We start from the raw sequence: 72,089 nt of genomic DNA, 5'->3' as shown, positions 1-72,089 counted from the left end.
ACAGAACTAAATTGTCCACCCACAATTGAATCAGATGTCATACTAAATTATCGTTCAACTGATAATAAATTTCCTGAAGTCCAAAATTCCTGATTGACGCAGTCGGGAATGAATTCATTGTACTTGAATCAGGAGTCTCAAGGCCTGAGGTAGATCCCAGTGTTGTCAACTGGTATATTTTCAAACCAGATTGCACAAATCTGGTATGTTGAGTCAATGTCTGGTATATTTCTGGTATGTTCAGACACTTCGGAAGTTTGACTGAAATGAAAGAATATATTTGTGCGATTTCACCATTTCCTCGGACACATACAATTATGATTAAATTAATCCTCGGACATTGAGTTTTTAGTTGTCCATTTGAGAAATTTTGTTAAAAAATCCCTATTTTGTGGCAATTACCCCTCCAAACTATTGCCCAACTGTGCCATCATCTACGGTCCCTGTAAGGAAACTCGAATAAATTTTGAAATGTAAATCCACTGGCATGACAGAATTTCTTCCTTTTTAATTTTGAAATTTTCTTTTTTTCTTCTCTGAATTGGATCAAACTAGGACGAATCATCAAAAAGTTTACAATGAATTATAATTCAGTGGTACTTTTAACGAACTGCAGTTTCAACAGCGCATAGTAGAGTTTGTATCGTAAATTATAAAGTAAAATATATGAATAGTCAGCCTTAGAGATGCACACTAGCAATATGTGATAGTAAGCCATTTATGATATCGTGCTAGTAAACTATGCAAAATTGGTATGAAAAAAAACTTAGATGAATGAGCCGATCAAATCTGAGAGGAAATTACACAATAATTTGCTTGCAAAATTTAAAAAAATTTGATAATGATGGCACTAGTACGTAAATTTGCCGGTAAAATGTACCAGTCAAATAAACTTGTATGCATTTATAATAAAAATCAGTTAATACGTGGGAGTAAAATACAATTTAAAATTATGCAAATTTCCTGCAGCTAGTTTCACCTCTGATGTTAGAACTTCTCCCAGGCCACGTTTTTTTCCAGTAAGTATCAGAATTTTACGAAACAAAGGAAATAAGAAATGACTCGACAGACTCGTGTTCAATTTCGCTAATTCTATGTCAAGCCAAGCGCAGTTAAAAGGATAAAAATTACTTTTCTTGTTCTAACCAACATGAATGACGAATAGTTTCATTAAATTTGTATGTATTAATCTTTTTTGGACAAGGATAATATTTTGGTACATTTCTGGTATATTGAGCTGATCAGTCTGGTATACTCGGCGAAAGAAAAGTTTGGTATACTCGGCGAAAGAAAAGTCTGGTATACTCGGTCTGGTATACCCGGCGAAAGACTCGGAGAAAAAAGTTGGCAACACTGGAATAATCTGAGGAGCGTTGTTAGTTGTAGAGGTCACCGAGACGTGCGACGCACGCATGCTCGAGCAAAGCAGCAACGTGACGTGAAGCCAAACGAGGTGAGGTGTGTGTTGGAAAGTGGTGAGCATTAAAGCAGCTATACGCGCCGGGGAGACAGATCACCCGCTGCAGCACTCGGACGCTCTCACCCCGAGCATGTGTTGTGTGGGGTCACGGTGCACTGGGTGAGATGCATGGTTGAACTAGTATAATAAGGTTGACCCATCAGAAGCCCATTTTTGCGTATGTAGTTCGTTGTTCGCCTGTGACGTCACTGATCTCAGTGACGTCACGGGCATTAACCAATCACCGAAATGCGATCAAACCAGTCAACCAATCCGTCATGGGAATGCCGGGTTTGTTTACGTTTCTCGATCTACGTGACGTAACAAGAAAGCTGAACTGAAAGACGGAACTTCTCGTGGGTTAACCTTATATAGTTCAACCATGGGTGAGTAGCACCGCTAGTGACGAACATGATGAGGTGAGTCGCTGCTATCGAGAGCATAGACTGCAGCGTAATGTTCTACTTGGTATATAGCTGATGAAACGGCGAAGCGCCTGGTGATGATACAGACCAGCTTGGAGCAATAATAATAAAACGATCACGTTTGAAGTTTGAAAAGATTGCTTCGACGTATTTACAGAAAATATTTGGCAATCTCACGATATGATGGTTTTTCTAAACGATGTACAGAAAATGATTACTCATAAATTCGTTACTTCTAATCATCGGAGAAGAAAAGAGAATATTTGTTCCGCCAGAGCTACTTCAGACATCAACGTAGAAAGTTGTTCAGATTTCGACAGGTTTTGGATCATCATAGGGTGCAAGACGAGTACCGTCTGCATAAGCATGAGTACGCAATTTTTCGAAAGGCAAGGAGTGAAAATTCGCAAACAAATGGATATAAGGACGATAATTCAATTAAAATTAAGAAAATAGAGGTAGCAGAAACCGAAGACGTATACCACCGTCAGTTTGGCTACACACTAAATTCTCCATAACTAACTCTCGCGTGAGAAAGCTTCTTCCTTCTTCGTAATCAGAATGCAAGATTCAATTTACATTTTGGATAGAGAAACGCACGTGGCCGAACTTGACAGCGCGTAGAGCAGCACTTGGCACTCCTCGGCGTAGCGCCATCTACGCACGCTGCAGCACTAGGCACCGCACGCTGCAGCACTAGGCACCGCACGCTGCAGCACTAGGCAGCGCACGCTGCAGCACTAGGCAGCGCACGCTGCAGCACTAGGCAGCGCACGCTGCAGCACTAGGCAGCGCACGCTGCAGCACTAGGCACCACACGCTGCAGCACTAGGCACCGCACGCTGCAGCACTAGGCACCTCTGCAGCACTAGGCAGCGCACGCTGCAGCACTAGGCACCGCTATCGCTGTTATCGAGCAGCCTGGGCGCTTAAAGGGGCGCTCGTGCGACCACAATGAATGGACGCAGAGCAGCACCCGTGCAGCAGGGTGCAGTGCAGCAGATGCCTCTCACGCCTCTGCCTCCACAAAAACTTACATTACACGCGGTTTTCCTACGGAGCTGAGATTCAATCAAAGGATGGATAAAGGCATGCAAATAGGCTCTAAGAAACCCATAAATTAGGCAGTCTTTTACGTGCAATATGCGTTTAGGCATCAGGCATGGAGCATACGGTGGTAGCGTACTTACACACCCGGCAGGGTAGGACACGCTACACACCAGGCACAACACATCACACACAACCCACCACACAACACACTACACACAACACACCACACACCAGGCACAACACACTACACACAACCCACCACACACCATGCACACCACACACCAGGCACAACACACCACACACAAAACACAACCCACCACACAACACACTACACACAACACACCACACACCAGGCAAGACAGTAGCGCTGCAGATGGGGCGCTACTAAAGCTGAGAGGCGAGTGTAGGGAGCTGCAGGGCAGAAGCAAGGGATGGCCAGCGCCCGAGTACAGCAGTAACAGCACCACAGCTCCGAGAGAGCAGCATCCCATGTCATATAGTATACGTCATGTGGCTTGCATCGTGAACCCGTGCTTTAAAAAAATCGAGTTCAGCTTAACTAATACGTTTAAATTGGTCAAAGCGCAAAAACGAACAATTTTTCATTAATTATTGCCATTCAATTACTAAACTGGAACATTGTTGACCATAGGGTGACTTCCTTGTTTACAATAATCACTTAGGATGCCCATTTTATGGAGACAGGGAGTTATTGGCGTCAATGAGACGCTTTAATATTCATAAAATTCTCTGCATTGACTCGACCACACAATACTACACATCAAATAAGGACACGGAAAGAACTATAAGAACTAAACTACAGAGAACATAATGAATCGCGGCAATCGCCTATCTACCAGATTCCCGTAAAAGGAGTCGCGTAAAACTTTCACTGGTTACAAACTCTCGCAAACTTCACCGGCGACATTATTGCTTCCAGAGCGACCACGCCTAGAGCGTCTCACCGCACACTTCTTGTCATCGACTACAAATTAGGCGTTACGAAGGAATCATTGCTTATAAGTATGTCTGTTGTGCTCCCTATTGTACACATCTTCATCACATACCACACGTCATGACAATGAATTATAAGAACTAAATACATATACCTGAAGTCTGGACAAAATCTGATTGAAATTCTACAGTATAGAGAAATGTAATAGCATCATAGTTTTCTCTGATGATTACAACAGAGATGATTATAGAGCTGGTAGAAAGTGTAATGATAAGTTTCTGGCAAATAAAGCTTTAGATCCGACTCGTGGTCACAAGTTAAACACATTTGTCATTCATTCTAGTGGAGTGAGGCCCTTTAGCTAACAGTCTATACCTACTACTGGTATCGTTGAAACATCGAGATATACAATCAATGACGACGATACCAGCCCATTGCTGGTTACCACATACCAACTGATAAGAAAAATGCAGCCAGAAGAGAAGCTCCTTGTCCTTACAGTGAAAAGTGTTTGCGAGCGGTCTGAATTGGCTCATTAATGGATGAAGCTAACAACCAACCTTTATTGCAATGGTGAACAAAATACTTGATTACAGCAAAGATTTGGAAAAAATATCAACGAAAGAATTAAAATGATTACGGTCGGTAACGAGTTACTCACAAAATAATAGAGGAGAAAAGTACAGCACAAACAACAATCATTATATTGAAGAAAACGGGGACCAGAAACGGTAACATTTGTGAAGGAAATAAATAATGCTTCGTAAACGAAATATCTTATTTAGTGTTACGGTTACAATTTGGGCTTTAGAGATAAATATCCCAACTTTGGTGAAACTAAAACTATCTTATAAGAACGAATAAGAATAATAAAGGAAGGAAAGTCACAATACAGGAACCTTAGGATGAGTGACAGTTTTGTAAAATGCTGTTACAGCAACGCCAATCTTTGGGAGCAAGAAAATATGCTTTTGACGCACAACTCTCGCAGTGGGAGCAACAACACTCGCAGTGAAAGCAATACCGTGAACAGCAGCATCAGTGTACCACGTGAGCAGCGTAGCGAGAAGCAGCGTACAGTAGCATAGAGTCACGCGAAGTAGCTACGCACGCAGCAGCGTGAAGCATTGCTACGTGAGAGAGACGCCGTCGAGCGTGAACACTTGAAAGCTCTACAGGAGCCGACAATCGAGAGAACAAACTTTAATGACCTCATATTGTCTACACCTTCAACTAGTTTTCACTTTTCAATCCCGTAATAATGTTTCGAATTTTAGTGGCATATATAAGTAGAAAAGTCGTGGATGACGTACGAATTAAAATAATATACAGTCACAATCGAACAGAACAGCCTATACAATATTTTGAAATTCCGACGATGAATCACGCAGACCAAGTTATTGCAGATGATTACATTCAGTAAAGGAACACAAATATCTAAGCAGGTTGTGATAAATTAAGCCAGCCCAAAGAAATAGCAATGGAAATGTGCAGATGCAAGTAAAGTTGAGACGAGACAGCAAACTGCATCAAAACAAAGCCAACTGGACCAAGTGACACCATGTGAGCGCATGACACAGTTATCTTTATTAGCGTTGCGGAGGCTCCGCAGCACTGACAGGTGTCAGTTACACTCTATTTCTCCTCTGCATGATGTCCCAAGTTAGTAGTCTCGTGATGAACGAAAAAAAATAAGTAAACTCACACTTACCGATCCTGTTAAACGCACTTTGTGTTTCATTATTCATGCTTGTTTTTATTCATGCATTGTTGCGTTGTGTTTATTCATGCTTGGTGCAAGAAGAAATCTTCGAAATCAATTTAACTTCGAAGTTGGTTCTGTACCAATATCGACTTATGAATCGGAACCAAAGTCGAATTTTAGACAAAAATCAAGCCGGACATGCCAGTATTATTTTTAATCTCACAATAGTCTTTTACCCATAATATCGAATTTTACACTTGGTAGATTTCTTAGATTCAACAATACTAAGTACAATGAGTAAATCAATACTAAATACGAATACCGCAATACTGAGTATAATGATGAGTAAAGCCGAGCGCAGAAATCAAACGCGCGGACATAAAATTTACCCTAACAAAATTTAGAGTCGCCCCAGCTTCTGGTACTCCAAATCAGAAGCTGCCGCGTCTGTAAATTTTCACTGGGAAGAACTCCTACCCTAACAAAATTTAGAGTCGCCCCAGCTTCTGGTACTCCAAATCAGAAGCTGCCGCGTCTGTAAATTTTCACTGGGTAGCGAGTGCCTAAAGAGAAGAGCAATAGACCGCTTTTTGCTGGGCATCGTCGACATGCGAGAGGCGTTGTGTCACACACTTTCCCTCTACACACGCCAATGGTCTGTACTAAAGCCCGCACAAAATTGACCTTGGCTTCATATACCCTCATAGTACGGCGCTCGCGTGCACACCACAAAGACGTCGGTGAAACTCCTCATGGCTTGGAGCCAGTCGAGGACGTAACAGACGGAGTGAATAACGGCTTCTAACGGTACGTCTCCACGGTCAGAAGTTCCTTTCTATCTCACGTTTGCCAAGAGCTATGAGCAAGGCTTTACAAACAACATTCAAATTCCTTGCATAGTTCAAGTTAACGATGCTTCGGACAACAATTCTGCCTGTGCTTTGAGCAGTGTACACGGCCCGCTTAAATAGCGCATCAAGATTGAATGCAGCTAGTTAAAAATTAACTTAAAATCTGTAGAGATATATATGTATATATTTCCACTTATCCGGACTATGATTATTTTGTACCCAATGACCCATGCAAAACTGCAAAAAAAATTAAAAAGAACTTTACTTGGCTGGACCTAACCCCTGCGTAGAAAGTTGTCTAGCAACGTAAAGAAGTGTTTAAACACACCTATCCCTAAACCTAACTTAACGAGGTTGGCGTTTTTTAAAATGTCCGGTAATGTGGTTCATTTATTATTGCGCCCGATTTTCAAGTACAAACTAGTTACAGCGCACATAACCGGACGCAATTTTGTCCGGATTTCTAACACCTGTCCGGTAATGTTACCAATCCAGTCCCGGCTATTGACCGATCGTCGAACACATATGTAAATATATATATTTTGTTAGACATCGTATAGGATCATAAATTAGTTTTTGTTTTAAGTCATGTCACAAGTACATGTATTTGCTTGCACACAGTTCAGTGACCGTAGTTCCCATACTACTAGGCTGCTTTAAGTTTAAGCACTGAAAATTATTGTACTGATTGTACTTTGGTAGATGACAATATTAAGATGCTGCGCGGTGTTTTTGTGACCATTCAATGCAGTTTGATTCTCAGTACGAACTGCAAGCTTCCATTAGGTATTAACAAAATCACGAGATTGGGATTTCTACATTTCAGGAATTATTAAGCCCGGGCGATGCCAGGTTAACTAGATAGTTGTCAACAAATTAGAAAATGTCGAAATAAAAAAATTGTGCATAATTTGACTGTGAATGACATCGCAAGGTAATCAAAACAATAAAAACAACTGAAATGCAACAATTGGGGAATTCCTCTCAAGATTCAGAGCATGACCATTAGCAGCTGGTATGACCGTTTCTTAGTCCAGACTGATTCTGGGAAGAGAAGAAGAAACCTTTGGAGTGCGAGCAGTTCGGCTTCCCACAATGGTTGATGCTCATGGTCACGAAGACTGTGGGCGCCAAAGACGAGTGCGGCAAGCGAAGAAGATAAATTTACTCTTATGCTCCATGAATCTTCCCAAACATATTAGGAACTTGGTCGTGGATTCACAGTTCGGAAACGCTCAAATTCAATTGAGAGCTAATGTAAAGATACATAGAAGTTCAAAGCTAATAAGATTTCGAATACTTCGGAAATACGTCTGAGTACGGAATAAACACAAGACGGTACTTCAGTAGCGGAAAGCAAAGCAAAAACGCTATGTTGAAATTATGTGCGCTAGACATCACCTGATTTCCTAAATGAACATCGAAATAGCTCTGATGAATAGCCACTTTTTCAATTTATTGAATGCTAACCGACAACGTTTTTCAACAAACGCTAAAAGTTATACACGTTAAAACGCTAAAACAAAGCAAAAACAGAATAAGGTTTAAAGACTGCATTTCGATTTAACACAGAATACGTAACCAAAATGCTCGTGAGAGCGGGAAGTGTCAAGTTTATAGGAAGACTGTGTGAAGAAATGTCGTGGAGAAACTAGTCGGGCCTGGTAAGAAGAAACACGCAGGTGACTGCAGAAGACCGAGCCCCGACTCACGCCTCAGTCGAGATGAATCGGTCAAGAAGGTCTGGAGGCCATGTATTGACAAAATGATCATTGAAGCGGCCGCTATTTGCTATCTTAAGCCGGTTGTTGTTGTTGCTGTTGTTGTTGCAGTCCCACTAGAAAATACTAGAAAAGAAGAAGAGCCACGGACTAGCCAGAAAGAGGAATGAGAAATGGCAAAGATAGACGGAGACGAAAAAAGAGTATAGCTCATAATTAGGTTGATTGTAGGTGTGTAGGGCTCGGTTGGGGTTGAGGTGGCGAGGGAGGGGGGGAAACCCGTTTCGGATGGTTTACACGGGAGGAGTGATGGGTGTATTGTGATTCTGTATTCACAGTGATTATATCCAAGTTCTATGGAAATGGAGATGTTATATAAACACTACTTACATGCGTTGCGCTTTTTTTATTTTTTTTATGGAGTACCAACGAGAGATTTGGATAAAACAAAGATCGGAATAATTCAACGGGAGTCCCAAGTGGTAAGAGATGTGTGGGGGCAGCATAAGGGCAGTGGTCAACACACGAGCTGGGCGCGAACGAGTGCTCAGGCAAGGCAAGGGAGCCATATCTGCCCTGCGGCACTCCAGGCTACTGCACACTAGCAGAGGGGCACTGACCGCTCTTCTCTCTTCTCCATCTCAGGGTCCTGCAGCTGTTGCTCTAACTCTACTTCACCGATCCATACTGCGCATCAGTTATTAGTTTCAATATTATCTTACTGGTCGCACTGACCGGTGACCGCTCTTCTCCCTCTCTATCTCAGGGTCCTGCAGCTGTTGCTCTAACTCTACTTCACCGATCCATACTGCGCATCAATCATTATTTTCAATACTATCTTACTGGTCGCAAATTCTCTCACGTTTCTAGGCTTAGAGGTGCTTGAGATGCGCTTTCATTTGAGGCATGAGAATCTAATCCACGCCTTTGCATAAAATTTTTAAACGAGCTCTATTCGGTTATTTAAAACTTAAATTAACATGTACAGTAAGATTAACTATAAGAACATTCGATGACAAATGTAGTAAACATTTATGCACATGCTGGAACCGTTTATAGAGACCAATTTTCACGAAGAACTAAATTGCTAAGTACAGTTTGCGATACGAAACTTTTCATGGGCAGAAATTACACTAGGTTATCAAGCTACGAATAAAAAGACTTAGCATGACTGAAAGAAGGAAAGCTTAATTAGAGCATTAAATTCAATAATTAGCTCAGAGTTGCCCGTATTTGTTCACAAGAATAACATTTTGGCATCCTTTCTACAGCATACACGCTCGATTCATGTCGAATTGCAATTTATTCCTATAGGTACATAAGGGCAACGGGCAATGAAGCTGTCACTACGGGCATCGATACATCTGCTGCAGCAGCAACATGTAGGCACAAAGCGCAACGCGCACAAACCTGTATGCACGCGCGAGTACGCAGCACAGGCGCCCACACAAGAAAACATGCACTTGTTCGTATCTAACACAAGCAGCCCAGACACCCACACAAGAAAGTAGGCACTTGTTCGTATAAAACACAAGCAGTCCAGGCGCCCACACAAGAAAGTGTGCACTTGTTCGTATAAAACACAAGCAGCCCAGGCACCCACACAAGAAAGTAGGCGCTTGTTCGTATAAAACACAAGCAGCCCAGGCACCCACACAAGAAAGCATGCACTTGTTCGTGCCATCATGCAAGTCAGTGAGTGACTTACCAAGATGAGCAAAGCGACAATTTCTTTATATCTAAAATGAACGTCATGAATACTCTTTTGTCGTAACATTTCCCCCGTAAAAGACTGGAAGAGCGGCGAGCAGTTTTGCGAGAAATTCTCAGTGCGGCGGCACAGGAAGGCCGAGGATAAGCAAGTCGCGAAGGCTTGACCGCATCCATCGATTGATTACCACACCTCACGGCACGGTGACGTGCTTACGTTGCCACTACATGTATACGCTAGGCCACCTTTTGCGTAATTCAGTCGCTCGTAGGCCAGACCTTTGAGCGGGCTGTATGGTTCGTCTCAGGTATGCATGATAAACTGAATTCCCAGGGCTAAGTTTAGGCTGGAACACAGACCACTAAACTGAATTACGTGTTGAATCTGAATTAGAATAGAGAGAACTATGAAGCCTCCAACGTCAAGAACTATATTGATGGGTTAATTTCAAAGCGTCAAAGCTCCTTTCAACAGTTCAAGTAAAGAAATTCGTTGGAAATGCAATTCAAAAGTGAAATTAATTGGATCAATTCATGAGAAGCCAAATTTAAATTTTGTGCTTTTTCAAAATTTATAGTTAACTGAAATCCAATCAAATGTTCCCTGTACAATCATTCGAATTCAAATCAAGATTACGATATATTAGGTACCGTAATATATAATTATATTAGCATAAATTAGAGGCTCGATTACTATCTATGGCGTGTAAACCATGCTAATAAGTATTGGAAGTAAAAAACATGACCAAATTTAAAAGGCAAACAACGCAAAATGTATCAACAGCAATATGAGAATTAGAGGCGCCGAGCTATAAATATAACACAGTGAGCCAACTGCGTTTACGATGAAAAGAAATTCGAGACACCAAAACGCAAATTAGACAGACGAAGCTCAGTCTGCATAAAATACAGAGCATTAAGACCAGAACAAGGTGACTGTCAGCAGACATGAGGTGGATAAGAGCTGCATGAAGTGCAGAGGAACAGAGAAGCATGCAGCCTCGAGCTGCTGGCCTGCACGGCTCAAACAAGGCTAAATATAGGGATGCTTTGCAACTCGCATATAGGCGTTACATGGCTGCACAGGGTCTCTTTCTTCATGTACTCTGCATACACACGGAGCTATAGGGCTAAATTATGTACCGCTCTGCAGCTAATAATGATCAGCATAACACGAGTAGCAGCCAACGGCAAGTGTGTTGTCTGGAAGAAAGTAGCTACAACACTCAAGTTCATAAACAAGGTGAGCTACAAGTAATTTACACACAAGCTTCTATTATCATCACATGAGCGGCGAGTGAAGAAACTCATATTGCCGGTACGCTTCATGAGCTTCGTTCTCAGTGCACTGAGCAGCACGCAAGACGTGCAAGTGAGAGTTCGTGAGCGAAAGCCAACACGAGTGCGACAATCAAACCGCGCGAGTCCGGATGTGGTAGAAAAAAGTTCACATTTTGAAAGTAAAAAATTGTCGTGGGATTTGAAGCTGGTGTGCGACCACAGAAAAAAAATTATGAGTAGTGTGTAACATGTTGTGTTGGATAAAATACAGTTGCGTCAGACGTGCTGGAGTGACACCTAAGTCAAACAATGACAAGAATAAAGATCATCGGTATAGATCAGATATGACTCTGCGTCACAGTCACACTGTATATGTAGTCGTCGGTCGCGTGCGTGACATCTTTATCAAGAGTCATCGTTCAGAACGAGAACACTAAAAAACGATGTGAGTAACCAGCCTCTACAAGACGTTTAACCGAGCGTCGTTCCCTACAAAGAGCAAGATGCCAGAACCTCTGCGTAGCTTGCGAACGAGACCTTGACGTGACACTCGAGAAGCCACGCATGCGATGCCGATAATCTAAACACCGCTGAGAACAAACACACGGCGTGTCAATAGGCTATTATTTCTGAGACATAGGTACTTTCATATAGGTAATTTCATTCAAAAAAAGTTTTTTCGCAATCCATCATTAATGCAGTTTCTATACTAATCTTTCCTCTCAAAATGCTCCATTAAAAATGTCTTTTTGATTAACAATATTGCACCTTCGAACATATGTCTGATAACATAGAGGGTTAGTTTTTCATTACAGAAAACTCGTTACATTATACTAGGAGTCTAGGACACAAATGTGCTCAGGAGTGAGATTATGTCGTAAAATACATTTGGTATGTCGTAAAATACAATGGGTATTCCCAGAGAAGTGCTTGCAGGTCGGCACAAGTGCGCAGGAACAGCAGCGCCCATTTCACCTGCTGAGCTGGGCCGCCTTGAACCCGCTCGTCCAGCGCACCTCAGCTGGCCTTGAAACAGAGCCCTGACTCCCTGCAACCTCTACACAGCCATACATTGTGTGGCCTACACACAGCCATACATTGTGTGGCCTCCGCACAGTCATACATTGTGTGGCCTCCGCACAGCCATACATTGTGTGGCCTCCACACTGCCATACATTGTGCGGCCTCCACACAGCCATACATTGTGCGGCCTCCACACAGCCATATATTGTGTGGCCTCCGCACAGCCATACATTGTGTGGCCTCCACACAGCCAGCCATACGTTGTGTGGCCTCCACACTGCCATACATTGTGTGGCCTCCACACTGCCATACATTGTGTACACTGCCAGCCATACATTGTGTGGCCTCTACACTGCCAGCCATACATTGTGTGGCCTCTACACTGCTAACCATACATTGTGTGGCCGCCACACTGCCAGCCATACATTGTGTGGCCTCCACACTGCCAGCCATACATTGTGTGGCCTCTACACTGCCAGCTATACATTGTGTGGTCTCCACACTGCCAGCCATAGATTGTGCGGCCTACACATTGTGTGGCTTCTAGACTGCCACTCTTGCATTTCTTCTATTAATTCAATATCGCTGAATGTTTTTGAATTCATCACTTTGAGAAATTCATGTCTATACGTAGATATTCCACGCAGAGTGAATAAAACGTCGAGGCACTGGCATGAGTGCGAACAGTGGGAACGTAGAGTTGCGTAGGAAGCACAGGAGCTGCTGCTGCTGCGCAGCCAGCGTCGGATATCCGGCCAAACGTGGCGCAGTGAGAAGCGTGAACACCGCACGCCTCAACATAGGACCCAAAAACCACCTGCATCACCAGCACCTGAACAGCTGCACCAGCGCCAGAAACATCATCTGAGCATTGCCGTCGCCAGGTCAGCACTGTCCACATGCACTAGCATCAGCTAAATAGCTGTCGAAGCTGTATCAGCGAACGTATAGCNCAGCAGCTCATAGCGCTCTCACCAGCAGCAGCTCATAGCGCTCTCACCAGCAGCAGTGCACTTTGCCCGCACCTGCCGCAGCCACATGACAAATACACAAACACGAGGAGTCTCGGTGAGAACACAGGAAAAAAACTCAATACTGCATGCAGCAACGCCAGCATCTGTCGTATGACCATCCCTCTTGTCACGTAGTCTAACAACGGTGCATATATGAGGCCAAGCTCTAGTTTGCGCACCGCTCTAGCTCTCCCGTCGTTCACACGGTTAGAAAAAACGGTGAAAAAACGGTCCCACTGGCGTTCTAGTGGCCGGTCGCCCCGTGAAAATAAACTGTTTCGCCGTTTTTATCAGACGTTTTACGGATTTCTAGAGTTAAATTAGAATAAAAACGGCGACATGGTGTTTCTTTTCACGTGCCGACCGGCCACTGAAACGCCGGTAATTTTTCTAACAGTGTGCAGAAGCGGAGAGAACTCAACACTCGGAATGACAGTCGAAACAACCACGACTGTGCAGCGCATGTAAGTTGGAAGTGACGTGTTCTAGAGAGACGCTATGTGGATGCAGCGCGCATCATGCAGAGTCACGACCTCTCACTGCCAAGCTTCTGCGAAAAAAGTATTATCAGAAATTGAGCTCGCTTGCACGTCCGCTATACCGTTTTCACGCGTCATTCCGATGCGGGGAATGAGAAATATTGCAAAAATGCAAAACACGTTTATTCAATGAGGGATTTCATGGTCTGGTAAAAAGAGAATTAACACGTCGATTGAAAAAAGGACATACACTGCACAAAACAATCTTGACATCAAGTCTTTAAGGGTCAAATCGGACATTTGATTCGACGAGACGCAACTTTCTCAGACGAGAAAATTACCTAAACGCTCGTTCTGGCTTTTTATCGTGGCCCTCTAAAAGTTTCAATCATCAATTCAATCAATCTTCTTTCAATCATCAATTCTTGATGTCGCCCCCAAGACGTATAGCAGGGATATTTATTTTGTGTCCGCCGGTACAGTTAATGACATCATCTATGACTAATAGTTTGTATTAATTAGGAAAATGTATGCAAGTTTTTAATGGCTTCGAGGTGAAGCGAGGGTCCACAAACAAGAATGCTTCGACTGTCCAAGCTCTTGTTCCACTTTCCTTACATTAATAAGTTTAAGTAACTACTGAATTAGATCCTCTATTGGAAGCATGCATGATAAAATTCATTAATATTGAGAACTAACGCAGCGCATATATTCATTCTCGCCACATTGGCAGTACTCGCACAAAAACTTGCAAGCGATTTTGAGAATTGTGCGTAAGCTATACAGCTTTTAGATCGATAGCAGTTAATTAATGATAAACTCAAAAAATTATGCTGATTAGTTCGCAACTATCTATTGATATTATGAAGTTCGAGATGCGCACTATATGAGAACATAATGTAAACACGTGTTTATTTCAGCGTAAAGGAAAATTACCACATAAACTTTATCTCAGGCACAGATCGACTCATGTGAGAGCGTAACACTCACACGACCAAGACGGCACGATGAACAGGAGATAAGATGTGAGGACAAGCGTGCTGAGCAAGCTCTCTATGCGTGTACACGCACGCGGTGTAAATATGCATAGAAAATTGAGGACGATGATTTTTTCATAGCTTTTGAACTTTAAAATTTCAATTGAAGAAAGAAATGACCGTCAGATGACATAAAAAATTGAATATGAAGAAATTTTTCAAAATTTCTTAGGTTAAAATCTTCAATGGCACTGAGATTTGAATACACAAGCAAGCTCTCTATGTGTACACGCTCGCTGGCATCACGCTAACGCGCATGATGAGTTCCACAGCAACGAGGCTCTCACCACTGCAATTGCATACTCAAACTAAACAATGAAGTGAGCATCGCTCTTCATTCTTAGGCTTTGTGATGAGACAACGCGGCCAATAGTAAACGTCATTTACCAATTGAAATATCCCAACAGGAAACGAAATGGCATCTTCAATGGAACTTCATTCGTTATAAGCATAAATTATTTTTGCAAACATATCCCAACGGGAAACGAAATGGCATGTTCAATGGAACTTCATTCCGTTATAAGCATAACCGATTTTTGCCAACAATTTTAGATACAATATAAATTATTGATATTTTTGAAGATTGCAACTGCAAGGCCATCATCATATAGGCTAGCTCATCATATAAAAGTGAGATAAGGGGACATTAAGGCTGATATGTCCGATTATTGCCTCGGAGCGATCATAACACAAGGCTTACAATGCACAGGGTAAATACTAAATAGAGGTTAAGATGGGCAAGCTCTGCGAGAGTAGAAGCTAGCAGCGGCAAAAGACTCCACGTAGGAGGAGATCATACAAAAGTGAGATAAGGGAACATTAAGGCAGATTGCCTCGGAGCGATCATAACACAAGGCTTACAATGCACAGGGCAAATGTAGCAGCGGCAAAAGACTCCACGTATAGGAGGAGATCATACAAAAGTGAGATAAGGGGACATTAAGGCAGATTGCCTCGGAGCGATCATAACACAATCCTTACAATGCACAGGGCACATAGAGGTTAAAGATGGGCAAGCTCTGCGAGAGAAGGAACAGCGGCAAAAGACTCCACGTATAGGAGGAGATCATACAAAAGTGAGATAAGGGGACATTAAGGAAGATTGCCGCGGAGCGATCATAACACAAGACTTATAATGCACAGGGCAAATAGAGGTTAAGACGGGCAAGCTCTGAGAGAGAAGGAGCGCAGCGGCAAAAGACTCCACGTATAGGAGGAGATCATACAAAAGTGAGATAAGGGGACATTAAGGCAGATTGCCGCGGAGCGATCATAACACAATCCTTACAATGCACAGGGCAAATGGAGGTTAAAGATGGGCAAGCTCTGAGAGAGAAGGAGCGCAGCGGCAAAAGACTCCACGTATAGGAGGAGATCATATAAAAGTGAGATAAGGGAACATTAAGGCAGATTGCCTCGGAGCGATCATAACACAAGGTTTACAATGCACAGGGCAAATGGAGGTTACGATGGGCAAGCTCTGCGAGAGAAGGAGCGCAGCGGCAAAAGACTCCACGTATAGGAGGAGAGTAGAGCAGCCACAGAGGGGGTGTCGACCCTGCAGAGCCATATGGTGGCGCCCTGCCGGCTTACATCCTGCATACACTCGCCTCTGTCCATCTACTCTCAGACATATAATTTATAATTATCTTAATTACTCAGGAATAGTCGCGCTTGAGACTGTGTTCACCACAAGAATGCATATAATTTACTATTATCTTACTCAGGCATAGTCGCGCTTGAGACTGTGTTCACCACAAGAATGCAATTAGAATACAAGAGCCGTTGAGTTCGTATCCGAGCATTATTCACCAGTTAGGACCAAATGGGTTTACGTGTTTTCTGCGCGATATAGACTTGAAAATGTTAGGAGGAGCTCCAATTTATATGGATGGCTAACATTGCCAACAAGACAGAACATCAAGCAATAGCGCTGCGAGCGGTGCAATCATTGATGCCGCTCACAAACAGGCCTTGCAGGATACAACCGAGCTACTCACTCAGCGCCAAGCTCCCGCGTAGGATAGCAACAATTGCATCATACAACTTATTTAACTAATCTGAACTGTATTTAGTTGCTAGTATCCAAAATTATGAACTTGCGACTAACAAATTTACCACAGAATAAAATAACATACATTTTAGTGTCATTAAATGACTCATATAAATAAGTGGTAACAAGGGGTAAAACGGGTACGGTACTATGTAAATATAGCTTAAATTTAGATTTTTGGAATGGAATGGTCATAACACTGTGATCCTATACTCTCCAAAAGTATACTCTACATTTTACAACATGTGTCAGGCTCGCCACAAACACTCTATAACATGTGCCAGGCTCGACACAAGTACTCTATAACATGTGTGATGTGTCAGGCTCGACACAAGTACTCTATAACATGTGCCAGGCTCGACACAAGTACTCTATAACATGTGTCAGGCTCGACACAAGTACTCTATAACATGTGTCAGGCTCGCCACAAGTACTCTGTGACATGTGTTAGGCTCGCCACAAGTACTCTGTGACATGTGTCAGGCTCGCCACAAGTATTCTATAACATGTGTTAGGCTCGCCACAAGTACTCTATAACATGACGCAGGCGCGCCACGAGTACTCTATAAGATGTGTTAGGCTCGCCACTATAAGTCTTGCTCGCCACATCGTGCACTCGAATTCACTCAAGTACTTAGGTTTAGAAGCGCGTGGCAACGATCAGCACGCAACTGATAAACAATCATCCTCACTTAATGGATGATTCTACCGAGGCAGGAGGCACTATAGACAATGCGCGAAAGAGCTCAACAAAAACTAGGCAATGAGGAAAAATGTAACGGTAATGCGACCTGACACCGACACAGCGACGCCCATGGGACAGTATCAGAGATACACGCGGACAACAACAGGGGACGCTATGCAATACTGCCTCGAGTAACCAAGAGTACGATTTCTGTTCCACGAAATTAGATACTCGAACAAACTCAGCTGACTTCTTTGTTACCTATCGAATTGCTGAAAAAACATTCTAACATCACTTAATGCGACCGTTTCCTAATGTTTTGAATATGCCGATCACTGCTGCCATCGGATTCCCATAATACAAGTCTTCTGATGTTTGAATGGAAGGATCACTCTAGCTATCGATAGTATTAGTACTTATTTTTTCATTTTATTTCTTACAAATGAAAAATATTTGATTTCTAACATGTCCGTCGAAATTCGTAGGGCAATTCGGAGCTTTCCAGGAAATGCAGTCGTGCAACCAATGGACTCTTTCAGCGACACATTGTCTCGGTCCTAAAGAAAAATCATAATAACCTACGGCAAGCAAGAACCAACCAAGAAAAGATTGCTTTCAAGTCGTTACGATGCGCGAGAATATGCAGAAAAATACTTTGAATGAGCGTACTACACGCACCACAACACATGCGTAACAATAATACATTACCTTGCAGCCAGAGGAACAAATTGCGCCATACGCTTGCCGGGAGAAGATAACTCGGCAGAGTGCGAGGCAGGTACGAGAAAAAGTGACACTTTCTCCGCCTGTTTCGGGTGGTGCGGTGCGTTTGCCGCCACAACTTACCAACGCTCTATTTTAAGCAAAAAATACTGTATACGTACACGTTTACTCGAAGCCTCGCTCTTTGAAGCGAATATAACTAAAATAGTTCAAGTAACCACTCTATACAACGCAAGGAAATCATAGAAAGAACAGACGTTTTAAAGCGTTTTTAAATTAAACGGCAGTTTTAAAACATTTTAAAATAACGCGTTTTTTTAAATACGAGGAATAGGGAAAGAGCAGCAATGGAGCTACGGAAAAGCGCTTTAGAACTTCTTACATGTGCAAGTTACCGGCCACCTGTCAGGCGTTTGCATCAGAACAATGTTCTATCTAAAAATGCATTCCAGCGTGACGCAGTGTCTCATAAGGAGTTGCGAGTTTCTCGATTTACATAATAACTAGTTTCTGGTCGGAGCAATCATTCAGCCAGGAGCAATCAATCAACCTGGAGCAATTAGCGAGCCGTTTGAGCAAACCTTTTCTGTGCTCTTGCCAGCGACATACGAAACCTAAGTTCTACAAGCCGAATGAAAGCAACAGAGATACGAAAAACTATGACGAGTAGGTTGCGGACACCGCAAACTATTAACAATTACAATGGTAACCCTCCTCGATGAGCAGATTTTTCGGAGCAATGAACAGCCTAATAGCTATACATTGCCTATCGAGAAGTGGAACCTTAGGGTGATGCTGAAATGAACTATACAAGTACGAACTTCAGATGAAACGGGTTCAATACCAGCACTATTTTAAGGCTAGGGCAACAGACCGACAATTTTGCCTCATTAAACCGTGCAAGAGGTCTGTAAGCTCTGCATAATTTTACAACGCAGAGAACACAAAATATTGAGCGACATGTGGATGACCAACTCAGATGGAGCGAGAAGGTGAGATTGACATTTGCAAACTAAAATAGAGAAAACGTGCTTGGAAGAATAACTATTTACATCAAGACTGTATACAGCAAGTAACAATAACGCTTTATGACAGAGGCATCATAAAGATAGAAGATGAACAAGATATACTGCCACAATCAGGAGTAACTGGCTATTCGTCGCAACTGAGTTCTAGGTCCCAGCGTTCTCAGTAACACAGAGAGAATTTTTCTCTCATCTTGCAGTAGACAACGCAGGTCCCAACGATCGGTAATACAGACAGCGACTGATTTAACATCATACGATAACTATTATCACTAATGTAGTACGCTAACTGTTCTAAGGATCCTCAATTACGGTCCTTACTATTGAATTTACTCGTGGTTAGGAGGCATCCACGCCACGCAAACAAAAGGTATCAACTACGCTGGGCGCACAGCTCACATTTGGGCGGCGTTTCTAAGAGCAAAATTTGAGCGCCAAGATATGAATTACTTGCATAGTGTAACGACATTGGACATGTGACAGGATCGAGTAAGTTAGTTCAAAGCTAGCTTGTGCTAGTTTAAAGGCACACAGCTAGTGAAGATTTCTCCAAATTCGTCGCACAGGCATTGAAAATGTTCAGTAAACCACAAAGAAGTGAACGAAATTCATAATTTATCTCAATTGCCAAGCAAGAATGCTTGGTGGTGCCAATGCAATACATTTAATAGGGCTTAATACTGCGACAGATGAATTAATAATACAAATATAAGTTGGGTGGGAGCATCAAATGTATTAAATTTGATTTCGTTCAAGGTCCGTGGATCTTAAATTCAATGACTTAGCCTATCTTGTGGCTTAACAAAAACTTTTGAAGAAAACTTGGAATTATCCCTATAGATGCAAGATAATATAAACTACGTTATCATTAACCCGCAATGTATTTAAACGGCATTAAAATATTAAGAATGAAAACTCCGAGATGGTCAATGCAGTTGGTACGATGTCATCTTCTCATCTGGTTAATCAATTGTGAAGCTTCACAAACGGCGGGCAGGATCCAAAGCCTCAATTCTTCCTAGTTTAGGATGTATGCAGTATACGATATACCTATTGTATAATCCTCACTTTGCTTTTCATGTTGCATTCAGCGGCCTTAGTATATCTCAGTATTTGAGGAAATGGAAAATTATCTATCAGTTTGAATATCAGGCTTCGCAAACATTTTGGTCCTGATTTCGTTAGTCGCAGAGGTTAGTTTCAAACTATATTTTAATGTTCTACAGCGGAAATGAAGTTTTGCACACTACCTAATTAATGTTATCCACAAACTTTACGTATGGTGTAAAAGAAACGGTGCTTCACAGTATTTCCCACATCACGGCTGTTTCGGATCTCTATTTATCGCCATTACACAGGTTTAAATATTCAAACCTAACTACTAGAGCGATTGCAGCCTAAGCAGGAACTCGCCTAATCATACGACTACCTAATCTTCGTAATGCAGTCATGTCGATAATTCTGTAAGTCTGTAACTATCGCAGCAAGTCCAGTGAAATGCAATAATTTGTGGGCAACAATTGAAGCAATCTACCTTATATTCATTAGCAGTAAGGACCCAAAACGAAGAGCATCAATTGAATTGCAATAGAGCCAAATCTTGCAATACTGTAACAGTGTAACCTGCAAACGTACCTGCAGGTCAGGATGTTTCGCATTGTTGTGCGTACACGCTCGTATTATTCCTGCACGCCAATCCCACTCACATATCTTCGACAATTTTAATCTCGAGCCACCAGAAACACTTAAAAATCGTTTTCCAACTAATTCATCTCTTATCTTAGCCATGATTCACTTCACGATTCATTTTGAATTCAACCACGACACTTAACAGTTTCAAGATCACAATTGACACACGCACCCTCGCACAGTCAGGCTTGAACTGACCGTGGCTCTGTCGCTGAACCCCTTGAATGAATGGCTCCCTTACGATCTACAAACTAGTCCGCACTTCTAATCATAAATATTAGATTCTCATTATTATGTAGAGCAATCAATTGATTCTAATCATCTTTTAATTCACCTACAACCAACATCCATTACCAATATTTAGTCAACAAGTCATTTCCATTGGACACTGTCACACGGTGACAGATTCAGAGAAACGTTTTGAGTGGCACTAGAATCTAATTACAAAAACGTTGCACAATATTTGGAAAAATAAATATTTTGAAACGTTAATATCAATTCATGCTGTTAACTCATTCCCTCACAGTGTTGCAACCGCCTTTCTAGTCTCACACTAAGTAAGAATAAATGTGCATTTGTAGTTGAAATCTAAGCACAATAAGTATTTGGAAAAGCGCTTGCACTGTCCCTATATATGCTATGCACCAGTTCAAGTCAGGCTTTTAACAGGTAAACCAACCTACAGTCCAACACACAAACAGAAATCTGGCTTAGACATTTACGATCGATTGCACCATTAACTACGAAAATCTTACATGGATATCCAAACTAACTAATTAATTATCAAATTGGTATGTGTCGAGTTACAAAGTTATTTAAACAAAAAGAGAGAGGAAAAATTAACAGATTGGTTTTGTACACTTTCAACAACTGATGTAAAGATAGTGGAACCCAGGCTTTAGGTGGCGGTCGAAGCAGACTGTGGTAAAATCTACACGCATAACGGACATTTCTTCCTGCACACCACCTTAGTGTAGTATAGTATATTATAGTATAGTGCAGTAGTTATAGCATAGTTCAGTATGGTATGGTATAGTACTGTATAATATACCATGGTATGGTATAGGATATCTGATCTTTTCAAGTGACGATGGTTTGAAATCGTTACTGGACTTTTACTCGGCCCACCGTACTAGGTATTTCAAGACTGAAAATATATGCCCTTGTGTATCAGAGCCTCGTCTGTTCTTGAAAGTATTTGAGGAATGAGGGCGGCTAAAGGGGTTTGAGATTCTATTTAGGATCTACGAACGTCTTCTAAATCCATCCTTTTCCTAATTAATTAGTGTAATTATGCATTATGTAGGTTGGGGTAAAGAATATGAAGGTTCAATATGTTTATTGATGGATAAAAGAATGATGTCGCCGACCAATACCTGCGTGCATGATGGTCGTTAGAGTAAAGGCATGACTTATCAATGACATGACAATTAAGTTGAATTAACATAAAATAATATCGAAAGAAGATTGATAGCAAGCGGTAATTCAGTTTTGACAGTTACACTTTAAAATATTTAATAACAATATAAGAATTGAATTCCAGTTTAAGAACTAGGCAACAACCTACGGTAGCAGTTGTGCACAACGACCCTGGCCAGACAAAGAGACCTAAATCACGACTGACTAATGTAAAAAGTATTTATGTCGTTAATTGATTTCTTTATCCATAAATTAGGTTAACATTGTTCATGCTTGAAAATTTAGAATATTTTTAATGTTATTTTTTATAATTGCATAATAGTGAACATTGAAGAAAATAGTTGAATTTTAGCTAACAGGGTTACATTAAGCCACAAAAATGGTGCTCAACGAGCTTAATAATAATCAGTAATAAAAAGAATTATGACGTACGTAAGAAATGGTAGTTCGAGTTATGAATTCGAGTCACTTCATCTTCATACACGAAGCGTCAACAATATCATCAGAAAGATTATATTGTTATTACCTTACCTAACATAACCTATCGCAATTTCTCTATTTCGTATTATATACAAGGTTTATGCCATTTTTTCATTCTCAGATACAGTTCAAATATCAGTCGTGTAACTCTCTTAAGGACAAAAATTAGTTAAAATTAGTTGGAAAACCTGAAAACAAAGTGTTTAAAAGACTACATTTTCTGGCTCTAAAGCTTCGATAGAAGCTTGAAATCAGATTTAATGAACGTCTGGCACAATTCAGGACTTTTTTCTCTGCTGTTCTGGTCAAGCTGAAACCTAGGATGCCCATATCTTGCAGAGGTGGGCAGTAGCACGCTACATGTAGCGGCGCTACATTTAAGGCAATGTAACGGTAGCGGTAGCGCCCGCTACATATTTAAGTAGCGATACGAGGTTTTGCCGTTACAGCGCTACCGCTACATCTATAGATAAAGCCTTTAGATTTTACTTAATAGTATTAAATATTATTTAAAAACCAGCATGATACATACATAATATAAATTACAGAATAGAACTGTACGAAAAATTTCGGTGTAATGTTGTCAACCTCAGCCTGTTACTAGTAAATATGTAGCGGGCGCTACCGCTACCGCTACATTGCCTTAAATGTAGAGTCGCTACCGCTACCGCTACTGAAAATGTAGCGGCCGCTAGTAGCGGCCGCTACATGTAGCGCGCTACTGCCCACCTCTGTTGATAGGTCAGCTTTTTCGGGCACTCGGTGCCACTGCTAGTTCTACGACCATCACTGGCTCGCTGACCCGCCAGAACCCTTTGGTTGCATTACACAACACCCTGGACAAGCCAGGTACTCATTTATCAACCAGAGTTGGATGAATGGCTGAGTTGACCATGAGCTGAGCTTTCCGGTAGAACTTGTCCTCAGTGGGACTCGAACCCGGGCGCTGGGCGCGAGAGACAGTCTCTCACCACTGCACCACACAGCACGCATGTAGCGGTAGCGGCCTCTACATTTCAAAGTAGCGCTGCCCAGCTCTGCCATCTTGCAGATCTTATCTTTAATGTCAGCATGTTCTATTATACGCATGATACCCAAATGGGATTTCTGGAATGGAACCTTTCCATTAGAATCATGACCGGTTCGTGGCCTTTCTTCAAGAACTGAGAGTCATACCTCCGCCGATGTGTCTTTGCTTCTTCGAGTGACAAATTAGCTCATATAATTAATGACTCGGAATGAGTTTATTTTGTCCATTGTCAGAGAAATTGCACAGTAAATAATACTTTCTAGAGCCCTGCAGGGCCCGGGGAAATGATATGTTTTTGCTTTTATTATTATACCGCTATTAATATGAAAGTCATAAATAAATACATATATTACTCAAGCAAAAGCTACTACCGCGTCTAGCGTTTTCATTATTGGGGCTTAAATCCTCTTCTTCGATTTGGCTGAAAATTTGTGAACAACCCTGACACACCAACAATAACAGCAGGGTACCATAATACTCCATGTCTTCTGATGTTCTCACGCCAACAGTAATAGTTTTGAAAGAAGAATTCAAATAAATATCTCTTCGAAAAATGGCAATGGAAAATTGATTGTTTTGAAACATTACAGCAGTTCCTAAATCTACACCATACTTTATATCACTATTGCTTAATGATAAACAAATTTATTTTTATCCTACTCCGTATCAATAATATATATATAAAGCGGTTTCAGCGTTTATTAGTCCGTAGGCCTGTCGCCGATTCTTAAGCTTGCAGAACATCCACAGCTTGTTGCGGGCTTGAACTCGCAACTCACTGTTTCAATTTTGCTTTGCTTAACCGCCCGGCCTCCTTGCCGATTCTGACCAGAAACTGTCGCACAGAGCTGGGATCGAACCCGCACCTCTCTGCTCCAATCTTGGTACTCTGAATTTTAACCACTGGGCCACCCTGCCCTAGTGATGAAGATTTCCCATTATACGGAGTTTAGAGCACCAGATTAGAGGCACATAAAGTGAATAGACACTATCTCACTTTTCTTTATATAACTATTAATTCAATCAGCGCATGTTTCTATCACAAATAATGAAAATGGATTTTTCGAAATTCAAAACACAACTTAAACTAGGTATTTTATAGGTCAGAACAGTTCCAGTGATGATTGGTAAAAATTTCTGTTGGAACTAGCTTAAAACTTGTTCGTTTTAAGCTCTGTTTTTTTGCATGGTGCACAAACTGTAAACTTAGTATCATTTTGCAGATGCTTTCCAGGAAACCGCAGATTTTGGAATTTGAAAGAGTGGTCCGTAGTGCTTAAAGTCATAACAACGTTTCTGATATATAGGAGGAAAAAGATTGAACAGCTGGGAGGGTGACAAGACGTATGGTGTGTGCGCTAGCTTCGAAGCTCGAACTACAACAAAGGAAGGGCAACTGACTTGCTCTTCTCCTCTGTAAAGTTGTAATTATTTCTCAGCATTATTTATACTTCTCATCTATCAAAACTAGTAACATTATTATTATTTTTTTTTCGTAATCCGTTGAAGGGCGGTTGCCCTGTGTCAGCCTTGTGGTGGACACGATGGGCAAAAACAAACGGAGAAAGCAAAGTGGAGCTTCTAATCATTCAGACTCAGATGGAAACACTTGCTCCAGCCATGAAAATTCGTTACTTTCCTCTTTCGATCCAAATGGAATTTTATTTGTCTACGTTTAATTTTTGTATAATTTTATTTTATTCAGTTATTTATTAATATTATTATTATTATTTTATTATTATTTGTTTTTTCTTTTTTCCGTGTGTGTGTTTTCTCTCTGTTTCAGGTTTCTGTTTTCAGAGCTGTAAAAACAGTTAGGTACAAATTAAACCCAGTTTAGGCAAGGGGCTATATGGACTAGTTTCCAGTGCTCCTATAAGAATAAATAAGAAAGAAAAGATATATAGGAGAAGGAGATGCGGTCTTGGATTCCGGTTGAAGCTACGGAGGACAACGGACGTGTGTAAGTTTTTCTGCCCATTCATTGACGTGTGACGACAAATATTTAATTGAAATTATTGCATTAATAGTTGAATTTTGTGTTGCATTAATAGTTGAATCCGTCAAATTACACAAAAAACGGATAAAATGCCCAAACGCACGAAAAAGGAACAACAACAAGGGGATGCTGCTTCAGTATCATCTGACCAGTGGTGGGCACAGTTCCGCTAACCGCTACTTAGCGAAGCTAACTTTTTCCTTATTGGATTAGCTGTTCAGCTAACCTTGAAAACCTTTAGTGGACCAATTAGCTTCCGCTAACTGTTAGTCCGCTAAAATTGTTTTAAAATTTCTGATTTAATGCTAAGTATTGTAAGCCGTGTGCCACAGCCACACCCACACTGATGGCTGACTACGTCATCAAATATTCGTCAGCCAATCACGTCTTGTCTCTTGTGTTACTGGCAGTAACACAAGACGTCCTGTACTGCAGTCTTCTGGTGGACGCAATGCTGGCAGGCATCACAAAAAGGTTTGGGTCCCTCAGAAGACAAGGAGTGCCAGCGGCCCAGCTGGCAGCAGCCTTCCACCCTAAGTTTTGCCTGTTCTGGCTGGAAAAGCATAATCACAGCCATCTCAGCAGGGTACAGAACTAACAGAAGGCCATGGAGACCGCCGTGGAGACAGCCCTGAGCCCTGAGGGTCCTGAGGACCTGAGGGAGACCATTGACATTGAGGAGGGCAGCAGCATCACCAGCAATGACGAGGATGGGGAAGTTGACTTCTTCAGCAGCATTACTCAGCCCATGGAGTGCAGGAGGAGCCACGGGTCACTGAAGTCCAAGGCACAGAATTTGGTGAAGACCTGGCTAGAAAGCAGCTCGAAGGAGGAATTGACTGACGTTGCCTTCTTGGGCGAGCAGGTGTTGATGAACCTTTTCGTTAAGTACAACACAGCCATCCCATCCAGTGCTGCAGTTGAGCACCTGTTTTCCATAGGCTAGGACATCTTGAGTGCCAAGAGAGCCACCCTGCCAGATGCCAACTTTGAGAAGCTGATGTTCATGAAAGGCAACAATCATCACCTCGAGGAGATGAAGGCGAAGGGCAAGCCAGAGTAAAAGGAGTGTGTAACCCTGGTGTAACCTTAATATTTCTTATTCGTTTAATAAACTGTATGTTGAATGTCAACTACTGCCTAATTCCACTTGTTCATTTATTTATTTATGTTACGTACATCTTGATCATCATCTGATCTTGGCATGCTACATCTTTTTGGAAAGCTCCTTTTCAAGGCTTAAAGTTCAGCTCTATAGGCCTTTTTTTCAGAGTTCCCCCCCCCCCAAATTAAGCCAAATCTAAATTTATATATTAAAAATTAGCGGTTAGCGGCAAACTCCGCTACTGTGACGAACTAATCTTGAATAATAGCTAATGAATCACGTCACTCAAAGTTCGGATGGTCTAATTGTCACGTCCACCAATGTTTATATACACAAAAATCACGATATTCCATCAAGTATTCCAATCTAAATTTCACCACCAAAGCAGCAACTTACCCTGGCGTCTGAGTCAAAATCCTATAAGAGAGGAACCAGGACGCAAGTCGGGATCGGCATAGTATCTGACGGCTATAATCAATTCAACACCAACGTCAGAGTCGGTCCTACTTAAACTTTGTAGTCTGACATACAGTAGTGGGAAATTTGCAGCAACACTTCATTACAGCTACATTTTTTGGTGATTTATCGGTTTAGCGTTATCAAAGCTAACTTTTCAGTTAGCGGATTAGCGGTTATCAAAGCTAACTTTTAGGTTAGCTGTGCCCACCACTGCATCTGACTGCTCTGAGACCAACTCTCACTCTGCATCACTCTTTAAGCCTAATCTCTCTGCAAGTGCATTGCCAACCTGGTCTCAAATGCTGCCCTCCAGCCTCGATGACACTGTCCTACTCCTACCTTCAGTACCTAGTGCAGAGGTGAGAGTCCAGGGTGTGGAAGGTGGAAGCAGCATCGCCAATATATGGGTTTTTAAGCCCAAAGCGTTGCCGACCATTTTCAAAATGCGTCGCCCGGTAATTTTTACTGAAAAGCCATTTACGCTGAGTAATGAAAAACTATTTACAAGCTGCAAACTTATTTACAAGGTTGCATGCACGTGTTACAACAAATAACTAATTTTATCCTAAAAACAGCCCGATTGTACAGCAAGTGTCAACTGAACATGTGATGATGCAGTCTAATCGCTCTAATGTGACCGCAACTACATTTTGTTTACATTTTTTTGGTGGGAACTCATCGCAACTGATTTCCGGGCAAGCTTTACTGCATCCTGATCCATCCAATGTACCGGAAACCTTACTTTTTTTTCTAAATAGTTGGCCAAAGACTGACAAATATATTAAATGCAAGAATCACAATCTAAATGTGTTTGCAAAATCTTCTGAAGGTGTAAATTTTGCTACTGAAGCATCGCCAAAGATCTTGCAATATTCATCCACTCTCTGTACAGTGGGTGAGAGTGAGAGGTTGAGGTACATGACATGATGACATTAACAACTTACATGTTAATGACACAGATACATTTGTGGGCTTCCTACAATCCTACCTAGGCTGGAAAGCTATAATAACAACCTTCTGAATGCCAATGATCAATTTGAATCTCAGCAACACGCATCCACGCCAATCCCTAATCATCCTGACTCCAATAAGAAAGTAATTATCATAGAACCTGTTGCAGATCCTAATGGCCCTGGTGCTTTCCCATGCCCATTGTGTAAGTTCTTCTCTAATGATATTGCTATTAGCACAGCTCTGGCTAAATCACCAATTGGTCAAGTCACTCAAGTGGGCATAGCCATTAGCCACATCTCTGAGAACTCTGGACGCCAGCTCCTTGTGGTGACAGTGAAAGAGGATGCCCCTAATGATCTGACTCAACTTCTACGCATAACTAAACTTGGCTGATGGAGTGTGAAGCGTTGTCTTCCTTTGAACCAGACAATGTGTTCTGGTGTCATTGGACCAATTGGAGCGGACATATTGGATGATGAACTAACAGCTGCTCTCAAGGAATCAGCATTCAACATTTGCAAATTTATACCTAAAAAATGGGTTCTGCTACTGGATCAGTGTCTGCTGGCCTTTATTTGCCATCCATTCACTTGGCCACTGGGTGGTTGCTGAATCCAATGCACAGTGCATAAGCCTAAGGGCCCAAATTGTTTGCCATTTACAAGGCCATGCAACTTACCACCACTGATTTATCTCTGCAAGCCTGCAAGGTGAACCAGTATTGATCTTGGCAGATTCATGAGCAGCATTGCAGCTTCTATCTTCTACATAGAGTGGTTCCTATTGCTCAGTTGTTGTTAGAATTCAGAACTCAGTGCAAACTAAGGGGATTGATAGAGTGCTGATCAGCTGATGTGCTGGGTTCATGGCATAGTTTATGGGTTCATACATTCACAGAAACAAAGAGTCTGACATAGGTAATGACAAATCATGGACACTCTAACAATTGCTCTGCAAGTTCTAGTCTGTGTCTTGAGAAGTGTGTGTTTGTTGAAGTCCAAATTCTTGAAACATTGGGCACTGGTGGGCAAGGGAAGTGCAGTCCTCAGGGAAGGGAACCTTCAGGCTAGACCTTGGAGCAGTGATAAATTATGTGGACTAGGGATTGACACCATAGTCCGCACAGTTGTTTCAGTAATCCGGACCATAGTCCATAGTCCTATGGATTGCTGCACATTTAACCTTGCTCAGATGGATGTGCAGTGGCTAGTCTGTAACTAGTACATGCTGGAGTGAAGACCCAGTTGACCTGTTTCAACATGGCTATTTCTAGTATCTGCTCTGAGTGCAAGACAGAAGACAGAATTAGACATTTCATCTTGAGCTATGTGCTTTACACCAACCATATGAAGGAGTTTTGCTCAAGTTGGAAGGCTTTATATATACCTAGGAACCTCATCTCAGCTCTTGGTGCGGGAGATGGCCCACAAAAAAAATGAACTGCTGTAATTTGTCAACTTGGACAATATCTGCTGAGATGCAGCATGGTGGTTACCCTATGAAAATATTCAGTGCCTAATTATCTTGTCTTTTCTTCTGCACAACAATTACTGGATGGTGACAGTGTCAGAAACCCAAACTGATACAAAAATAGCAAGATAGTACAAGTCTTCAACAAAAATCCTGTTGTGCTCAGGATGGGAGGTGTGATTTGTTCTTACCCATAGTCTCAAAATCAATTAAAAAAAAAACTCAAACAAGAATGAGGTTGCTGAATATACTCTGTACTATTTTGTGCCTTCACTTTCAGGAACAGTATTGGTGATAAATATTATTGTAGTAATTTCCAAAAATTTTTCAAGAGATCTGTCAAGAATTTTTTCAAGACCATCTGTTTAAGCTTAAAGAGATTTGTACAATTAATTCTTAGTGAAAAAGAGGAAGATTTTTGTTGAAATCACAATGAATTATCGTGACTCAAGACGCAATTGTGGTCCTGAGACAGCAACTCCTATATACGTTTTGAAGTCTCCATTCAACGAGAAAGAAGAGTTTTTGCTGAATGATGGGAAGAGAAGTGATGACCGTGCTCCATTGGAGGTCAGAAAAATGTGTGAGTACCACTGCTGTACCAGTTTTTTTTAGTTATAAATTAAATCAATAAATTGAAAAAGCCTTTCTTTTAATAAAATGTTGCTGGCAATAATATTTTATAGCAATTTTAAAGCCATTATTTGGCACTTCAAAAATGGCAAGTAAGCTCTTGCTTTTCTCTTCTACCTTCAAATTTCTAAATTATCATGGCTCTGATATCACATCATTTTGGTTGGTATGAAATTTTGCAACTACAAATTCATGTATTTTTGTTGAATAAAAAATATTATTGCCTACCAGTCTTTCATTTCATAATATTTTGAATTTCCATAGTTCAGTACCTTGCTTTTGCCAAAATATTTTAAACAATGAGTGCACCCAAAAAGTTTTGTGTATGATTGTGGTGGTGGACATGTCAGACTGTATTTAACCAACCAATGTTATTCCCTTGACAAAAACAAGAACAATGCTTTATCATGAGATGATGACCTAACTCCTTCCATTAAAAAATACTTACTAAAATGCCACAGCAGCACAACCCAACATGTGCTTGCTATGAAATTAGAAAATTGTATAACCAAATGAACCTCTTCAATTGTGCCAAAAATTTGACAACCAATGATGCTATAGACCTTTGGCTAAGCCCAACTCCATATTTTCACAGGCTTCTTGATCTTTGTAATACCTTGTTCTACAGTCTGGCGGTGATGCAAAAGTATCAACGTTCATGTCTCTAAATGATCTTGTTGATTCATAAGCATTTAAATCCCTCTGTAAATATCTTAAAGTTCTGGTACTGGCAACATTTGAATCTAAAAATCCTAATTTTGGCAATCAGGCAATGCTATGAACAAACTCTCATTGTGCAGCACATGAAGTTTTGGTTCATTCAACAGTGGCTTATGCACCATTTTACAAAGAGTTGAAGATGAGACCCTGCTTGGCCAGTTACCAATCCTAGACATCAGAGAATTAGAACTATTTTATTTATAAAAATAGTAATTTTATTAAAAATTGTAGTTCAACTTGCTAATTTCATTTAGAATTTCACAGCTAGCTGAGCTCCTAATCCAGCAACTTGCTATGTAAATCTTATTGGATTAGAGCATTTGAGAGCTAACGGTATATATTTTTTATCATTCCCATATTCTCTTCTCCCCATAAATTTTTCGTACCTGCAAGATTGATTTATTCAAGGTTGATTGAAACTGCTAACATGAGTTAATCACAATATTTTTTTCAGATTTTGGAGTCTCTAACATCAGTCAAGCAAAAGGTTCTTCCTATGTTGAGCTTGGCAGTACTAAAGTGGTGTGTGGCGTGTATGGTCCCAAGGAAATGGCCCCAAGTAGTATCTTCAAATCAACAGGTCAGGTATGTGAATTGTTCTAACTTACCACCTCATTGCTATTAAATCTTGAAAGTTAGACTGTTGAAATGTCTGTACAGGCTCAAAATAAAACTCACACAAAACATGTTTTGTTGTCCATAAAATATAGATGAAATCACTGTCCAGACCTTGGTAACTTATGCGTTCAAAATGAAACTCTTATTCGATATTTTAGTTAAATCCTTCATCTCCTGTAATAGTTTTGATGCATACTTGTTAAATAAAATTTGATTCGTCTTATTGAAGGTATTGTGCGAGGTGAAAGTGGCGCCATTTAGCTCCTACGTTCGCCGGTCTCCAGTTCCTGACCGACAAGTCAAGGAGCTTAGCATGCAAGTGAAGGACGCTCTTGAAGCAGCTATTATTTTAGTAAGTTGTTATATTCCTCCTATTAGTAATCATTGTAAATTACTTTTATTACACACATGCACATTTTTTTTAGCGCCGAAGAAAGACAAGATAGGTTATCTTATATTGTTTATACGGCAATTAGTTGTCTCACTATGACTAAATTAATATTTGCATTTAAAATCCTAAGAAGTACTCGACATTTCTTTCGCTGATGTCCGATGTTTATTACAGGAAGAGTACCCCAAAGCACAGATTGACGTATTTTTGACAGTAGTTGAAGACAGCGGAGGCGTACTGGCAGCGTGTGTCACGGCTGCCAGTCTCGCACTGTGCGATGCTGACATCAGGATGTACGACATAGTCGTAGCTGCTTCCGTTGTGAGTGTTCGTGACTTTCATTGTTAACACGTTGACTACGATTGCTTCATCTTGTACTATTATTTCATTTTTAGTACCGTTTTTAAACAGTTTTGCCAGACGGTCATTTTTTCCGGACAAATTCTGTGATTTAGTTTTTCTCAATTGCGGTGGCCGGCTAAAATTTATGATAGGGGTACTTCCTAATTAAATTTTAAATACTACAAAAAGAATATAAATGGAATTTTTGTAGCGGAAGCTACAAATAAACTAGTATATATTGAGTTATCGGCCTTTTTTGTTCTCGGATTTGGCCGATTTTAGGCAACCTTAATTATGTACCGCTACGTCCTGGAGAAATACATTTCGTGGTACACATATGTACCACTTCGTAGTCTACGTGTTAACCTGCTGTTATTCAGTTTTTTTTGTCTCACAGTTAGGATTTGTTTGCTGAAATCACCGACATGTATGGTTGGTTATACAGGCTTGGTATAACGACCGAATATACCTGGACCCGTCTATAGAAGAGGAGGAATGCATAGCCCGAGCTGGGGAACGCTTGGCGACTAGCAAGAGTTCTGCGAGCTCTACAGAAGATGAGTTGGAGGGCAGCAACGGGTCAGTGACGGTAGCCCTGATGCCACTATATGCCAACGGGCAAGTTGCCACCATGGTTATGTCAGGATCCGTGACTGCCGCTAAACTTCAGGATGGTTTGGATGCAGCTCTCGAAACGTGTCGTAAAGTTTATGCAATCGCTAAGCAGGTGTGTATCTTGATGTAACGATTACGTTGAAAAATAATATGCACTGTGACAAATACAAGTTTATCCATAATCATTTTAAACGTTTAATTTGGAATGTTACATATGTCGTTATGTCGATTGTATTACTTATTCAGTTTTAAATATTCTAATCACTACAGAAACTATCAAGTTGGATTCTTAGCAGTTTCATTGTCCACAGGTATTAATTCAACGCGTTTCTGAAGCTAAACTGCCTGAAAAATTGGAGGATTGAGGTTACTGGTTACAATAAAATACTGGTTACTGGTCAGATTTTATTTTCCCTAGCTTGTTGAATACAAATTTAGTTCATTTCACTGAAAATTTGTTCCATCGATTGGTTGTAGATTATTATGAGGCATATTTACACATTTTAAATGCCCACCGTACAGTGATCATGATTACTACACACGAGAGATGAATCATTGAAAAGCTGGTTACATCAACGCTCAAGATTCATGGAAATGAAGTGAAAGTAGGCCGCTCCCACAGGTTTTCAAACTTGACTCTGTAAAAGAAAAGATATGTTCAGCGATCAAAAATGAATGAACAACAGCGTTACTTTATTTTTCAGGCGTTCATTTCACGTGAAACGAAATATTTCTCGTTCATTTCCATATTGCATGATATGTGCGTGTATATGACTTTACCTCTTCAGGCTATGATCATATTATTAGCTAATTTTGAATGGAAAATACTGCCAATCCAACATTCACATTACGAAGCATACTCGCGTTCAGTAATCCATTTCCCTGGAAGAACGGTTGATGAACAAAGAAATGACTATGACCATTATTTCAAGGTTATATTCATACACTACAGCGCACGCACAAAATTGGTCAACATTTCCTCCGCACTGATAGAGCAACGGGATGATAATTACCCGCTACTGAATTACCTTGGTCCTTTGCCTAGTAGGAATGGTGTAAGGGAAGGGAAGGTCGTGAGCAGCGTGCAGCCCCTTGATTATCTCCAGAGATGTTCGGGGAATGGATTCGAGATTAGTGAGTTTTAGTGCCTCTTCCAAATGCTGCATCGCTTCTTTAAGGGAATTTTTGTGACCTGTTTCCGGTAAAAAGAAATATAATAATGACATCATACCGGTGAAATAAATCCAGTCTAGTAAAGCATAACTGAAACCGTCAATTGCTATCCCAGTAAGCAAGTTTCAATTTACGATATAATTTCGAAATTAACCAAACCTTGATGATAAAAAATATATTTAGCTATTGAGAAAAGCTCACAATGCAGGTCCATTAATGCGCAGTGCGTCGCCAACTTGATGGTCGGTGTGCTCATCTCAGGGTTAGCTTCCAAAGTCGCCAAAAATCTCTCAGCGACTGCTACATCCCTGGTGTCCCTGACGTAGTCACATACAGCGGAGTGAGGCAAGACGGTCTTCTTGCTCCGCATCACTTCATTCAACTGATTGTATCAAGGAAAAAAGACGATATTCAATATTAGATCGTCCTGACTGAAATGGATGAATTTAACAATTGATTCCAGGTTCTAACCAGAATGAACTTGCTTCTATAATCATTTTTTATGTGAAGCATGACAGAAATCAAATTAGAAAATTAACTAAAAAATTTTGCTGAAAGCGATATAAAAAGAATAGTAAAACCAACGAATTTAAATTCGACCCTATAAAAAATAGTTCTACTTAACATAGCTCAAAAAAAGCGGTTACTAACTTCACTTAGCTTCTTTTTATCAGCTTTAATGAAGTGATAGGCCCACAGAATAGAAACGCCGTCCATCACGTCTCTAGATTTTAGTTTCTCGGCCAAAATTTCCACTGAAAAAAGGTAAATTACTTTTAAACGCTACCAATATTCGAGTTCAATTATTTTCTATAAGCAACAAATGCACAAGGCAAAAGTTTCGTTGAAGCTGAAAAATGTATACCATATGAATGTATCGAGTAAATGTCGCATCTTTTTACTATTGATAATTATTCTCATCTGCAATAGTGAATACTCCTTTCGTAAAATAGTTTCAAATTAGTGAAATAGGTTAAAACAAACATTGTATAAATCCAAATTCAACCTGAAATCCATACCACAAAAATTTCAACTGCATAATTTTAGAGTAAATAACAGAACCAACAATTTAGAACAAAAAAATTAGACATGTTTCTTTAATTCATGAACTCTCTATTAGACCATTTATTCACACACTCTTTGGCAGTAGTGACGAGTCGTTGTTCAAGAGCCACAGGAAGCCAGCTTTTGAGAATTGCATGCTAACGAGGTTCAGTTCCTCAGGAGTTGTTGCCTGGTCAAACCTTATGTTGAACTTCGTGAAACACCGATCAGCATTATTGCTGCGACCTGCAGCCACGCACAGTTGACGAACTATGGAACCTTGCTCCTGAATAAAACGCACAAAAATTACAGTTCAGATAGGGTACACCCGCGAAACTGGATTCGTCATGTCAATTTAGCTTAAACCAACATACCGAGCGCCAACGCGCAACACAATATTATTAATTTTCAATACCGTGCGCAATATTAACAGTGCATTGATATTTCTCCTGACGCCACTAGTGCGAACTCTAGGATACAATGCCGCACCTTGGGGCGAGACGTGTCGACGAAGTAATCAATCGTGTCGTAGTCGCCTTTGTCAGCAAGCATTTGCAGCACCCGCCTTAAGGTGACGAATTTCACGAAGCTTTGACCACGGAATTTAGGAGACAACTGAGTAGGGAAAATAGCATGGAGAAAAATAACTTTCTTTTGAATATAAATAGGATGAATCAAGAATAAAAATAGTGTTAATGAAGCAAACAAATTGTAATAGATGTAATAACATACACGCATGATACGAGACCGACGTAGAAATAGGGAAGATGGTTTCTTAAGATGAATAACGGTATATAAATACTATAACTGTTTTTAAAATAAATCAATTAAATTCAAAAGTGAAGAGTGTAATGATAATTGTCCACAATCAGCATATATTACAGATGAAACACGTCTGCTGACCTGTCGATAAGGTATTTTGCTTGAGCCATGCACTTACTAATCACTACGCATAGTTGTAATGGACTGTAATCTCAACTCACCTTTATAATTTGGACAGCCTCGGAAAACCTGTCCGCCTCAAACAGCTTCTGAATCAAATCTAATCGATCTCTGTTGTACAAAGACTCGGATTTCTTGGACAGCCTGCAAAACATTTGCTGATTTAGGGAAGCATGGTGCCGCCAACAAATAATTTTGATGATATTTAGTCATTTACAGGCATCACCATTGGAGAAATATCGCACTTCAGCACACGACAATATTCCCTAATTAACTAGTTCAAACATCTGTCACGTTCTTTGTTATGCCATTAATAAATACTTGGGCTTTAACAAAATTATAAATATGATGTCAGCCATGAAATAAAACATAAACGTGAAGATCACTACACAATGCGAGCAATATCCATCGCACTCACTCGTTGAAAAGAGTAACAGCTTCATCCAATTCGTTGTCTTGCAGACGTTTCCGATACTCCAGCAACCTAGGATCATCCTGGGAGAGAAGAAAATGAATTAAAAAAAAATAGTTTGACTGAGCCGGACGGGCTATCAAAAAAAGTGCACTTCCATGAAGAACCAAACAAAATTTTCACGATAGTGTGATGCAAACAAAATATTAAACCTAATAATTGCTTTAGCGGTCTACATATTGTAAAAAGCCAAGAATATGCCAAGGAATTGCACCTTCTGGGCAGACGTAGCTTCGATACGAGGTGCAGCTTGTTCCTTCTTGACTTGAGGCTGTAGCACAATTCGAGGAGTAGGAGCTTCAGTCCGACCAGACAAATCTGGGATAGCAAAAGGAACGGTCTTGCCGTTCTCTTGGAGGAACGTGCCAAGATCGTGAAGGAATTGATCCGAGATGAACACGTCTTCATCTTGCATCTGTGTCCAAAGAGCCAGCGCCTTATCGCAGTTTCCATCCTTTACTGTACAAAGAACATCGTAATTAATGGAGATATATTGACCAGTCAGGACTCAGGAATTAGATTTGAAAAATTTCAGCCCTCAACTTCTATGAATTCTTGTTCGTAAACAGAGAACTTCATTTGAAGATGGATGCGTGTATTTGAAAATTCATTGCTATCAGGGTTATATATAATTTGGAAACAACAGCAAATAAAAAAGTTCCACAATACCTTGGCTCAAACATATAGATATGGATTGTTACTTGCAGATGCACAAACTAGAGCTATCAATGTCACTTTATAATTCAATAGATTATACACATACTGATAGACTTCAACAAATGATGAAAGATGGGACGTCGGTCAACCGAGGACACATCAGCGGTGGCTGCAAGCAGGTCTTCCAGGCACTTGGTTTTGTTTTCTCTCGCGTAGAGCTCACACAAATGCACAAGACGCTCGTTCGGGATGCGTAATCCTGGAGTCTAGGAAAAGCAGAACAGACATAATCAGGCTCAAGACTTTATCACAATTCTCATTGACAAATGTTTTACATTTTTACCATATTTTCTCATTTATGGAAAAAATGCGATATGGTGCTCGTCATGTCCATCCGTCCGTCACGAACGGACGGACGTGAGAAACGGCGCTCTTTGTCACTCACTGCAGTGAGTACTGATCTAATTTTTTCACGGGTGTACATTCCTATTAATGCCATGCGCGCACCGAAACGACAGAACAGATATAGAAAAGCACAGGTAAACATGGGAGTTTAAATTTTATCCTTTGAAATTAAAGTTTCAGTAGACGAGAAAAATCTCCCACCTCCAGTACACGTTTTGCCTCCTTGACTCTCCCCTCATCCACAAATCCAATTGTGAGGTCCAGCAGGCTGTTGTATTCCCCGTACAGATCCGTCGTCATGTCCACCAGCTGTTGCAGTCTGAGCGCATTATAAATTATTATTAAGAGTCAGCAGAATTAGACCATTTATATCAAAGGTTACAATGAGCACAAGACTTACTCTCGCAAGCTTGGAAGCAATAAATTATTTAGAGTCAGCAGAATAAGACCATTTGTATCAAAGGTTACAATGAGCATAAGACTCTTACTCTCGCAAGCTTGGAAGCAATAAATTATTTAGAGTCAGCAGAATAAGACCATTTGTATCAAAGGTTACAATGAGCACAAGACTCTTACTCTCGCAAGCTTGGAAGCAAAGCAGAAAACAATAGCTTTTGTGTACGGAAGATTTTGTGATTTCCGAGTCAAAGTTACGTGTTTACTAAAAAAATTCCATTGGATATAGGGAGTGAATATTCATCATATAATTCAACATTTAAGAGAGATGCGGGTGCTAGAGATTGAAGTTAACAACTTGAATTATATACAGACAAAGAACACATTAGGGCAGCACAGTAATTGGGTGTGTGACTTACCTTTGAGTGTCTTCTCGCTTGATGAGTTCTTTGGTTAACCCGCTCTTGAACGGCAGCACATTGTAGTTCTTCTTGCAGTCAACAATGCAAGCCATAGCTGACTCAATATCGCCTCTGAAGTATTCAATAAACTTTAGATTTCAGAGAAAATAGGAATTGAGTTGTGGGATGCAGAATTTGTTCAAGGCAAAAGATAATATTTTTTCTCCAAACCAAGTCGGTTTCAATTATGATTGTCAAGGCATTTAGTTTTATTCTACTTTCATTTAATGATCTTTCAAAGCTTCAGATTTTGTAAAGAGGCAGCTACGATTGAAAACAAGGCAAAAATTTTCATTATAAAATGTTAACAAAAATGAAACTTCCAATAAAAGTTCACACGAAAATCAAAATCAAATTGACTGATATGTGTAGTCTTATAACCATGGAATACAGCTGAAATACCTGTTTTTAGAATAGAGTGAACCCCGAAATTAAATATAACCAGTATTGATATTCCCGCGTTACTAAGTTCCTGTTCGAGTTTACTTCTATTTTGCATAAGTAACTACAATTGCGCAAACTAATCTAAAACGAGTCAGCTATAATCTATTTTAAAAAGCATTCAAAGTGCACAAATACGTATTTTTGTGATCAATTGAGGTTAGCCTAAGAACTGGTAAGACGAACGCACTTGACGATGTAGGCCTTGACGCCGGCTCCGAGGAGGCGGCGGGTAGGGAGAGCGATGCGGTTGTCCAGGATAGCGCGCTCGAGACGCATTACTGCGTCCACGTCACCGCGGTCTGCCAGGGGCGACAGCAGCCGACTGCACATCACCTCCTGCCGAGAGTGGGACGTTACTGGGACTGAGGGGTCGTTATTGGAGGTGAGGGCCATTACTGAGAGTGAGCGCTTTTCTTGAAAAAAAAAAGAGTGCTCATTCCTGGCAAAATTGGACAACTACTAGTGAAGCATGTCCATTACTGCAAAAATGGGCGTTGCTTATCTCGCTCCGGGAAATGGAGACGCTACAGTGAAAGTATTTCTTTTAGAAGGGAAGTGAACCACTTACCTAGAAATCTAACCACAACTAACCGCAATAGTAGAATATGAATAAATTTCTCTGAATCCATTTCGCCAACTTTTCCCTAGCTCATGGTGGACAAGATACTCACAATAAACTGGTCTTTGTTTAAACTCTCCGGCTCATCATGACCAGCTTCATCCTTGGCTGCAAGTTTTCTTTTGCCCTCAGTCTCCAGGAATGAAACAGCCTCTGAGGAAGATCAGCCCATTATCAGCCAGTGTGTTAAGGATACCACATAAGAAAGTAATTGTTCGAGAATTATGTTGATCAAAATGTTGGATGAAACTAATGACCGAATCTAAGGGAACAAATCAGGTAAAACCAATCACATCGGTTGGTCACAGCGAATAATAAATGCTTTCCACTGACCATCAATTTTTCCTTCGTTGACGTAAAGAATTGCAAGCTTGAGCAGCATAGGTGAATTGAAGACTGCGTCAGGATCTGTGGCTCTGATACTTGCTAGAATTTCTTCAGCGGGCTGAAGCTTTTGTGCGTTACAGTACATGTTTATCATGAGAAGTCGAAGCCCAACACCAATAGGGAACTGGTGAGTCTCCTGCAGAACCTATAGAGAAAGACACATAAGTAAACATTAGGATATAATACATCAAACCTAACACAACTGTGCGCTAAACACATAAAAGCAGTTAGCATAGTGGTTTGAAAATAAATTTCTCAATAATTGGTAGAATAAAATGTGAGGCATCGAAGAGGAATGGCTGAATATTAGGCTCTGAAATGCTCCCGTACCTTGAAAGTTTCCTCAGCTTTCTCAACGTCACCGGTTCTGGCATACGCCGCTAGGAGTTTGATGAGGATGTTCTTAGGGTCACCACCATTTGAGGTGCATTGCTCCAGCGCTGCTTCAAGCTGCTTAACAGGCATCCTGTTCTGCACAAGCAATTGAAAGCTGGCAATTCGAAACGGTTTAAGCATTGACGATTATTATTTGGAAGTGTCAACTCAGTTTAAGTTCATCCGTTTCGAATTTTTCAATACATCATCTTCTGGTCTGGTAAATTATGCAGGTATTAATAAACATAAGTTCAATAACTGACTTGTTCAAATATAAATGAATTGCTTCCAGAGTGTCACCTCGAAAAGAAAAGCACCCAAACTGTATCCATATAGTTCAGTTACATTGAAAGTGAATCTATGTAATAAAAAAATATTCTGTAAATATGTTGTAACTTTAATACTTACATAGGAGGTCTGAGACTGATATGAACTTGTCCGGTCCAGATCAACCCTGGTGAGTGAGCCTGAAGCAAGCGTGCTCAGGAGGCTGTTTACCTCTGACGTGGCCTTAGAGCCCAACCGATGTGAAACTGTCGCCTCCCTATCCTTTGAAATTGATAGGCCGCGATCTTTCAGTGCCTGAAAAATATTAGCTTCATGTGACACTCACGTACTTACTTTGTGCACGGACTCTCGTTGTGCAGCAATATACATATTAAAAGTAATTTTAGTTTCGTCAGCACTGTTTCAAGAATTACCCTAAATTGTTTGTCGAATTATAAGCCAATGAAATATTTTAGCAGAACAAAGTTTTATACTAAAAATAAGAAAAATATAACGTAATTACGAGTATGTAGGCACTTTAGTATCATTGGGAACCGATGTTTTCATGTGGATCATAGAAAATAATACTCACAGTGAGAAGCGCGACCCAGTCAAAATCAGCAGCGTCAGAACCAACCCTGTAGGTAACGTCTACTAAGAACTGGCCTACGACGTCATCTTTGGAGTCAGGGGCGGCAGGGTTCTTGATGTCCTCTTCCATCTCCTCTCCATCTGATTAAAATTAAAAATATAACTCAGTACTCACTGCAGTGAGTGACAGAGAGCGCATTTTCTCGTCGACGAAAACTTGAGGTCACGGACGGACGGACGGACAGACAGACAGACGGACATGGCAAGCACAATAGTGCATTTTTTCCATAAATGAGAAGATGCGCTAAAAAGGGAAAAATTAGCTACCACAAAATGAATTTTTTGTCACAAATAAAAGTTTTGCTCTTAACTAATAGGAGAAAATTCCATAATGAAAAAATTCAAGGAAGGGAGTAGGTAAATTAAATTTAAATAAGTTCAACTTGTAGAGACTGCGTGAGCGAAATTTATTTGATGGGTTAATAAGAACGAAACTATCGCAGCTATCAGAATAATTCAATATATCCCCCTATACTTCACATCATCAATCGTTTCATTGAGTTTTAAAATAACACTGATGGAAGAATAAGCATGGAGCTTAATCTAAAGAGCACCTCGGACCAGACGATGCATCAGGTCATTTATGACCATTAATATATATTTTTTAAACTTGCATCGGTGGCAAACACGTGATGCTCTCCTGTCCACTTTCATTGGTGGCGTTGACAAAAATTGAAGATCCGCCCTCTTGGACACATGATCTTCCATCTCCGTTACCTTTATTCCTTACTGTTTAACATTTTTTTACCAAAGTTGTTCCGAAAAAATCTATCCTTCAAATCTTTCTGGGGACCAAACTTTTGGCTTCTCATACAGTGGACGAAACAGCAGCTACAAGCCAGCATTTATTGCTTAAAAGAAATGCTGATTGTGTGAGTCACGAGCCCATTGCTTACCAGGCAGAGGCAGAGATTCTTCTTCTTCTTCATGATCGCGGTCAGAAGGCGCGCCCGCACGCACTTGTCCCATGATGGCCGCGACGTTCGTGTAGTCTCTAGTACGAGCGACAGCCACAGCTAGGTCTCGTCGGAGCAACGGTACGAGGCGGAAGCGGAAACGCTTCACTGATTAAGAATAAAAATAAATAAAAAACTTCAGATATTCTAACGACACAGCAGGAAAAAACAAATAAAAAAATTTGTAATAAAATAATAAGCTGATAAATTGGTCAATTTACTTGTTCAATTCTTGTGAGAGGCCAAGGGGATTGAGTGCGATAGGCTATAGGCTACTTGAGCGATTGAAAATTGATTATCAAATCTTATGCCATAAAAAGATCTTCTATGCCTTCGAGAAACTAAGGAATTTAAGTCACTCACGCAGATCGACAGTGGCGGCCAAATCTCCCTGCTTCACAAGGTAGGCAGAAATTGCGTTGACGGACTCCGAGTAATAGATGCCTGCTTGCTCGAGCTTGTTCATGACCGCGGCAACTTGAACCTCAGGATCCTTGAAGAGAGTTGGCAGTACATAGTCCAGCATCGTGGACATGCTCACTGGCACTCCACGAGACTTCATGTTGCCCAGTACATCGTAAATGCCTGAAGGGATTAATTAAATTTACTTACAAGATGCCATTCGCATCAATCAAAAGCTGGATATTGCACTGCACAAGAACATCAATAAATTCATTCAAGTTACTAAGCGTCTTGTATAGGTAAACGCTATGAGGTATGAACTATATAGCATTACGCTAGGTAAAAAGGTAAACGCTATGTATTTCAGTAAATTAACCGTTAACATCGCCGCGGGCCGAGAGTCGTCATTCAAGTTAATAGGCGTCTTGTTTTTGATCAAGTAAAGGTTATATAGTTGAGTAAATTAACCGTTAACATCGCCGCGGACCGAGAGTTGTCATTCAAGTTACTAGGCGTCTTGTTTTTGATCAAGTAAAGGCTATATAGTTGAGTAAATTAACCGTTAACATCGCCGCGGGCCGAGAGTTGTGCAATCAATGGCCAGAAGAAGTGCGGTCGCAGGTCAGCTCCTTTGGCCTGAATAGCGTCCATGATGGGGTATACGAGCTTCGTATTGCGCGCGAGGGCGGCCTCGAGGGAACGTTGTAGCAGGTGAGGGTTGCTGCCTGAGACGTCTTCGCACATGCTCAGGATTGATGATATGGGCTGTAAAATTGAAGAAATTGAAAAACAATGTAACGACAATGAATATAATTGAAGCATGATAGGCATTAAGTGCTATTCCAGGTTGGGAAGAAAACTCATTGTGGTGAGTCTAGCTGTGAATGGTGAAACTAATTCCCAAATTTTATGATGGTATCAGGCGGCCCAAATTTTGTAGTAAATTGCTTATTAAAAGGAGAATAATTAGTGTAAAGCAAACTGAGGGGCCGACAAATGCAGTGGTTTTACCACGCGGCTAGGAAAAGCCTCGCCGTACCTAAATATTGATGGGTTCTAATGTTAGTTTCCCGTGTTTATTATCTGATGATAATTACTTCTCTTCTGATTCCACTCTGTTACTCTTGTACATTTTTTATGCATCTAAAGATTTAATAATGGATTTAGAAGTAATACATGTAATATAAATTTCCATTAACTTAGCCACAGATGACTTAAATTATACGTTGCGGAAAGATTGAAAGAACTGCATGAATAATACATAAAAGCAAAATAATATTGGTTTGTTTATTAACCAAGGAGTTCAATGTGTTTGAATGGCTAATCTTTGATAAAATACTTGAGAACTGCGGAGGCTCTAGGAATGTTGCGCGTTTTGGAAAAAACATTCTTATTATTAGCTGGAAAAAGTGACATATCATTCCGAATTATTAACAAGGAGCCATTTTACCTCATTGATCCATCATTTTTAAATAAATATTAAAATTTAATAATTTTAACAGAAGATATAGCATATACTTGAATTTCTTGAAGTAATGAAATAAGATACAGTGCACTGTAGCAAATACCTTGTCTCTAATGATGAGATGCTTGACATAAAAGAGTCCCTGGTTGAGGTTGGACTGAGATTCAGGGTCAGCAAGGGAGTCCATTGTGTCGTAGACGAGGCGCGCAGAGTCGTCACAACCAGCGTTCAGCAAGCGGAAAATAAGGTTCTTGCAGTCCTGGTTGTAGCCCCATTCCTTCCTGAGCAACGAAATCATCTGGGGAAAATAAGAATTAACTGGTTACTATAGGCAAGCGGAAAATAAGGTTCTTGCAGTCCTGGTTGTAGCCCCCATTCCTTCCTTAGCAACGAAATCATCTGGGGGAAAATAAGAATTAACTGGTTACTATAGGCAAGCGGAAAATTAGGTTCTTGCAGTCCTGGTTGTAGCCCCATCCCTTCCTTAGCAAGGAAATCATCTGGGAAAAATAAGAACTCTTTAACTCGTTACTATTAGCATAGTCATGAAAATGCATATGTATGCAAAACTTGCCACCAAATAATTGGATCACAAATAACACAAATTCTCATACTTATGATGAAAATATTCTTATGATACAAAGAACATAGAAGCTTTTCAAGTAATAGAAGATCTTATACCACTGAAACAACAGATTTTAGAGCCATTTTACCTAGACTAAAACTGATGTCAACTAACATATTAAATATATGAAATGATTGACTTTACCTCAGGAACATGCTCGGCATGCCCTTTGGAGGCGAGTGCGTATATGACCTCCATGATGTCTCTATCATGCAGCGCCTGCTCCTGCCCAGCGCTCTGGCTGATGGTGGCCCTAAGTGATACCAAACAATGCTAAGTTCCAGCCAGTTGACAGTGAGATCAACTTCTACTTGCTTGAACCCAAGAATTATGGCACAGGAGTTTGAGAACACAGAATACGTCAAGTGGCAGAAAACGTCATCATTAATCATCAGAGAAAACGCTCATATCAGTCAATTAATAATGGAGCAGTTTGTTAATACTCTAAATATGTTCACACATAACTGAAAGTAAGAAAACAAAGATGTATGCACATTCAAGTGTGAATGACTATTTTGATGCAGCAAAAACAATAATAAAACTATCGCAGTGACGAGCTTGCAAGCAGCAAACATGCTATGTTAATAGCAACCTTTGTAGCTGGTCCTTACTTGACACCCTCTATATCGCCATGCTCGGCCTGAGAAATGGCCAGAGCGAGGTAGGTGTCCACTGAAGGCTCCAGGCCGCTACTCTGCATCACCTGCAGCATGTCTTCAGCGCTCTTTGTGTCACTGTGTATGAAACAAGAAAATAAAACTCAGCACACTTGGTCAAACTTTGATCCTTGGGCTAACATAATATCTAACAAATTTTTAAAATCATTTGAAGATTTGTTTGACATGTTAGATGTGACTGCATTCTACTAGATTATAATATATAGTAGATATACACTATTTATGATGTATATCTATATATGTTAATATATATAAAATAATATATATATGTTAATGTATAATATATAGAAACATAACACTATATATCTATATAGTGTTATATACATAACACACTTTATTCATGTAACAAGTCTCGGGTATACTAATTGGAAATTTGAAAGGATATCGTACAACTATAACTCACCCCGCTCTGGAGTGACCAAGGATGAGTGAATTAAAGATGCTCTCATTAATGGACAGATTTTTCTCCTTCATCTTTTCGAGAATCTTGGTGGCTCCTTCAATATCTCCAAGCTGCAAATAAAACAAAGTTTTATCATTAAGTGCTTACTTGATAATTACTATTAAGGGGACCGTCTCGCCTAAAATTTTCAATTCTGGCGTTTTCCGGTTTTTGTGCTCATCTGAAAGCTGGAATTCTGCTCTTTCCAATGGTACCACTGCCATCGCTGTACGCCAATATTTACGTTCATGACGTCTCTTTAAAGGGAAGCGGGTGGGAGAGTTTTTTAAGTAATTAGATATAAAGTAATTAGCTGCTGAAATCTTTGAATATAGTTTCTACTTGAGTTGTGCTGCAGTTACATGTTTTAAATCCCCCTCCATCAGGAACAAATTCGAAATTGAAAAAACTGAACACGTGAACGCTAGATATGGTCTTTACGGATCGAATGACACGTGTCTCGACCTTGTAGCATATATACTGTAGGAGGAGATAGATTTCTAAAGTACCCCTTTATTTCTTCGTTTTCTATTAATTTCACGTTTTCTTTCGTTTTTTTTTCGAAAAATTCACACGAACAAAAACAATTTTGTTTTACATTTTACATATGTGTACCGAATTTCAGAATGATCCGACCCAAAGGTATATGATTTATTATTTGCGCGAGACGGTCCCCTGATTCACTACAACAATTCCTGTATTGCAGATACGTACAGACAATACAAATGGCAGCTATTTACTTGTCCGTTAGATGAAAATAATCAAAATAAAAGAGAAATTACCTGTGCATTACGAGTTATGAGTCGTTGGTACGTCACGCGATTGGGCTCAATTCCTTTACTTTCTAGATTTTCAAGGAATGCGGCTGGAGAAAAGTCGTATTCATTTTCAATGTAGACTCGGAGCAATGCATTGTAATGGGACAAGTCCATGGGGACACCTGAAATAAAGAAACAAATTTGATCGTTCCTGGTTGTAAAATAAGGCCTGCACATATTATTATTACAACAGGAAATCCATTCCAAAGAAAATAATTGAAATCAGTAGAATACCTACTGGTATGAATTGATAGATGAATTTTACAGAGCAACACAGTCAAGATCAAACCACTTTATCTTTTCTTTGTTTTGATTTTCAGAAAAAAAAAAATATATTTAGACATAGACAAAGCATGCTTCATCCAAGAATGGTGGCCCATTTATAAAGAATAATAATTATAATATTCTATAAAATAATATTGAGCTAATAATCCTGAACAGAAGATAATCCTGAGATACATTGTAAGCAATTAATTCAGGGTTAGAAGAAATTTCTCATAGGGAAGTCTTTAATTCAAAGCTCCTGTTTTATAGTTCATCTGTTGTGAATAAATTCCTTGGAGCCTTAAAAAATTCGTTGTTCTTATGTTATCCCATAAACATTGAGTAAGCACAAAAAATTATATATCACCCAAATAAAAGATCAAATTACACATGGCAAATTTCATCTTCTATGATGATAAGATGCTTCAGATTTCACTGAAATATGTAAGTATATATTTAGATCAACAAAAAATGCTTTAATGGGAACAACAAAGAATACTCTAATCATAAAATGCAAGAAGAAGGTGTATAAAAACAGGAATTTTACCACAAACAAGCCACAATTACCGCGTTTCTCGAGTATCTGCCAGACATTCTGAGCAAGCTTGGTGCGGTAGTCAGGGAGCTCTTCGGGCATGAGGGCTCCACAGCAGCGCAGCACCACCAGGCTTTGAGACGAGCTCACTGACTCTGATACATTGAAATGAATAAATAATAATAATAAATCTAGAAATAAAAAATAAATCTAGTAATAAAAAAAGTAATAAAAAAATCTAGTAAAAAAAATCTAGTAATAAAAAAGTAATAAAAAAATCTAGTAATAAAAAAGTAATTAAAAAATCTAGTAATAAAAAAGTAATTAAAAATCTAGTAATAAAAATCTAGTAATAAAAAATAATAATAAATCTAGTGGCAAATTGTAACAGGTTAATACAACTATGCTCATTGCCAAACTATAATCAATTTATAACTCAAACTGCATCCGTTATTAGAGCACTTTCCTGAGTTATAGGAGGATTAACCAGCTAATGACAAGGAGTTGCAACCATTGTATTCAAGTCCAATATATAATATGCAAATTAAGGACCATATTTTGATAGGTTCGAGTTACACAAATAGAAATGTCCTCCAGCGCCCAGCTTGAGACATTAGCTTTCATATTAATATATAAATATGAAGATAGGAAGAACTCTAACTTATACCGGTATTGAAGTAAACTGAATAATCAGAACATGTTACAGGCCTACTCTGTGATATTAAAATTTGCATGCAATGCTTTGGTAACACCAGCCCCAAAGTCTGCTGCACAAATTCACTTTTTATTAGTGAAATAATGCTCTAATATTGATCTTTATTTTTAAGAAATCAAATATATTCTTTAGGCTGAAAGATAACTTGAACATTAACAAGAGCACTGCTAAGAATAATCATTTAATTTATGTGACTTTCCAGACTGAGATGAAGCAATCAAACAATTGATGTAATAAGTTATTGAAAGTTAATAATAGAGAGAGCTCTCATGCCTTGGTTCTTAGAATGGATCTTTCAGTTTTTCCACTGTTAATTGTGCTTTGTGTCTTGTATAATAAATTTCCAATAAATTTTGATAAACAGCCTCACTAAACAAACTATCAATGTGAGACAGTTTTAGGAGAAGTTTTTTAGGTGAAAAATTTTGCTTGGTTAATTTGAACACAATGGGTGAAATTAGCTGCATAGATTTCTGTCTGCTCTTAGTTCATGTACTTTCAAAGTTGCCTTGACACACTTTAATGAATAATTACTTGATTAATGGCACTCAAATAATTGGCTTATGACTGGCCATAAACCTTAGCCTTAAAATCATGAAACTATAAAATATAAATGATACAAATTATCATTAACAGATAGGTGATTCAGACCTAAATAAAAACTAATAATACTTAAATTAAAGAAAAATGTAGGTAATAATTGGGAAGAAAATTATGATAAAGTTTTCTCTAGCTTAATAAATTTTATCACAGCCTCAACAACCAGACTAGCTATACAGCAAATTTTCTAGCAAGCATTCAAACACTTCATTAAGGATGTGCTTTCAAGAGGATTTTTGTTACAGTCAGAGTCCTAATAAAAAATACCAGGTTTTCGCAGAAGAGATATAGCATCTTGAACAAGCTTGTTTGAGATGCGACCAAACATCCTCCCTTCAGTATTGAGCCTCTCCAACAGGTTGCTGAGCTCATAGCTGTGGTTGTCCTTCTCACTCCTGGTCTCAAATTTCTGCTGTGCACTAATAAACCTGAAAAGTTGTAAAAATGTAAACAATTGCAACCATCAGATTAACTTGTGGTTTCAAATCCAAATGAGATATTCCAGTAAACGTATATCACTAGTATTTGTATTATTGTATAATTTGTATTACTCAATATTTATAAAAACTCAATTGAATTCTTCAACACTTTTGCAAGTTATATACATTATATGATTATTAGAATAGAATAGAAGTGTCAGCAGTCAGCACTGAAGAAATAGGCTCACGGCCTGATGCTGATTCTTGAATTTTTCCTAACTTGATTCACAAAGGATTAGGCCTTTGGAACCCAATCTTTCTGTAACTGAAAATTGAGATAGCTGCTGGACTGTGGACTTATTGCCTGGTTCATAATTTGCTAGGCATTTCAAGACTGAACATATGCTCCTGCATAGCTAGCTTTGTCTAGTCCGTTCTTGAAGGCTTTCATAATTGGAGTGTCAATGATGCTATCAGGGAGGCTGTTAAAAATTTCTATGCATGAAGATGAAAATTAATTTTCTACTAAATGGAAGAAAAGCCACTTACCTAGAACAGAATAAATTTAAATTATTGCGTAGGTGAAGTATTTCTTGAGGCCTGATGGTTCCATAATAAGAGGAAGCTTCGGCAAGGGCTTTCAATGCCGGTATATTCCTAACTGATCGTAACATAGAAGACATTTCACAGATTTCAGAGAAACTAATTGTTCAAAACTACACAAAATTGGGCACTGATTTACTAAGGATCCAAGTCTCCAAGATTCTGTCTCTGAGGAGTAAGATAAGAAAATTACTCTTCTGAGAAGTAAGAGGAGACTGCTACTCAGCTACTGAGTCTGATTTATTACATTTACAGCATGTGGAAGCATTGCAAACCTGCCAAGTGCTAACAGTGCCTACCAAATGTACCAAGTTTATTAAGTAAAGTGATTGGAGTTCAATCATCATTCATCTAATGACTTTGGACTATGGAGTGGACATTTTCCAGAGGCAGAGCTTTCTGTCCGTGTCAGACTGTCATGTGACATCGTCATCCTAGTTCTAGTTTCAATTTCAATTGCTCCGAAACAGAGAAATTTATGAACTTAGTCTAAGAGCACCATAGTAGGTATATTATAAATTATCCTCAAATCGGAAACATCAGTTATTGCAATCGGTATATATAAGACTAATAACAAATTCACAGCGTTTTGTTTACGACAGCTAAAAAGCACCCTTTCAAAATTATTAAATACGAACTACCAATGAGCTAAATATAAGATCGAGAACAAAATACATTCAGCAACACTTGTTACCAGGTTTTATTTGATTATTTTCGCGGAAAGTTCGCTTGATTGTGAAGTAAATATTAACTTCACGATTAGCGCTCATTGCTCTGCACCGGCGAGTTGGTAGGTCCTACTCGTTCAACTCACGGCTCTACTTCACACGTGAATATCGAGTTTACCTAGTAATTACAATAATAAAATAAACTCCATACCCTGTTTTTATTTTTTTGTATAGCAGAGTTTCTATGTACGCTCGTTGAACTTTTAAAAAACTCTTAAAAACTAATTCTTTCTCAGCCTAACAACATTCTATTATTTTCAATAAATGTTTTGATGCGATATGAAACAATAACTCATGCAATAACCCATGATTGATATAATTCAACCATGCAATAACAATTCCTCGATGTCGGAAAAAATTCAAACAACAGTAGTTCATACTGCAATCATACATATAAGAGTGAGCTTATATTTTTTATTGCTATCGTTGGACACAACTTCGATCATCGAATATGAATAGAAGGATGAATTATGCAGAAAGATGATGTAGCGGCAGTATTTTATTTCAAAGAACACCCAAATTTAAACATTGCGATTTGACTTGACTTCGTAAAAAATACTGCTGTATTTCGAGATTAATAAGTGCACTTTCATTACCAAGATTTAATGCTACAGCAGAAGGGTCCAAGGGAGGATACTGGTTCGAGAGATACGTACAAAATTTTCACAAAATCAATCACATGATCCATGGTTGAAATAATACTTAATTCAACAATGACATGATCTACGATGGTCTTTGTCCGAGCATGTGTTTGGACAAATTGGGAGATATAGCTGATTCTAAAGCGGACTTTGTCGTCGTTAGCAGTGAACATATACCAACAAAATACTTGGAAATGCAAGGACAAAAATACAGAAGAGAACCGCGGATGCATCTTCTATTGAAGGGAAAGCGTCTCCTTGGTACCTAAGAGACCCACTACACATCGAGTTTGGAGTCAGGAAGTAGTTGAAATTGGAAGAACGCGTGGCAAAAGTTGCATTGGTCAGACAATTTTCTCTGCCATCAAAAAGTTAATCTAGGCCTAATCACCACCAAAATGGTTCGAAACATAATTAGAATTCTCCGCCGAATAATTTGAATGGTGCTTCTATGAATAGTCAACATGTTTATGAACTCAAGGTCGTGTATCTCTTCGTTGTTACACCTTGTAGTTGTAGAAGCTTGGACGCGTCTTCTGGATGTAGAAAGCATCTCAACCCTCTTAGTAAGCTTTCGACAGCGGTCCTCACTTTTGGCTTCTAAGCAAGTGGTTTCTACGCCTGAGATAAGAATATTGGTTCCATTAGAGATCGGCGTAATGAACACTAACTCGATTTATGAACGAGAAAATCATGCTACATTTAAACGATACTGATATTTGAACCAAGTAGTCTTTGATATTGGACGTAATTCCAAGGAACTTGTTGGCAAAATCATAAAACTTAACTCGGCACCTGACTTGTTTCAATCATTTGTTATAGATAAGCTAGTCCTATTTTGACAATATCGAAATCCTCTTCGCTCACACCAAAGCCGGGTGCCAATTGATAACAAATCTGTCGGGTTGACAGTCAATCAAAGATTTGTTGATGCAACTGAAAGATTCACGATGGAGTTTAAAAAACGTCTCCACAATTTTATTCATGAGTAGGCTAACGAACTGATAACCGTCATTGTTGAAGAAAACTAGATTTTTCTTTGAAAGAATGGTGCTAATCTAACAGCTAAAATGAAATTTCTACAGAAGCAAGCTGTGCCGAGGAGAGTTATCGGTTGCTTCAACGTTGCAAAGGAACAAAACTATGAGGTTAATAACAATAACAATGGAGAACTGCCACGAAAAGCAATAGTGGTTTACTAGGTTATTGTGTCAAAAACGCAGCAAATTTTCTTGAAATTATTACTAGTTGACAAAAGTATTAAAGTCCCTCCGAAGATGTTCCTCTAAATATAGATAGGAAATAAGATAAGACATTTAATAAACATACAACTATAATAAAAATCATAATAATATTTCTACAGATATGTACATCCATGAAGAAGTTCATGGAACACTATAAAACATAGGATCAGTAATTGCAGTCAGCCATTAAACGTACTCAACATCAATATGAGTTATGATTTTCGACATGAGGAGGCCTAATGTATTGGAAAAATTATAACAATTTGACATCGTAAATTCATCCCCACTAAAGATAGAAGAGAGTAGGAGTAAAAAAATTAAATAAAAAATTAAATTAAAATTTATCCATCACTGTAAAAATTGACATATGAGCTGCAAATAAAATAAAATCTAAAATAATTAATCGCGGGCCTGAGCTGTCGACTGGCACTAGTGCATATAACTGTGATATATTCGTCATTAAAATTAGAATTTCATTAAATTTAACAAAAAACTATCACAAAAATCTTGAAAGCTTGTGATATGTGAGCCAAAAATTAACAAACACTTCAATGACTTGAGCGAATCAAGTACAACACGACGGGATAAAGTCAAGTTTTGTGTAAAAAATTAAATATGATACTGCCGACGTGACTTCTCACATATTTTTGCACAACTAAACTCATTCCGTCAATTTTGATAACTACCAATACCTTATCTAAGACTAAGGTGGCACTAAGAGGCAGGGTGGCCCAGTGGTTTAAGTTCAGAGTATCAGGGATCGGAGCAGAGAGGTGCGGGTTCGATCCCAGCTCTGTGCGCCAGTTTCTGGTCAGAATCGGCAAGGAGGCCGGGGCGGTAAAGCAAAGGAGAATTGGAGCAGTGAGTTGCGAGTTCGAGACCGCAAAATGCTGTGAGTGTTCTGCAATGTTAAGAATCAGCGAAAGGCCTGCGGCCTAATGGACGCTGAAACCGCTATTATCTGTATATTCCAGTCAAGAATAAAATCTCCGTAGATTTTCACTATATCATCAAGAGAAATTTGGGAACAAATGATCCGCCTTCCCACCATCAACCAGCCAAATATCTTGTGAAAGGCAAACAACACCTTGGCATTTGCCGTAAAGTAAATCAATAAATATTAAGGTATGAATTATTAACTTAATTAACTTATAAATACCGTACCATGTACAAATAAATATTGGTTAGGAAAATCATACATGAAGAGGTGGTTCTCGACAGTGACAAGGATAGTCCCATGGAAATAAGTCGACACGAATTAAATGGACTATTCATTACTAAAATTTAATTGCAAATTTGACGATTAAATACAGCAAATAGCAACCAAGGGGCCACCAGTTCATTTAGCTACGAGGAACTCATTTCAATAGTAATAAAGCAAATATTAGCTCATGGGCGAATTCGTTAGTCTTACATTTCAGGAAAAATTTCAGTCAACTAAACCTAATATAAAAATGTAGCGCATGGACAAATTTTATCAAACAATTATAAGTTCATTATTCGTGATTCAGAGTACGTGGATGACATAGACATAGAGTATCAGCTTCAGCAATCACTTGGTATAAAATTCCACGATGGAATGCTCAGCTTTTCACGAGGAAAAAGCCTTTTCAGGAAAAGCTAGGCGATATCATTAATTGTTATCAGGAAAATAGGAAATGTGTTTAAACTAAGAGATGCTTGAATTGTTCCCTCTACTTATCACAGTAATAGTGATAGATTTTCATAATCTTCTTCAGACCCAGTGTCGAAAAAACAACATTTAAACAATGCATATAATATGCAGAAATATAGTTACAACTAGAGCAACATAAACGACACAGTGGCGCGAAATTTCGCCACTTAAACTGAAGTGTCATAATAATTTTCTTGGAGATTTAGTACGGAGGTTGAGGGTACCCTCTCCCTTGGCCCATCATGGTCTGTCGCTGCGTTTGTTGACTTTGCTGCTGTTGGGCGTTCGCCGAGACAGGTGCCTGTTGTTGCTGCTGTTGTTGTACCACAGGTTGTTGCTGTTGCTGCTGTGGTTGCTGCATGGGTCGCTGCATATGAGAGAGCAGCTGCGACTGCTGGTTGGCATTGCTCGTGGTGGTGACGGCCCCCAACATCATGCGATGGTGCATCATACTGCCGTCAGGGCCTCCAGCACCTCCACCCATTCCACCACCTGCACCCATGCCACCACCACCTCCACCCATGCCACCGCCACCTCCTACCATGGCCCCTCCTGGACCTAAGGTGCCTCCCGACATGCCACCGCCACCGCCACCTCCCGCCATGCCGGACATGCCGGGTCTGGCGTAGGCCTGACCTCCACTCATCATGCCCATGGTGCCAGCTCCTGAGGTCGTCTGGGCAACAGAACACAAGTTATAAAAATCTTTAACTCATATACTAATTTCCAAGTAACGAGCAAACTCACAAACTATTCACACGACATATCCAGTGAACATGTTGGTTTGATTGTATCAATTTAAAGTCACATAGAATAACCAACATTTCGCAGTAAAATTAACACAAATATTATAGAATTATAAATCATCATTAAATAATACATGAAAGCATGAAATGAGTTTAATGGAGAATAACAGTGAGCATTTTATTTGGTTTTCTTCACACAGTAAGTACCTGCATGTACTGCGGCCTCTGGCTCATGTACCCAGGCTGCTGAGGAGTCCTCATGCCCATCATGCCGGGTCCTTGATACCCGCCTTGCTGGTAGCTGTGGCTCATCATCGAGGCGCCTGCAGCCCCGGCACTGTTCATCATTGGCCCGCCTTGTTGATATCCGCCGTACTGAGCAGCCATGGCAGCAGCAGGCGAGCTGTTCACTCCCTGGCCACCAGGACCTCCAGCACCTGGGTTGTACATCCCACCAGGCTGGCCTGGCATGTTCTGGCGCGCCACCAAAGCTCCCTGCATGGCTGCCGCGGCCGCTGGGTTGTTAGGATACAAGCCTCCTGGCTGAGGCCTGGCCGCTATTGCTCCTATCCAGACACAAGAACATAGAAATAAAGCAATGAAGAAATAAACGAGCACGCAGAATGCTCGTTTGTTACATGAATAAGAGAATCGATGTACTCAAAATATTGTACAAGTTCTTAACGTACAAATGAATTCCAGAGGGATCTAGTTCTTAATATTAAGTGATACAGGGGTATGAATTTCGCCTAGCAATATCTTCTTCTAACTGAAATACACTATCATCATATAAATTCATTGAGGATACTGAGAGTTTACAAAAAGGCTGATTATATATTCCATTTACACCGTGACATAAATATTAGCCAGATAAATATGCAAGTCAAAGAGACATGATCGCAAAATATTGCTCATAGCAAAATGTTCCATTGGTTTGTACCTCTCAATTGTTGCCTGATCATTGGACCACTTTGGTGGGGGTTCATCATGGCCCCCATGGTGGCGAAAGGTGGAGGCTGCTGCTGCTGAGGGTTCTGCCCAGCGCCCACCATGGCGCCCGACATGCCGTTATGCTGACGCTCCAGCAGAGCCTGGCGGATGGCGTTGCGGTTCTGAGAGTAGACAGGATACCGCGAGCCTCCACCTGTCAGGGACATCACAAACTCAACACGAGTGATGGCAATAGTAATTACTTAAGACTAAGAAATCATGTCTGTAATACTGTAAGCTAGAGTAAACGGTAAAAAAATCAGTTGCCATAAAATAAGAGGATAGTTCGTTTTTGAGGATAGTTCTGATCGAGGCAGAAGAAATCTATGTGGATTCGCCACGTGGGCGTCCCGTTAAGGTTTACAGAAACTACTCGTATCTGCGGTATCTGTGCTGCTTCCAGTAATGCTTCGTGGTCTTCAGAGGATGGTCTCTCATATGTGAGTAGGTTAGCTTGAACATCGGTTATAACGCTCCGTTACCTTGTGGATTGGGGTAGTTGTTTGATGCGGGTTATTAGTTGGAGCGTGCGTTGTGCACTGCGTAGGTTAAGTGGCGGTGTTGTGGAATACTTCATTATTTGGACTACATAGGAGTAGTTGGAGTACCTAATACGACATTGAGCAGCCATTTATCCGGCCACCTGAGAAAAGCTCGCAACCAGACCAGGTCTTAAAGCATTACAATCGAGTAAGTTAATCTCAAAATTCGTGATGAATTCAATAGACTCGGGGCACACTTAACAATGTCAAATTCGACGAGACTGTCACTGGCACTGTGCTGGAGGAACCCAACAGTATCGCCATCTTGCAGTGGTAATCCGAACGTTCATCATCCGAACGACGATAACTGCGGCCCTCATCTCTACGCATTGGACTCCAGCTCTCCATCTCATAACTACAGGATTTTCTAAGCTTTGAGATTGTTTCGGAGTTATTTTCACGGTTCCTAATTTTCTTGCCGTCTCATTTACATGCATCATGTACTTATTTCCACCAAAATTTCAGTATTCATTGCTTCCTATATCTTGAAAATGAATGTTGTCACATACGAGAGGTCTTTAATAAATTAAAATTACTTCATTAAACCTGCATTTTGATCAAGCAATCATCTGAAAATTTAGATCAACGAATTTTCTGGCCATTAACGACTCGTGTATAAAACAAGCTAAATTCAGCTATCAAGTACTAACTTCTGCACTCATGCCTCGGCAGCGAGAGATCAAATGATAACCGTGAGACACATAACTAAACTAATTCCAACAAATATCACACTAACAGTGAACACAAAAATATGAGATTTGATAGGTATGCACAACTGAAGCTAAGTCTGACCTGGGGGGAGCTGCTGGTAGTAAGGTTGGGGCTGCTGCTGAGGAGGCTGAGGTTGCTGGGGCTGAGGCTGGGCGTAGTTGCCAGTCCACTGCGACACTTGCGACATGCCTCCGCCCACCGGCCCACCGCCCACATTCCCGTAATTTGCCTGCTGGAAGTTCATCGGCATGGCAGCCTGCAAGAAAAACACTAATTTGAGACGGAGCACGCATGATGATGCAATCATATGACTGTTACCACACAAATAAATGAAACAAAATACTGAAGATAGAAGAATTGCATACTTGCGGATCAGAGATAACTATTGTGGAAACTTTCAACAGTGCTCGGGTTATATTATATGCAACCATATCATTTCTCAGTAAGAAAAGGTCTTCAAGGAGCACCATAAGCACAAGTATACAAATAAACTCTTTGTTATGCTAGCACTTGAATTCTGCTGCAACATCGTAGGGATGCAAGATATAAAATTTGAGAGCTAATAAGTGATGGGATATCGAAAGTTGCTGCTTAGAGAGTTATGCACGACTTGGGATATCAAAAGTTGCTGCTTAGAAAGTTACGCACGACTTGGGATATCAAAAGTTGCTGCTTAGAAAGTTACGCACGACTTGGGATATCAAAAGTTGCTGCTTAAAAAGTTACGCACGACTTGGGATATCAAAAGTTGCTGCTTAAAAAGTTACGCACAACTTGGGATATCAAAAGTTGCTGCTTAAAAAGTTACGCACGACTTGGGATATAAAAAGTTGCTGCTTAGAAAGCTATGCACGACTTGGGATATCAAAAGTTGCTGCTTAGAAAGTTACGCACGACTTGGTTCATGGCAGGCATCGCGGGAGGAGCTCGTGGTTTCCTCTTCCTGCTGCTGGAGTTCTTGCCGGCAGCGCCAACACCGCCACGACCTTGCTTGGTGTTAGGGCGAGGACTGTGATCAGACGTGGGCGTGTCAGGAGCCTTCACTTCCTCCTTCAGCAGGCCTGGCAGTTGAGACAAGATTACCTGCACAAAACAAGGTTGCGACTTAAATAACACACATAGGTACGATGTTAATCCTAAGACAGAACGCCTTCAGCAGGCCTGGCAGTTGAGGCATGATCACCTGTACAAAAGAAAGGCTCTACTAAACTAACACACATACGATGTTAATATTAAGACAAAACATCTAAACGAAAATAGTTTCACCAGGAGTCTAGGACTAAGTGCGAGGACTTGGACAGTCAAACCATGTAAAATAAAATCGGCCACAGGCTTTTGCGGAACTAAGATTCGATGACTAGTAATTAAAACTGAAATGTCTGGAGCAAAGATTGGTTTGATAGTCCAGCTATTGTTGTGCCACACATTTATACGTTAAAGATAGATGCAGAAGCAAAGGGATCTAAATAATAAATAGAATCTTCAACATTCGTGCCTTAATGTTTGACATCTTTTATTTGGCTTCATTTTTTTTCCTGTGCAGCCAATTTATCATGTGCATTGGTTCTCGTGGTGTAAAATACCCAAAAATTGAATATTTACCAGGGAACTCTTCTGAAACACTGTCCTGCTTCTGCAGGCAAGACAACGACTGACCTGCTTCTCAGGCACGGGCTCCAAGTCCTCCGGCGGCAGAGGAGGCGGCTCCAGGAAGTAAGAGAAAGGCTTCTGCTGCGTGTGCGTGTGGAAGCGCAGCAGCTGGTGCGTGTCGTGGTACTTGAGTGTCTTGCGAGTGAGGCGTGTCGCCGCCAGCCAGGCCCAGCTCAGCGGAGCCGGGCTACGGTGACCCTCCAGCAGATCCCATGGGTTCAGCTTCTGCTTGTCCGCTCCCTGCACTCCCTAAGAAAATAATATGAAGGTGAGACGTTGGTGCTCTGACAAACATTTGTTTTGCTGGACGCTCGGTCGTCGTCAAGAGTTCTTTTTCAATAAGCTTAGTTCGACCAAATTAGTATTCACGTCCCAATTTTATGCAGGCTGTCATTTGGTTAACATAACATAACATAGTGATGTCGGCGCTAAAGAGTAGGCCTGATGTGGCCTGTCGCCGAATCTTGAACTTTTCGTGACTTGTTCATAGAAGATCTAAATCTTGTCATTTGACAGGATATTTTCAAAACTGACGATAGTTAACGTTGGTGTGAGGATTTTTCATGGTAAACGTGGATCGGAATTTATACCAAATGGCTATTAAATCTCAGAGTGGGAGCATCGCCACAATCAGCACCATTGATAGTAAATATTACAAACGTTATTATTCCGGACTTGATCATTCTTCTCTTTGAAATATTTGATCGTCCAAAGGTAAGTTTGTTGGCTGTAGAGAAAATATGGAACCCCACATGCAGCAAGAACAATAACGCACGATTAAAGCTTTATATTAATGAAATCTTAATAGGATCATATTAAGATATATTTTGTACTAATCAAATCAGATAGGAAAAACCAATATATAAATAATTACGTGTTTCTTATCCTTATCGAAGTCCTGGTGGCGGTTGCCTTTGTTGTCAGTGATGGAGCCCCAGGGTTCCATGACCACCACTTCCATCTGTGCCTTGGGAATGGGAATGAGCTGCCGCACCAGCCTCATCGACACGTTGTTCAACTCGCCCACCTCCTGCGAAATCCCATACTTCAGGTTTATTTATTACCTATATCTTAATATATATGCTTCACGATTTAAAGCAGTGGTTCCCAAACTTTTTCAGGCTGGTGCCCCCTTGGCTCCCCAATGAATCTCTAGCGCCTCCCCCGCTGCCAGACACATGTAAAAACAAAAGCCTCTTTCTTGATATATAGTATGCTGCTATTTTGAAAGAGAAAGGTTAAACACAGATCTTTCCAGAGGCCCCCACAGATCTTTCCACCACCCCCAGGAGGGCGATATCGCCCACTTTGGAAACCACTGATGTAAATGGATATTATTTCGTGCCATGTATGTGGATTATTTATTACATCGTAAAATACATGATTCACGATGTAAATGGATATTGTTTCGTGCCGTGTATGTGGCTGATAAGGCAAAAATAAAAATCGTTACTAATGAATAGAAAATAAATTACAAATTGAGAGTATATGGGCTGAAGCATGACGCCATGTAGAAGCAAAGTATGAATTGGCTTTGCCATTATTTAATTAGTTTTTTCAATCAAATTGCAGACGTTAAAAAATAATGTTTGTAGACAAAGTAATATTGATGAACCAGAATCTGTTTAATACCGACTCAGACCACGCAAATGAAATAAAATGAATAGCTTATAAGTTTAATGTAGTATGTGGTGATATTTGCGCATCATCCATAAAAGCAAATCTTATCCTGGATTTTTGTGGCAGTTTGGTCAAATTATTTATGATTAATGATTTCTAACAATTAAATGTTTACGATTTTTGTTTGGGTTTGGTTTTGCTGAGTGCATCAAGAAGTAACCTTTTTAATTTTCTTGACGAGGTTGTAGTACTGGCGCTTGTTCTCCTCTCTCGTGTCGGTGCCAGGGTCTGACACGAGCGTTGCGTGGATCAGCGCTGCCAGCATGTCCAACACCGTCGTGAACAGCTCACTGTCAAAAAAATATACAATAACAATAGTTATGATAATAATAATAATAACAATAATAATAATAACAATGATAATAATAATCTTAATATCTTTAATAACTGTTGTGTTTAACTTCCAACAAAATATAGAATCACAATAGTTATGATAATAAAAATAATGCTAATAATAATTCAAATATCTTTAATAACTGTTGTGTTTAAAGAGGCATATCTATTAATGCTACAGTAGGGCGAATGAAGGACTTAAGACCTGAAAAAAAAGCATGGCGACACTAGCCATATTTAGAGGAAAGAAAACCGATACCCAAATAGGATATTGTTTATGTACATACATTACTCAGCATAGCTCTGTTGTAAATATGTTTGATTAGTCATCATTGCTGGTTAAAATTCAGCAAAGATCAAGAAAAGTAGCAAATAGGATCTTGTTTATGTACAGGCATTACTCAGCATAGCTTTGTTGTTAATATGTTCAGTTATTATTGATGGTTAAAATTCAGCAGAGATAGAAAAAATATAACTCAGTACTCACTGCAGTGAGTGACAGAGAGCGCATTTTCTCGTCGACGAAAACTTGAGGTCATGGACGGACGGACGGACATGGCGAGCACAATAGTGCATTTTTTCCATAAATGAGAAAATGCGCTAAAAAGAGTTAAGCCATGAAGGAACCAAGCACAAACCTGTTGTTGGTGAGGTCTATGACCCCGGCGACCACAAGCTGCACCAGTTGAATGGCCCACTCTGTGATGATGACGTTAGAGCAGCACGCCAGGATCACGTCAAACAAGCCACCAATGAGACCAAAGCGCAGACGCAAAGCCTCCAGCATGAGGCGTCGCTTCTGAGGATCTACTTCGCAGCGGTTTCGGCCCAGCTGATTGGCAGAGCATCACGTTGAGAAAAACCATGACACTGTTCACAAACAACATCAACAGCACAAAATCCTGATGAAAACGCTAAAACAGTAGTAACTCCCCTCTTTTAGTTTGGAAACGTCCTACTACATAACCAATAATGGCAAGAACAAATTTACATGGAAGATATTTTGTTTGGTATAACTGCGTGAAATGGGAACAAGTCTCACTTCTCTATAGATTACGACGGGCTGCATGAGCTGCATGCGCAGGTTCTCCAGAAGGTCGCTGAGCGTGTCGTCCTGTGCAGCCTCGAGGCACATGAGCATCAGACGCAGGAATGGCCGCTGGTTTTGTACAGGAATTTGTGCATGTCTGCCGCCGCCGCTGCCACCGCCAACACCTCCCGCGCACCCGTTCCCAACGCCTCCAGAGTTCTGAATAAAGATGCAAGCGCGATATCAATACTATACCACTTCGTATCGAAACTAGTAATACTTGAGAACTCTGTAGATCACGGTAGGTTCAACAAATTAAAATGCAATTTCAGGCGTAATTATGAGCGTCTTATGTAATATATCAAATTAAAAATAATGAAGTTAACGTTAAATTTCAGCAAAATTGAGCCAGACGGACGAGCTTACATGGGACTGGGAACTTCCTTGTCCGCCGAGACCAGAAAGGGAGCTACTGGAACTGCCAACGCCACTGCCAACACCAGGCAGACTGCCAGGCTGAGGTATAACAGGCACATTATGACTGCTGTACGCAGCGAAATTGACGGAGTTGAGCACTTCACCACATGCCTTGAGAACGCGGCTCTGCACCATGCGAGGGAGCCGCGAGATGAGTGGAGCTACGAGGCTCAAAGAACTCAGCTTTCGTCGCCTCGCTTTGCACGCACTGAACTGCTTCATGGTGGTTGGCGGGACATCCTGACAGAACATCTGGAGGGCGACGTGAGAAACGTTATCGAGCCATTGGTTTAGCTCGGGGGGCGTGGAGCGCAGCTGTTCGTACATGAGGTGCAGGTCCAGCCAAGATATCCTGAGCCGCCACTCGTCGAGGTCGCTCAGAATGCTGGTGATGACGGTAGCCTGGTCAGTGGAGCTGGTGTTGTGGTTTGGTGAGTCTGGGTGGCAGATGTGATGCAGAACTCGTTGTGCCTGAAGATCGGTGGTTTGAAACATCATTAAATTTCTAACATCATATTTCATTACGTAAGGTAACGAAGTGCTTTAACAAAATAATTGTAACATATCGCAAGTGTAAAATGGTAAAAACTTGAAATTTTCATTAAACTTAAATTTTAGATCAAATATAATAATAGAGAGCAGTCCTAATGACGTTATATACCTGCGATGGAGTGAGGATGTTATCGAGGAGGTTGTCACTGTTGCACAATTTTTCAGGACACTTGAGACAAATCTCACGAACCCAATCCTGGCTACAGATTTGGTGTAGTGCGTACCGAGCGAAGTCGGAGAGCGGGGCTTTCTCAACACTGCACCTGGCGTGTATTGTGTTCTAAATAACTCACAGTATTAACACTTCATAAATAACTGTTTAGTATTAAAATATTCATCTCAGATTTTGATTTTGTTTACATTCAAATTCTAGGCAATTGAGCCGTGGATGTCCAGCGACAGAAGAAAAGAGTTTCAATTAGGATAGTTGACTTATATTATTGTTATTGGTCATCGATTCATCTCATGTGCACTTAAATGAAGCACGCGAGTTTCATGTCACAAAAGCGAATTATTATACCATAACAAAGAATGCTTAACGCAACACCAACAATTTGTTCGCGAATAATTAACTCTATTAATTGGAAGGAAGTGCACTCACCCGGCGGGCACAGGTTCGGATGCTGCCGAATAAGAAGTGCCCAGAATATCGGAGATGCTACTGCTGCTGTTCTTGCTCAGCCCGCTCATCGCGTCGCTCACTATCAACATGGCCTGCATAAACAAAACATACAAAATCAGAGTCAGCACAGCTAGTTTAACAGGTAAATTGATTCAAATAGAAGCCAAATATGTGTCGTCTAAGAGTTGTTCACCTTTAGAAACGCCAGCACAGGCTCCATTCTGAAGGTGAGATGAGCCGCAACTAGGAGGTGTCTGTCGCAGCTCAGACGTACGTTTCTTTGAATAGTGCCAGGGCCTCCACTGCCGCTGCTCGGACTACCGGGGCAATACTGTGCAGGCTGAGACGAGTCAATACTCTGGAATATTCTGAGCAGCAAGTGACAGGACAGTCGGGCACCTGGCTCCACTTCAGGATTTCCTTTCCCGTTGTTCCAGGCTGCTTTAAGGGAGTGAACGACAACTCGGTCGAGTAGTTCCTCGAAACTAAAGCAGTCCCTGGCTATGAGAACGGCAGTGAACACAGACAGAGAAGCATGCGCGGCTGCGGCAGTTCGTGGGTTTCTTAAGTCGACCTCGGCCACTACGTCACTGTATGGAGAGTTTCCACCACCAACACCTACGGCACCACTCGCAATGTTAGCACTGCTCACTGACGAACACAGAACATTGAGTATGCCAAGCCACTCCGAGTTGAGAGCAGTACAACAGGCAGTCATTTCAGCACACATAATAGCAATGTCATTGAGCCGTGTGTTGGATGTAGCTTTTACTGCAGCCATGATCGCACTGCAGGCAAAGCTATAGCGGTTAGCAGGCTCTGCAAGCTGCTGCTTCACTAGTGCAATGTCCACTCGCAGCTTCGGGTTGCTGATGTAGTCCTCCATGATGTGAGGGTTGTACCTGTGTTTGCTATCAGATGCGTGAGAGCAGTTCATCGCCAGGCGGATGCGGGTTAAGAGAGGAGCAAAGCTTTCGCTGTGTTTAGCTTTTATGAAGCAACAAGAATTGTAAAGAGTATGGAGATAAGAGAAGACAATGCGTTCTGCAGAAGTGCATTCACTGGGATTTGGGACATGTTTGACGAGACGCAAAAGTCTCTCAAAAACTAGTAAAGTTTGATCCTGTGACACGAGAAGCCATTTGCTGTACTTACGCAAAACGCCCATGACGAGTAAAGTCAACTGAGGACAATAAGTACCGCTCAAGCAGGCGCGTTCTGTAAGCACCGCCTCAATTTCGACAATTTCTTTGATGATTTGTACGCACAACTGCAGCAAACCATGTATGTTCAGTCCCGTCTCCATGAGGTCCATGAGGAAAGCAACGTGGTCTAGGAGCGGCAAGTAATTGCTGTTACCTGCGCCACAGCCACACAGCATCTCCAGCACCTGGGTCGCCACATTGCTGGTGATGCAGTGCTGGTCGAAGTAGGACAGCATTGTAAAGCGACTAAGGAGACTTTCGAAACTGAATTCTCCACGACTCGATTTCTTTACCTTGCCTCCTTCAGCTATATCAATGCTGAACTTCTTACTGAACAATTTCTGTATTTCTTTAGTAAGTTTTTTAACAGCATGTCTAGCTTCATCCCGAGCCTTGCCAACTCCATAGAGCAGGACATACCGCTGGTTAGTCTCGTGCGCGTACGAGTCATCTGAAGGCAGTGGGAAGTGTTGAGCGTAAATAAGATGCCGGGGAGGTGATTTACGGAGTGAGTCGCCGTCCGCTGCAAGGCTTCTTGCTCGGCTAGCACTGCCGCTGTTGAGACCGTCCTCCATCATAGCCGATCCCCCTGACAAATCGTGATGAGGAGAAATATCGTGACCACCATCTTCATCTTTTGTAGTGATATTCTGTAGTATTTTATCGAGGTCGTCATCCATTGTATCTCTTTTCTCTTCAGCAGCGTCTGGATAAGTAGAAGAGAGGGCAGGAGGGTTCAGCAGCGCCGGTGGGTCAGCGAGATCGCCACGTGAAATAAGTGTGCACATGTAGCCGTCGTGACTGAATACGTCGTGTCGGATGAGCTCAGAAAACAATAACACAAGATTGCCAAACTCCCGAGACCGATTTGAACCTTTGCAGTCGCTGTACACAGGCGCCTGGACGTCCAGAAACTTGAGTAGTAGATTTTGGAAAGGATAGTACGAGGAAGAAGAGGCTGACTCCCCGCCACTACTAGACTCAGCTTGCGAGAGCAAGAACGTCTGGCGCTTCTCAATGAGACGAGCGGCGACGACGGCCCTGTGCTCGCCACAACGTTCCATGGTCACCGCCCACTCGCAGATGGTGGTCACGACGGCGTCCTCCCAGCCGTCCCCGCACTCCGGCCACGTGCCACCTTTCAGCTTGCCCGTGTTGACGGTCGCATGTGTGTGGTTACGGTACAGCAACGTGCATCCTCCACCACCACCTGAGCCACCAGACCCACTGCCCAAGCCGCTCGACGAGTTTCCTACGGCAACAGCCCCATTAGATTCATTCTGGCTATCTTTGCTGAGGGTAAAAATTTTAGTATAGAGTGTGTCGAGAGAACTGAGGGCTTCTACTCTGTCAAAAGCGTGTCGGTCCAAAGCATCCAAAGCCAACAAGACTCTGTGTATCGTGAAGCCAGTTATATTCCTGCCATATTTGTCCATAGACCAACGGTTCTCTGCAGCTCGAGTGCGTTGCTTCAAGTGCTCTTCCATTTGCCTGAGCTCATTCCTGACGGCGGGATTGTTTAAGCGCGGAGGCATTGGCAGTTGAGACGGCGCACAGGGCAAGTGGTCAAGTGGTGACCCAGAGAGCCACCAGTTGCGCCGGTCTCCTGCGTAGTTCCAGACAAACGCCGTGGGGCAGTCGAGGCACACGGCTTGGACGAACGCACACAGGGCGAGGATGATAGGGCGGTGCTGGTGGCATGAAAGTAGCTCCTGGAATGTTGCTGCCAGCGCCGAATTGATGCCTGGATTTGCCTGAGTCGACGTGATTTTTCCCCTGCAAAATATATGCAGCGGTCTAATTAACACACTAGAAATGTCAGGTCAGAGAATTTATTGTATCAAAATTTTTTGACGAAAAGGAAACTATTGCAGGTTTCACAAACTTTTCCTATAATTTTAGAAGATCATGCCGAGCAAATAACTGCCGAGCTATAAAATATTTTATTCGCCTTTGAACAGAATACACGCTCTACTTACGGAGTGGCAGGAGCGTGGATGAGGCTGCCTGTGTTGGTGGCAGCAGAGCCGCTGATGGCACCAGGCTGTGGCGGGGCACTGATGGCTGCCGTGACACTGACGCCCGCAGCGTCGCTTGCAGGAGGCGTGGAGTTTGCAGCCCCAGATACAGGGTTATAGCCATTTTCTTGGCACATGAGTTGTAATTTAGTAGCGGCAAAGTATGAGAGTTTCCTAGACAAATACTCAGACTGAGTTATCTCGTCGAGATATTGTAATCCTAAAGGTAAGACCACTCTAAGCACGCTGTCCTGCTCAGTGGTGCGGTACCGCGTGATGCTCTCAACCACCCACTCCAAGTACTCCTGTCGGTCCAACAGGTTGTCCTGCCGCAACAAAAACCTTTTATCATACAGTAAACATTCTCATATAGGTTACATTAAACTCAGGCTTATAGACAACATGGTTTACCAACAAAAATAGTTTAAACAGCAAATACAAAGATCAGTTGAACAGTAATTATAAATAATTAACGATCTAACAGAAGGAAATTTCTGCAAGTAACTTAAGATAATGAGACGCACCTGATACATGAAATGAGCTATCTGTACAATGTAGTTCCAATTGCGCAGATTATGGCTGAGCTGAGCACAAGATGGGTTGCTGCTTCCACTGCTGCCAATGCCTAGGGTATTTAAATATACTGAAACATTTCACTTTTATTTGAACATTCACAAAAATATATCATTCACTAAAAATGAGAATTTAATTAGAACAATAAAAATTTAATTAGAGCATTAACAAATTGAGTATGATTTGATATATATAAGAAATACAGATCTTCTTAAGATTGCCAAAGGAATCACCCATTACACATGCAGAACATCAATGACACATGAAACTTAACAGATTCATTCTAGAAAGCCAATGAGTGCTCAAAAAGTTGATGGCGTTTATAAGCTGGCTCAGCATGTGCAGAGAATCTGAATATGCTAGCGGAGATCAATTCAATGCTACAAAGATTTTCTAACGCAATTGTTGAAATTTCTACCAATGAAAAAATGGAGTAATGTTGCGAGCGCCGCACTCTCATCTTATACATTGGCTGTGCAAGAAGTGCAAAACATACCTTGCTGGAAAATACTTAATGAGCAAAAAAAACGCTTTGTAAATTAGCTGGCCTTGTCATTTTTCTTGCCTTGCAATTCTTGGTGAACTTGAACCAGACTAAAGATGCATATAAATAAATGCATATAAACAAATATTTACCTTGGTGAGGGGATGAGTGAGGAGGCTGAGAGGACGAGGGCGTAGTGGACCCCGGGGGTGTGGAGCCTGGAGGGTTGGTATTGGAACCTGGGGTTGAGCTTCCTGTACATTTACACAGTTAATAACATTTATTCATTTGAGATAGAAAACATTACATTTTGGATTCATTTGGGACAGAAAACATTACATTTTGTATGAAGTGAATAGTGATGCAAGAATTTTTAATAATTTGAATTTATTGTAAAATGCTTTAACTGCAGTTCCTTAGATGGAGTATAGAAAAATTATTGAGATCATGTCCTTCTAAATTTTTGCTTACTAATCTTGCTACTGTGCCTATCCTTACCTCTTATCCCTACCTACTCATGTCAGTAAAAGTAATCATGAAATATGAATGTATGTAAAATGGACCAGAGATGGGATATGGTTTTTGGTGCAGAGGACTGGTGAACTGGTGTAAATGCAAAAAATGAGTATGTTACCTGTAATAGGGTCGTGAAGTAAACTGTGGAACGTAGGAATGTTGGGCACTTGAGAAAGATAAATAATGCTGAAGGTGATTCAAAGCACGAGGGTGGGAGAGTAATGGTTTATATGTATGAGATGTGGGTTAGTGAGAGGGGTGGATTTAAATAATGGTGGGGTTATCAGAAGGAGCAATTGAGGCTGTAACTGAGAGTGTGAAGAGATATTAGTACAGAAAGTGGAAGCTGATTGAACAAAAAAAAAAAGAATTTAGTCTGGATGATTGGCAAAGCAAAATAAATTGAAAAATAAATAAATCAACACAACTATAAGAAATATGCAAACCTTAATTTCTGTCTTAGGATGAACCTACATCTATTTTTTTATTGAATGTATCTTAGTCTCTTGGTATGGAAGAAGATCTTTAAAAGCATAAGACAGAAGTATGAATAACGATGCAGCAAGGGTAACCACCTGGCGTGGTGCTCCCTAATGCTGGAGAGGCTCCATAGGCTTCCATGATTTTGCAGAGCTGTTCCCTCAAAAATTTCGTGAGAGTCCCAGTCATGTCTGAGAAAAAATAGTCCTTGAAGTTAGTAACCTTATAATGTAGCTTCAAATGCTTCTTGCTTCCAAATACATATTTATTTGCAAGGCAGAATTAAAATGTAAGGCATATTGATTATTGACTAAAGAAAATATGAGCTATAAACAGAGTATGGAAAATGCACTCCAACAGTACTAGTTTATGAAAAGAAAATTCATCTAGGAGTGAGAAAAATATTTTGGACATGATAAGTGCTCACCTAATGACAAGTCCAGCTGTTGTCTCTTCTTAGCTTTGATCTCAAGCGCCTTGGTCTCTTGATAGAAAGATGTCATTTTGATGAACCAAATTGCACGCTGTGTGGGTACTGCATACTCGCAGAGCGTGAGTAGCATTTCTTCCCTCTTAGGAAAAATTGGCACCTACAAAACACCAGAATATTTCAAATAAACGCATTATTTAATGCATGATTAAACTATCTCATTGTCTTATAACCAAAGATGGAAAACATTTATTTTCAAAATCACAGTTAAAGAATCCAGAAAATGTGGAGAAATTACTCACAATAATTATTGCTCAAGATGAATACATTATAGTATAGGTACTTAATCACAAGCCCCAAATTTCTGAGTCCCATTTACAGAGGATATTTTCCCACCTTTTTAGCAAGAAATGTCAAGGGCTTTGAGCCAGCCAAGTCTGTGAACCAAGCCTCTAATGCAAACTTGGAGCGTGGTGTCACCAGCCAGAAGTTGTCCTTGATGTTGATCTGCTGCTTCTTCCTTCCAGTGTCTGGCAACTGATTGAGCTCAGCCTTCTTCTCCAGAATGCTGTTAAAACTTTCAGCAACCTGAAAAATGTAAATGAGTAAAAAGCACTACACTTTTTAGCTCAATTGATAAGCAAATATCATTGCATCTTTTGCATCTCTTATTTCAGGTGTAAATTTGAGAAAAAAATTTGATGCTAGAAATCCACTACCCGTAACAAGATCAATATTCCCAGCAGCATAAAAAATTAAGCTCGTTTTATACATTTTCCTGTCATGCAACTAATGAACAACTAGATGTACAAATTTCAATGATAGTTTGCTAGAACCCTTATCTTAATACATTTGGTACAGGCACACTTGATAAAAATTTACAATAAAAGAAAAATGTTCTCAACAAATTATATGATGATGTTATTCTTACCTTTGCTGAATTCAAGGTAACGTTGAGTGCACTGCCATACTCGTCTTGAATTTGAGGTCTGTGAGTATAGCCTTGCTTCACACTCAAGTCATCAAGCTCATCCTGGAAAATTGCAAGCAAATTAGAAAAATTAATGTCGCTCAAGCTATCAACAATGCTCTCCACATTTATAACTGCATTCAATATAACTTTAATAAAACAATGAGATTACAATTTTATTCAGGAACTAGTTTGACACATCATCGGCACTAGAGCCAAAGTCGACATTGGTTCAAAGTTCATGATATTGGCAAAGTCATGAATAACAAACTCCCTTTGCTTAATCTATAGAAAAATATTGCAACACATATGAAAATATGAAAGAAAATGAAATAAATATAATTTTGATTCTTTCATATTCATCTAAATCTATGGAAGATTAGCACAAATGAAGATTTTTTTTAATTTGTTTAGCCATAAGTGTTTATGACTGGGCTAGGAGCAAGAGGAGCATACAACAATTATGCCTCCAGGCTTTGCTTCACTTCAATCTTTACACAGAAGAGATGGCTACTAGGGTAAAGAGAATGGATGTTGGTGTGTACATGGGTGGTGAAAAGTTTAGAAGGCTTTTTTTTATGCTGATGATACTGTAATTATAAGTAAAAATATTGAAGAACAAGAAAGTATACTACTAGACTGTGTAATAAAGTATATATATAAATATATATATATATATATATACCTATATGGTAAGGATTTCAATATGCAGTTCAGTGCTTAACATAGTTGCTAATGAGAAATTTTTCAGAGACAAGTTCATTCTTAACTCCCTGATCCAATTTAAAATTTTATTTAATACGTATCTATATACATATATAAACAAGAATGTTAGACCACATGATATTTTTCACTCAAAGGACTCAAAAAGTAAGAGTCTAAAAAAATTCTGCTTTGCCAGCTAAAAAGTACCAAATACTGGTTGTCAGGCAGGAAATACATACCTATATATATATTATATATATATAGGTACCAGTATATATATCTACATTCCAAGATGCATCTGTAGCGCTTGAGCCATGAAATTCTTGCCACCATCAGTGCTCTATTCATTGCCACTCAGTAGAAACAGTAGTGCATTTAGCTTGCCTTGTCACTCAAGGCCCATCACTAAATACCCTATAATACTGGGCCCATACTTTCAAAAAAAGTTAAGAGATTGTAAGTTTATCAGCCAATCATTGATGGCCTTTCAAGCCAAATCCACCAATCATAGGCAAGAAAATAGAGCATATGTACTTACGTTCACTTGGCGAGTTTTGAAAGTATGGCCCCGGGTCAGTAGTCAGAACTATGATTTGCAGGGTTCGATAGCTACATATTGAATACAAAGCTGTTTGGATTGTGCTAGACAGACTTACTTCAGTTTGTTTATAAAACAGATCATTTCTATTAAAGGCATGCAACTTTAGTGCTTCTAGCAAGGTTATAAGCATTGATGATAGACTTGGCATCACAGGAAATGTACTTGCTTGGGTTCACAACTTTTTATCAGACAGAAAGCAGACAGTGATCGTTAAGGGAGCAAAATCCCAGGAAGCTGATGTAACAAGCAGGATTTCCCAGAGGTCTGTCTTGGGACCAATTTTGTTTGTTATGTTCATTAATGATCCACCAGATGGAATCCGTAGCAACGTAAGAATGTTCGCAAACAACACAAAACTCTTCGCAAGAACACACAGAAGATGGCATTGACAACTTCCAAAGGGACCTTGATCATCTACAGGCATGGTCAAAAGGTGGCTACTGAAATTTCATCCTGAGAAGTGTAGTATGATCAAACTTGGCAGGCAGAAGTCTCAAGGCACTTACTACATGAACAAACTAGAAGAAAGACTGGAATTTAGCAGAGGGTGAGG

The 72,089-nt window shown here is 40.4% G+C and overlaps 3 protein-coding genes across 3 annotated transcripts; 1 reads left to right on the top strand and 2 right to left on the bottom strand.

Annotated features, from left to right (window-relative positions):
• The first annotated feature begins 30,111 nt into the window (after positions 1 to 30,111).
• LOC108667200 (exosome complex component MTR3) lies at positions 30,112 to 33,516 on the top strand. Its single transcript, XM_018154194.2, has 6 exons — positions 30,112 to 30,383; positions 31,608 to 31,738; positions 32,001 to 32,123; positions 32,337 to 32,483; positions 32,950 to 33,231; positions 33,431 to 33,516. The coding sequence occupies exons 1-6, from the start codon at positions 30,233 to 30,235 to the stop codon at positions 33,482 to 33,484; spliced, it is 888 nt and encodes a 295-aa protein (XP_018009683.1). The 5' UTR covers positions 30,112 to 30,232; the 3' UTR covers positions 33,485 to 33,516.
• LOC108667199 (leucine-rich PPR motif-containing protein, mitochondrial) lies at positions 33,511 to 50,088 on the bottom strand. Its single transcript, XM_018154193.1, has 29 exons — positions 49,880 to 50,088; positions 49,179 to 49,339; positions 47,629 to 47,751; positions 46,762 to 46,919; positions 45,941 to 46,050; positions 45,472 to 45,594; positions 45,005 to 45,113; positions 44,339 to 44,533; positions 43,331 to 43,535; positions 42,732 to 42,953; positions 42,309 to 42,476; positions 41,354 to 41,493; positions 40,903 to 41,076; positions 40,450 to 40,590; positions 40,066 to 40,264; positions 39,785 to 39,885; positions 39,301 to 39,449; positions 38,628 to 38,741; positions 38,014 to 38,131; positions 37,514 to 37,673; positions 36,965 to 37,209; positions 36,697 to 36,773; positions 36,320 to 36,422; positions 35,826 to 35,951; positions 35,430 to 35,622; positions 34,944 to 35,047; positions 34,494 to 34,674; positions 34,148 to 34,311; positions 33,511 to 33,757 (listed from the first exon to the last, which is right to left on the bottom strand). The coding sequence occupies exons 1-29, from the start codon at positions 50,011 to 50,013 to the stop codon at positions 33,746 to 33,748; spliced, it is 4,209 nt and encodes a 1,402-aa protein (XP_018009682.1). The 5' UTR covers positions 50,014 to 50,088; the 3' UTR covers positions 33,511 to 33,745.
• Positions 50,089 to 53,442: 3,354 nt separating this feature from the next.
• LOC108667198 (mediator of RNA polymerase II transcription subunit 12) lies at positions 53,443 to 70,293 on the bottom strand (the record flags this gene model as incomplete). Its single annotated transcript, XM_018154192.2, has 21 exons — positions 53,443 to 54,897; positions 55,175 to 55,533; positions 55,908 to 56,111; positions 57,292 to 57,466; positions 58,105 to 58,293; positions 58,867 to 59,109; positions 59,735 to 59,890; positions 60,701 to 60,830; positions 61,512 to 61,705; positions 61,916 to 62,122; positions 62,330 to 62,851; positions 63,042 to 63,195; positions 63,534 to 63,646; positions 63,748 to 66,535; positions 66,739 to 67,103; positions 67,302 to 67,402; positions 67,987 to 68,088; positions 68,926 to 69,021; positions 69,258 to 69,420; positions 69,657 to 69,848; positions 70,192 to 70,293. Coding segments are annotated over 21 exons (7,029 nt in total), but the record flags the coding sequence as incomplete, so codon positions are not given.
• Positions 70,294 to 72,089: the final 1,796 nt, after the last annotated feature.

Source organism: Hyalella azteca, unplaced genomic scaffold (genome assembly GCF_000764305.2).
Source record: "Hyalella azteca isolate HAZT.00-mixed unplaced genomic scaffold, Hazt_2.0.2 contig13629, whole genome shotgun sequence".
Lineage (NCBI taxonomy): Eukaryota > Metazoa > Arthropoda > Malacostraca > Amphipoda > Hyalellidae > Hyalella > Hyalella azteca.
Note: the sequence above shows the minus strand (reverse complement) of the source record. Positions and strands in the feature narration are given on the sequence as shown.

Excerpts from the sequence above, each read along its gene's own strand:
- LOC108667200 (XM_018154194.2), top strand. The coding sequence starts at position 30,233 with ATGAATTATCGTGACTCAAGACGCAATTGTGGTCCTGAGACAGCAACT. Across the intron at positions 30,384-31,607 it reads ATTGGAGGTCAGAAAAATGT|ATTTTGGAGTCTCTAACATC; the intron begins GTGAGTACCACT and ends TATTTTTTTCAG. Across the intron at positions 31,739-32,000 it reads TCTTCAAATCAACAGGTCAG|GTATTGTGCGAGGTGAAAGT; the intron begins GTATGTGAATTG and ends GTCTTATTGAAG.
- LOC108667199 (XM_018154193.1), bottom strand. The coding sequence starts at position 50,013 with ATGTCTTCTATGTTACGATCAGTTAGGAATATACCGGCATTGAAAGCC. Across the intron at positions 46,051-46,761 it reads TCATAACTCGTAATGCACAG|CTTGGAGATATTGAAGGAGC; the intron begins GTAATTTCTCTT and ends TTTTATTTGCAG. Across the intron at positions 37,674-38,013 it reads AGGCAAAACGTGTACTGGAG|ACTCCAGGATTACGCATCCC; the intron begins GTGGGAGATTTT and ends TGCTTTTCCTAG.